At 38.5% G+C, this 66,452-nt stretch overlaps 7 protein-coding genes across 12 annotated transcripts; 2 read left to right on the forward strand and 5 right to left on the reverse strand.

Moving 5' to 3' along the window:
• Nucleotides 1-2,514: 2,514 nt before the first annotated feature.
• Nucleotides 2,515-4,538, reverse strand: LOC131308443 (scopoletin glucosyltransferase-like). Its single transcript, XM_058335376.1, has one exon. It carries the CDS (start codon nucleotides 4,145-4,147, stop codon nucleotides 2,714-2,716), a length of 1,434 nt encoding a protein of 477 aa, XP_058191359.1. The 5' UTR covers nucleotides 4,148-4,538; the 3' UTR covers nucleotides 2,515-2,713.
• A 2,432-nt stretch (nucleotides 4,539-6,970) lies between these two features.
• Nucleotides 6,971-9,832, reverse strand: LOC131308388 (abscisate beta-glucosyltransferase-like). The gene is made up of 2 exons (XM_058335304.1): nucleotides 9,131-9,832; nucleotides 6,971-8,086 (listed from the first exon to the last, which is right to left on the reverse strand). Exons 1-2 carry the CDS (start codon nucleotides 9,714-9,716, stop codon nucleotides 7,236-7,238), a joined length of 1,437 nt encoding a protein of 478 aa, XP_058191287.1. The 5' UTR covers nucleotides 9,717-9,832; the 3' UTR covers nucleotides 6,971-7,235.
• A 1,798-nt stretch (nucleotides 9,833-11,630) lies between these two features.
• On the forward strand, nucleotides 11,631-18,120 carry LOC131308228 (polyadenylate-binding protein 8-like). Its single transcript, XM_058335097.1, has 9 exons — nucleotides 11,631-12,334; nucleotides 14,429-14,547; nucleotides 14,666-15,322; nucleotides 15,437-15,514; nucleotides 15,698-15,787; nucleotides 16,092-16,229; nucleotides 16,998-17,177; nucleotides 17,265-17,471; nucleotides 17,584-18,120. Exons 1-9 carry the CDS (start codon nucleotides 12,106-12,108, stop codon nucleotides 17,824-17,826), a joined length of 1,941 nt encoding a protein of 646 aa, XP_058191080.1. The 5' UTR covers nucleotides 11,631-12,105; the 3' UTR covers nucleotides 17,827-18,120.
• Nucleotides 18,121-18,595: 475 nt separating this feature from the next.
• Nucleotides 18,596-25,873, reverse strand: LOC131308226 (probable E3 ubiquitin ligase SUD1). Its single transcript, XM_058335089.1, has 9 exons — nucleotides 25,397-25,873; nucleotides 22,812-23,504; nucleotides 21,721-22,488; nucleotides 21,416-21,627; nucleotides 20,948-21,307; nucleotides 20,366-20,526; nucleotides 20,106-20,269; nucleotides 19,875-20,021; nucleotides 18,596-19,359 (listed from the first exon to the last, which is right to left on the reverse strand). Exons 1-9 carry the CDS (start codon nucleotides 25,676-25,678, stop codon nucleotides 18,871-18,873), a joined length of 3,276 nt encoding a protein of 1,091 aa, XP_058191072.1. The 5' UTR covers nucleotides 25,679-25,873; the 3' UTR covers nucleotides 18,596-18,870.
• A 5,119-nt stretch (nucleotides 25,874-30,992) lies between these two features.
• Nucleotides 30,993-37,731, forward strand: LOC131308227 (filament-like plant protein 7). Of its 6 annotated transcripts, XM_058335092.1 has the most exons (8): nucleotides 30,993-31,057; nucleotides 31,151-31,232; nucleotides 32,363-32,409; nucleotides 33,059-33,166; nucleotides 33,321-33,462; nucleotides 33,762-35,751; nucleotides 35,841-35,901; nucleotides 37,043-37,731. In XM_058335092.1, exons 4-8 carry the CDS (start codon nucleotides 33,068-33,070, stop codon nucleotides 37,439-37,441), a joined length of 2,691 nt encoding a protein of 896 aa, XP_058191075.1. In that variant the 5' UTR covers nucleotides 30,993-31,057; nucleotides 31,151-31,232; nucleotides 32,363-32,409; nucleotides 33,059-33,067; the 3' UTR covers nucleotides 37,442-37,731. The 6 variants fall into 6 exon arrangements, with proteins under 6 accessions (XP_058191075.1, XP_058191073.1, XP_058191074.1 ...); XM_058335091.1 differs by lacking the exon at nucleotides 30,993-31,057 and having other exon boundaries at nucleotides 31,091-31,232; XM_058335093.1 differs by lacking the exon at nucleotides 30,993-31,057 and having other exon boundaries at nucleotides 31,133-31,232; nucleotides 32,318-32,409.
• Nucleotides 37,732-38,071: 340 nt separating this feature from the next.
• On the reverse strand, nucleotides 38,072-42,110 carry LOC131308232 (wax ester synthase/diacylglycerol acyltransferase 5-like). Its single transcript, XM_058335101.1, has 7 exons — nucleotides 41,579-42,110; nucleotides 39,722-40,105; nucleotides 39,316-39,388; nucleotides 39,140-39,207; nucleotides 38,807-39,019; nucleotides 38,586-38,723; nucleotides 38,072-38,413 (listed from the first exon to the last, which is right to left on the reverse strand). Exons 1-7 carry the CDS (start codon nucleotides 41,936-41,938, stop codon nucleotides 38,267-38,269), a joined length of 1,383 nt encoding a protein of 460 aa, XP_058191084.1. The 5' UTR covers nucleotides 41,939-42,110; the 3' UTR covers nucleotides 38,072-38,266.
• A 9,171-nt stretch (nucleotides 42,111-51,281) lies between these two features.
• Nucleotides 51,282-57,685, reverse strand: LOC131308231 (wax ester synthase/diacylglycerol acyltransferase 11-like). Its single transcript, XM_058335100.1, has 7 exons — nucleotides 56,591-57,685; nucleotides 53,883-54,266; nucleotides 52,988-53,060; nucleotides 52,791-52,858; nucleotides 52,458-52,670; nucleotides 52,209-52,346; nucleotides 51,282-51,698 (listed from the first exon to the last, which is right to left on the reverse strand). Exons 1-7 carry the CDS (start codon nucleotides 56,966-56,968, stop codon nucleotides 51,552-51,554), a joined length of 1,401 nt encoding a protein of 466 aa, XP_058191083.1. The 5' UTR covers nucleotides 56,969-57,685; the 3' UTR covers nucleotides 51,282-51,551.
• Between the last annotated feature and the right edge of the window lie 8,767 nt (nucleotides 57,686-66,452).

Consider the following 66,452-nt stretch of genomic DNA (forward strand, 5'->3'; position numbering starts at 1 on the left):
AATAATTAACTCTGTCCCAAATTAATTTAGATTTCGGGCCATGGGGTATCTTTTACCTTACAATGTACAATAGAGTAAGAGATACGTACGAAGTGAGAAAAACCCACAAAATAGGGTTTTGAACAACCCCAAAAATAGTCATTATAATGTACAACAGAGTGAGAGATATGCATGGAGTATAATCAATTTACACTCCTCACAACAAAAAATTTAGGGTTTTGAAAACCCACAAAACAGTCATTACAATCTGAATATAATCAATTTAACCCAAATTAGTCTAGATTTAGGGTTTTGAAACTACAGGAGATTTGACTTTTACCTTCTTCTTCTTGTTGCTTAAGTTAACTTGCTTTTCTTTCCCAAGATCACAGTGAGAGAGAAAGAGTCAAAGACGCATGAAAACTTGCTTTCCTCATAAGGGTCGGTACGCCATTCTTTAATGTTTTCCAGAGAGAGAGGGAGAGGGGGGAAAGTGGAGCCTGTGAATTGTATGTATGGAATATTCCATGAGGCAAGATTTGTAATTTGGTTGAGGTCTTGGGGCAATATGTTTGGGGAAACATGCTTTCTATGGGGCAAATTGACAAAAATACCCCCAAAACTATACTATTCCCTGCAGAAATGTTGTACTGAGTGGGGTCAATGGACCTCCCTTGCCTACATGTCGTTCCGCCCCTGAGGAAAACCACGATTAATATGGTTCCTTAAACATCACAATTTGTTAAAATTTGTCACACATTACTCATTTAAGCCACCAAAGCTTAGTTAATAAAATTTAGAGGCTACTCCACCTATTTTCAATTAGTTTTAGGTTGAAACCCTCCGATAAATCTAACATAGTATCAAAGCTAGATCTTGGGTGACCTCACATCGTGTGGTCAAGTCTCAATCGCCCGAGTCAATCATCTCACCTTATCAATTAATACCTCCACATGCATCCAGGCTGCATGTGGGGGGTCGCCTGAGTAAAAATCTCCTAGTTTTCTCAATTCGTACCTCCACGTACATCCGGGCTGCACGTGAGGGGGAGTGTTAAAACTTATCCCACATTGCTCATTTAAGCCACCCAAACTTGGTTAATAAAATCTAGAGGCTACTTCACCTATTGCCAATTGGTTTTAGGTTGGAACCCTCCAAGAAATCTAACACTATTGACCCACACCAGTAATCAAAGATTATATTTACAACTGTCAACAACCACCCCTTAATCTTGATTAATTATCTCTCCGGAGACTTCTCCCTAATTAGAACAACCTTAATCTTGATTATCTGTTCATCTTGATTATCTCTTCGGAGAGTTCTCCCTATTCAAAAATGATACTCACACAACAATTTAAACACAACACCAAATACAACCTCTCATATTTATGTGAGAAATTGTGTAAATTTTTGTATTTAAATTATTGTGTGAGTAATATTGTTGCTCCCTAATTAGCACCACTCTTCTCCAATCAAGCTGATTTTATAAGCATGCATGTGGATGTGGCCTGTGGGAACGTGTGCAAGAATGTTCTTGGAATGACGTAATCGCTTCCGCCATGCACTTTGAATCCGGTCTTTAGTTTTGGTGTAGGGTCCAAATTCTTTTCGTTTTGGAGCTGCCCATACCCATACCACGGCTAAAGTCATCTGTTTCCGAAAGGAAAATAAGTATTTATTTGTAATTTCAAGTTCAAAAATTAAGTGCTTGCATAAATAATTATTCTATTAATATGGATCTTGTTTAATAGATCTTATTGAGATATTTATACGGTACAAAAAAATTAAAAAATTATTTTTCATTTACATTATTTTTTAATTTAAAAATATGAAATAAATATTTATTTTTTAAGAAGGTATTTTAGAACGGACCCGAAAAGCAAATACGGATAGCAAGTTAGCAACACTTTTTTTCTGGGAAAAAAGAGAGCCAATGGAAGGGGTACATTCATTATGTGCGATTAATGTTGTTTCATCGTTTTGTACTTTTGTACATAAAAAAATAGTACCCATTTTTCTAGGGGAGCCATAATGCCACGATTACTATTGTTGGAGTCAGACACTTTTCTGTTCTTGACAACTTTAACCTCTCTCTCTCCTTTCTTCTTCCTCATTTGAAACCCATATCACATTTAGCGTGCAAGTTTTTGGAGTTTCACCAATTCGAACCCTGGTCATCCTCTCTCCAGCCAACCACTACAAATCCACCTCTCCTCAGCTCTGCCTCCATTTCAATTTACAATCCAAGTGCTGAGACTTTCTCCCGGTTTTTAGCCGGGACTTTTGCTAGGAACGGTGGTATTGATCTTCTAAAAAGGTGCACGCAATTAATTCGAATACCTAAGTTGTTGAAAAAATAATATCGTGTTTCTTTGACTCTATGTTGGTTTTGTAAAAAGAACACTGTTTTGTGGTATTTCCACAACAAGAAGACCTATTTCCGAGTGTCACACCAAAGAATGATGCAGGTATTTTGTTCAACCGGTGATAGGACCATGAGAGAATGAGAGAAAACAACAAACAAATGGGTCTCACTTTTTCGTAGAAAATCAGGTAGCATTTTTCGTACAACGTATAATTTTCATTCTTGTGCTTGTATTGAACTATAAATTTTCTTCTCGGTATTGAAACAAATTTATATCGAACATAAGAAACAATACAACTTTTACAAAACAAAAGCAACTAGCTAGCTTTTGAGCATTCATCAGTCATAACCACATTCAGCTTCAACATCTCAAGTCCGATAAGAACTCAATTCATGTATAAGATCATTTAAATTAGTGTGCGACGACCCACTTTCTTCAACGGCCTTTTTTGCCATTTCCTTAAATTCCTTCGCTCTATTCCTCATCTCCTCTGCCTCTTTCCCCACCATGACACGCCTCACCGCCTTTCCAATCTGCTCTCTCGTCACCCCACCACTTGTTGTCCCAGTCTTCCACTTAAGAGCCCCAACACTAACTCCGATCCTCAATATCTCAGTCACCAACTTCTCATTATAAAATTGCTCTGCGAACACTGGCCATGTCACCATCGAAACTCCGGCGCTAATCCCTTCCAATGTCGAATTCCACCCGCAGTGGGTCACGAAACCACCCACTGCTTCGTGATCAAGAATCAACACTTGAGGTGCCCACCCTCTGATAATTAAGCCCTTGTCTTTCATCCTTTCTTCAAACCCCTCCGGTAACCACTCTTTATTTACGTTCTCGTTTTCCCCTCTCCTCACAACCCAGATGAACTGTTGCCCTGAAGATTCAAGACCCATTGCGATCTCATACAACTGAGAAGCATCGAATTTCGCCACGCTTCCAAAACAGATATATATCACCGAATTGGGTTTCTTTGAATCAAGCCATTTTAAACACTCATGTTCGTTGATCGATGCTTCTTTACCCCTCTGTGCTTTGTCTTCGATTTCCCGATTGCATAGCGAAACGGGTCCAATATGCCAAGCCCTTCTTTTCAAAACGTCTCGGTAATAATCAGCATACTCTGTTTCAAGCTCGTAAAAGCTGTTGACTATAACTCCGTAGCTCAATAACTCCGACTCTTTCATCCTCACAGCCATTCTGGCAAAGTCTGTTTCGGACTCGCTTCGTTCGTGCTCTGGCAATTGCATTTTCGTGAGCTTAATTTGATGTGGAAGATCAGGCACCAAAAAGGATTCATCATCGGACGAAACTTCTCTCTGAGGCTTGTATAACCTCAGATTCTCCGAAGCACAGAGGGCGAAGAAGCTAGTCCCGTGGAAAACCAGCCTCGGAATGCCGAACTTTGCCGCGGCTTCCGTGGCCCAGGGGAAGAACATGTCAGCGACGATGCAGTCGGGTCGGACCTCGTCGAGGATACGCTCGAGCTGGTCTTGGAGCATGGTGGTGGCCTTGAAGAATTTGGGGACCATGTCGTCGGAAGTTAATTGATCGACGCTCTCACATCCTTCCGGTAAGCCGGCTGCAGCCACGGGGAACTTGATTGTCTTGATTCCCATTTCGAAGCCCAGCTGATTGGTTCTTTCAACTGATTTCTGGAAGTAATGGACGTTGAGGGGAGTAGTGATTATGGTGGATTTGACGCCGCGGGCAGCAAAGAGTTTGGCGATGTCAAGAGTTGGGATCATGTGGCCGTGAGCCATCATGGGGAAGAAGAAGACATGGAGTTGACCCATTTTCCTTGGTTTGGGAAGAGTAATCGAACTTTGGAGACTAGGAAATGATTGCGCGCGAGAGAGAGAGAGAGGGGGGGAAAGACTAGTTTGAATGAGGTGTTGGATAGAGTATGGTGGCAATATATAGAGACGGATCTATCGAGAGAGAGACAAATTGCAGGAACTAGGAAGCTTCATAACAAGGTGCTAGAGAATTGGAGAGAGAGACTCGAAATGGGATTGTAGTTCTTTGGCCACACACGACACTGCCCTCGTCATCTTGTTCTCGAAGTGTGAAGATCGTGCTGAGAGAGGGGGGGGGGGGGAGAAAGAAACTAGATCATTCCGTCAAGAGTTTAAATCCTGCCCGTCCCCGTATAATGTAGAAACCATGTCACCGCCAATTGTGAGTCACATCGTGCTAAAATGTTCATCTTATACGATCTCCAGAGTAGTAAATTAATGCAGAAAATCAGCTTGATTGAATATCAACGAATATATATGAATATATCACAATTTGAATTTTGGTTCATAAAATAGATGATCACGGACAGTTTAGCTTTAAAAAATATCTCGTGTTGCTTGTTTAACTCTGTGTTGCATTTGTAATAAGAACATTAGTTTTTGTATTTCCACCAACAAGAAGACCGAAAATTATTCAATATTTTCGGAGTATATGAACATTATACTTTCTTCTCTCACATAACATGTGAGGCCACACGGGAGACACATGTGAGACAAGAAGACCTAATTCTGAGCTTCACACAAAAGAATGATACAGGTGAGGTGTTTTGGTTCAACCGGTAATACTAGGACGAAGGATGCACGTGGCCTGCGGGTGCAAGAATGTTCTTGGAATGACGTAATCGCTTCCGCCATGCACTTTGGTGTAGGGTCCAAATCCTTTCTGTTTTTGAGAGTTGCCCATACCACGGCTAAAGTCTTCTCCCAATCAGGAGGAATTTTTCAGTGCTGGGTGGGCACGGCCACGTGGTGTCCGTGAGCGCATCTTGGCCGTCCAAAGCATGGGCACCTCAGCCATTCAAACATGTTTTGGACGGGCCAATTTGTTTGGGTTTGAGGGATTGTTTTGGTAATTTTGCACTAAAAAATTACTCACAAATCTGGGCTGTCCGAAATGCGCACACAGGCACCACGTGGCCGTGCCCACCCGGCACTGAAAAATTTCTCATCAATCAGTGGAAAACAAATTACAGAATTTAAACCTGAATCATGAAGTTGGAATTAATTTTGGAAGAGAGAGAGGGGCATACCTTGTCGATGTTGAGGATGATGAAACATCTCCACAACCCTAGCGTTCGCTGCTTGTTGAAAGCGAGGGAAAATGAGAGAGGCAACGAAACTTTGCACGGGAGATGAGAAAATGAGGGAAGGAGAGAGGGAGAAGAGGATGAAATTGACCCACAAGGTACGGTAGCACCACGCCAATTCGTCAACTGTGAAGCGAGTCTACTGGGTTTGCCATTTTTGTGCTTTAAGCTAGCTAGTATAGCTGAAAACTCCAATTGCTTAGGCAGTTGGAGATGCTCTACGTCGAGTACAACAGCAATAGAGCAGCTAAACTGGATCGATGACAATAAGACACTAAAAAGACACACACTTTTCTGGGAAAATAAGAGCGCGAATGAAAAGGGGTAAATAAATTCATTATGTGGGATTAATGTTGTTTCGTGCGCTTCGTACTTTTGTATATAAATTTACCCACTTTTGTAACTGTTTTACGGCACACTCGTGTGAAGCCAATTAATGGAGATTTTTAAGTAAGAAAGATGATGAAAGTTTTATAGAAGTGCTAAAAAGTCCACCTAAGTACACAACGCACCTAAAGAATCTATCAACTCATTTTTTTGATTTTTTTTCTTAGAAAAATTCTACGTGGCGTACACACTCACACTCACATGGGTTTTGTGGTGCCTGCACATAAGCAGCAAAACTCCTTTTCTTTTCTCTTTCTTTGTTTCATGTGTGTGCATAAGTTTTAGCTAGCTACGTACGTACATTTCTTCGAACTGTAACTCATGTATAACAAGTCGTAAGTTCCAGGGATAACATAAAAACTTAGGAAATTGATATTTGTGCTCCCTTTTTTGATGCAGACGCTCCACTTTGTTCATGAAGTTACTAGTAACTTCACGTTGAAAGTGGAGCGTTTGCATCAAAAAAGAGCGCGAATATCAATTCCCAAAACTTATCCAGGAAAACATTAGCAAGGGGAAGCCTAAAATAACCTTCCTTAGCCATAACAGCGAGTCCTACATAAAAAAATTAAGATTCCATTACCTCAGTTATGATTCAAGCTGGAGGGTTGAAGGTCCAGTGATTGGCCGCCCGAGTCTTGGAGCTTGAAGCTTCCAAGACTTGTACGGAAACGGTGAAGTGGTCCTTGGAGCTTCCAGTAGCCTTGAAGAATTTGCCCAGATGCTTCTGTGACATGCTTCACCCACAATGGGGCTTCCTATACGTTTCAGTGGTGGTTCAAAGGGCATTTTGTTTTCCTCAATCTCCGTCCACTCCCTCCACCATTAGGAATCCAATCCGAATTTTCTATACCACCATGTAACTTCGCGTGACTGTTTCCTTTTGAGCTTTTGCAGCTATTAGCACTTGTGCAACCATGTACTGTGAATCTAGTTTATGCTTTCTTGTTTCATTTTGCTACTGTAAAGGGAGTATTTTGGTTGGCAAAAGATGTACTGTGAATCTAGTTTATGCTTTCTTGTTTCATTTTGCTACTGTAAAGGGAGTATTTTGGTTGGCAAAAGATGCAAGAGGCCGACGATTTCTTCTCCTTCTAACCAGAAGAGCAAGAACATCAACTACGAGTTTGGGCAAGGTGAATGAACCTCATACGCATATCAAACACTCAGAGAGACATTTTTTCACCCTAATATGGGTGTAATAACCAGTCCTCAATTTCTCAGCAAGAGAAACTTCAATCCACAAGAAAAAATGATAGGGAGAACACATAAGCATTATACACTGATGAATCTACACTAATCACATAAGCAATGGGCTCCCGTAAGTTTTTACTCTCATAGCGAATCCACAATCCGTATCCACCCCCTACAAATTCTCTCAACTGCGGTACCTATTTCTGTTTCCAGCAAGATTTAAGCTCCCCAATCAAAGCCTCAACATCATTCCAGGACGACCCACCTTCCCCCACCGCACTCTTTGCCTTCTCCGCCAACTCCTTCGCCCTCCTCGTCATCATCTCTGCCTCCTCGCCGCCACCCATCAACTTCTTCACCGCCCCCTCCACCTTGTCCCTCCCCACCACCATCTTCCTCTCCATGTTCCACGACGCCCACTCCACGCTCCCAACCCTAACCCCGATCTTCAGCACATCCGTTACCAACTTCTCATTATAAAACTGCTCTGCAGACAAAGGCCACGTGATCATTTTCACACCTGCACACACGCTCTCCAACGTCGAATTCCATCCACAGTGCGTCATGAATCCTCCAACCGCCACGTGTTCCAATATCAGCAACTGCGGTGCCCATCCCTTAATTATGAGCCCTCTGTTGCTCTCAATCATCCTCTGTTCAAACCCATCAGGCAGCCAATTCTCCCCATTTTCGGATTCAAGAATTTTTCTCACTGCCCATATGAAAAAGCAACTGGAAGCCTCGAGACCGTGTGCAAGTTCGATAAGCTGTGTGGGGTGCATGTGAGCTAAGCTCCCAAAACTCACGAAAATAACAGAATTGGGTTTCTTGGAATTGAGCCAATTCAAGCAGCTGCGTTCGTCAACGGCGGCTTTTTGGCCTCTTTCAGCTTTATCTGCGACATTCCTATTGCAAAGAGAAACTGGGCCAATAAGCCATGCCTTTTTACCCATTTGGTTTCTGTAGTATTCGACATAAGCTGGTTCCAACTCGAAGAAGCTATTCACCACTTGCCCAAAACTGTTCTGCTCTGCTCTCATGCTCTTACCTGTATTGAGAAATTTAACGTAGAAAGAACACCAATTAACGACCTTGAAAAGTTTTTCTATGGTCAAGCAAAACAGACAACAGCTAACCAGAACACCATCAATCCAGAAGCCTTTTTCACAAGATTTATGGGCCCTTGGATTATATGAAAGGAGTTGTGATTTCTCACTAAAAATGACCGGAAAAAATGACCCAAAAATCCCTGATATTTTCCCTCTTTTTTCACCATTTTTTACTATTCAAATTTCATCTCTCTCTCTCTCTCTCTCAAAAGGATTGTTTGTGAAAAACTTAGTTTTGGGAGATGCTATGGCATCCACCCTTTTGTCAAGGGGATACTGTATCTCGCCTATAACATAACCATGTGGAGGCAAGGCATAACATTACAGTCGAATGTTTAACATTTTACCATAGAACGGCACAACATTTTAACACTCGAAGGCATAACATTTTTCAAAATTGGCCTAACATTTCTATACTTTTAAATTCATTTTTTTTAGGGAATTGATATTCGCGCTCCGTTTTTTTATGCAGGCGCTTCACTTTGTTTATGAATGAAGTTACGAGTAACTTTACGTTGAAAGTGGAGCGCCTACATCAAAAAAGGGAGCGCGAATATCAATTTCATTTTTTTACGGTGCCTCCCGTCATAATACCAACCACTCAAAAGCATAACAGTAACCATTCCAAAGCATAACATGTTACGATTCATAAGAGGGGGAAATATTAGGTGTTCTCATTAGTTTTCCCTTGAGAGAATCAAGAAGTACTCCAGTTTCTTTCTTGACTTTACACCATATTTATGAAATCGTTGCAGCTTAATCATAGTCAACCTTGCAGTGAATTGTAAATTCAATAAAAAAAAAAAAGATTTGATAAATGACTACAAACAAATGCCCTACGCTTGATCTCTTTGGACAATCCAAAAATTAAACACAAAATCAGTCTTATCTTATACTCCAGTACTAATATAGAATAAAAAAACTGACAGATGCCATATTTAAATAGAAGCACTAGTGTTATCTTAGAAATGTGCGAGCTTGACCTGGAAATTCAGTTCTCGTCCGAACAAAAACCGGAAGCTGAGACCTCGTCAATTCAATCCGATCGGGCAAACCCTCCAACGCAAATGGCTCCGAATCGGACCCGACCTTCTCATGCGGCCAATCACGTTTAACGCTATCCTCACAACATCTCGCAAAGCAGCAATTCCCGTTAAATATAACCCTCGGTATCCCTACCCCATCAACGGCGTCAGCCGCCCAGCGGTGAAACGTGTCGGTAACGACGCAGTCGGGACGGCAACGGCGGAGGATGTCGACGAGGGGCTGTTGGAGGATGGAGGTGTCGGTGAAGGGCGGGGCGGACATGTCGGCGGCGGTGACGGCGTGTGGGGGTTGGTCGGGGAGGGCTGAGGGGAGTTGGAGGGTGTGGAGGTGGATGTCAAGGCCGAGGGTTCGGTCGCGGTTGATGGAGTTGTGGAAGACGGCGGCGTCGTTGGGGATGGCGAGGATGGTGGATTTGACGCCGTGGGTGGAGAAGAGGCGGGCGAGGTCTATCATGGGGATCAAGTGGCCGCCGCCGACGAAGGGAAAGAAGAAGATTGAGAGCTTGGCAGCGTCGGAGTCCATGGTTGTCGAGATGAGTGTTTATGAACAGATGCTTATTGGAAACTCAAACCATTTTCGACATTCATTTCTCAACTCTCAAAGCCAAAATTACCTTTATTGAACACTAGCATTGGCACTTATCCCTCCCTAGAGAAAGTTTTTTTAACGGCGGTGTGAATGGTTATTTATGAAGTCAATCATAATTGCTTAAAAATATTTTGGATGGTCCGAAACTCTTTTATGAATTTTTTTATTAAAGAGGGGCTGAATCCTTGAACCTCTTCCTCCTTGCTGTTGTGTGGTGAAAGGGTTGAACGGTGAACTAGATACCTAAAAACCGAAAGGGGGTTTACCTTTGGAAAGACGCACCGACAAGCAAGTTAGTAAGAATCCGAGAGGTAGAGAAAAATATGTTTTTAGTGAAGTTTGTAGGAATGAGAGAGGTTAAATTAGATTCTTTACCTTGTGGTGTTACCTCTTATTTATAGGCAAAGCTTTGAGTGTTCACTTTCCGCTATAAAATAGAAAGCTTCTAGATCATGTCACTTTCGGCCATAAGTAGAAAGTTTCTAGATCACCCTTTTAATTTCCACTTGAAGCACTATTCTTGAGATATTTTCCAGAGTGATAACGTACCCTCCGAACGAAAGTTTTACACCGCTGAACGAGCTAAGGTATGCCGAGCGATCGTCCAGTAAAGACGTAAGAAAAAGTACGCTCGTCGGAACTGTTGGGGGTCGAATATCGTTCGACTGAATAATGGAGTGCCTTTCCGCGACGAGTAATAACGTTACAGACGAATTGACAGCCCTGGGGCTGGGGATGACGTGTCCAGAACAGGTGCTAGTTTTGACTCAGATCTCTTTGGCCTTTCTGACCACAGTTATTTCGACCCACTACAAAATCCGGTATTCTGGACGATCTTGATTGATTGTTGTAGTAAAAACCTTTATTTACGGCAGAGCCTTGAATAAGTTTCTCTCGTCCCATATCTCTTGTTGCTCTTTTTTCCTCCCCTCACAATGTGCAAATCCAAATCCACAACTATGCAGCCAACACAAATATCAACTGTTTCCTCTCTTTTTGTATGCCCAATCACACAACCACGCAAACTAGCTTGCTCAACCACTCCTTCCACCACCTCTTGGAGGTTGTAGATATCAATGTGCAGTAGCTACGGGTGTGGAAAGATGAACTGTGACTTACTTCAGAAATAGTAAGACGACATCGTCACCCTACTATTACCTTCAGTGCGCGCCATCATTGCTACAACCACCAATCGTGATGATTTTCTTTATTTTGTGACCAAACAACGATAATGAGGCGAAAGGGGTGTTTAGGAGTAGAACAAGAGCGAGTCGATGATTGTGGTCATAATAGGATTTTGCATATAGAACAATGAGTAAATTACTAATATTCAGGTTACAATGTATACAAAGAAATTGCAAAGGATTTAGAGATTCAGTTTTATATATAGTACGTACTTTTTATTTGATCATCTATATAGTACATACTTGAGAAAGAATATTTAAATAGGATCGATTTGGAACTTATAATAAAGAAAAGACAAGAAAAAATGGTCAAGAATACAAGTGTGAGGAGAAATTGGAGGAAAATATATCGTGATCAAAATTTTGATTTTCTTATTTTCCTTCCACTCTCTTTCTAAAGCAAAAAAGGGTAGGAATTTTTTTTAATTGTTCTTTATTTTCTTTTTCCCTTCCGTGCTTTCCAAACAAAACTTATGTCGACTGGTTTATAGGATCGAAGGCATAGTTAGACCGTTCATTTTATAAATCAAAATTTAACTTTTAATTGATTTATTGATATCCAATGAAGCTGATTTTTTACGAAAATATACTACAGTATGAGCCCTCTAAGATAAATTACTGGAATTATAACAATAAACGCTAGGATCCATCGCAAGCAGGGAAAATTAATCTTCTCATGAACATATCCAAAAACCATCTGAAACCAAGTGGGGTCCCCTCCCGAATCCAACGGCAGAGATTTCGTCCCCGTTTAGATTAATCTCAGGGTTTGTACTATACACAAACGTAACCTCCTGATTTTGCAACCTTCCAACCTCACCTTCACCCTATCTGTTCCCATCCCCGCCGTCGTCGCCGGCGGCGACCTCCCTCCTTCGTCGGACATCCGACCAATCTATCCCCCAATTCGCTCTTCCCTCTCCTCTATCCATCTATCCAAACAAAAGCCAAAAAAAAAAAAATCTCTCAAACACTTCAATTTCTAGGGTTTTCCTTGATTTCGCTTTGCAGTTGCTTTTTTTTTCTTCTCATATCTAGTGTTTGATTTTCCTGAATAATCGAGAGGAGGGGGAAGATATAGAAAAAAGACCAAAAAAATCGAAAATTTTGGAAAAAGGAAAAATCTTTTAGGGTTTGGAATGGCGCAGGTTCAAGTTCCGCCTCAGGCTCAGGCTGTGAATGCTGGTGGAAACCAGTTCGTGACGACGTCGCTTTACGTCGGTGACCTGGAGCTGAACGTGACCGATTCTCAGCTCTATGACGTGTTTAATTCCCTGGGTCAGGTGGTCTCTGTTAGGGTTTGTAGGGACTTGACTACCCGCCGGTCGCTCAGTTACGGTTATGTCAATTATGCAAACCCCCAAGATGGTTAGTTCTTTGCTCGAATAATGAATGCTGTTGCTTTAATTGAAATGTGATACTTGGGTGTTTTGTCGCTAATTTTTTCGTATGTATTCAGGTAATTGTGTAGTTACATAAAGCAGGTTACTTCAGAATTTGATAGTGTTAAATTGATAGTTTTTGTGGGACAAGTATTCATATAATCGCACAAGTAACTGTAATTAAGGAACTAGTTGTAGGAGAAAATACTTTGCCTTTATATGATCTAATCCAAATTTAGTAATGTAGGAGATAGGGGTGCTCATTTTAGTGAAGTAACTGTTGAATGATCACTTGGAAGTGTTTTTCTTGCATTACTGGAGTACTCATGTCAGTTGTTAGCCAGTTGCAACTATCTGAACTTGGTAATTGAAATAGTCTACCTGATTACCTTTTGAGGAACACAGTGAATAATTCTCGTAAATGATATAAACAATTTAAGTAAATTGGGGAATAGTTGTAGGACCCTTTTGGTAACTTTGTAGTATACACTTATAGGGAAAAAGAGGCAATCAGAGCATGTACACCAGGCATATGTATTTTACCTACTCAACAATTTACTTTTTGCACTTTACTTACATAAATTCCTCTTAATCCTACACCAATCCTCTCTATTATCATATCTATTCTTATATAATACCATAAAATATTATCCCCCTCTCCCTGTCAGTCTCTCACACTTCAACGGCAGAAACCCCAAACCCATAAATTAACCCAAAAATTGAAGCCGACGAGCACGCATCGATCTCCGCTGACTCCGGCGACTTCTGCTACTCGTCAAGAATTAAATCTTCATCCTCGTCAGATCATTGTCTGCCATGCACCCTTGAAACACCTGGTTGTTCTTTGTTTTCTTGGGATTTCTTGAAAACCCAGTTGGTGGGTTTGCGTCATCTTCTTCCTCCATGATTTCGGGGGTGAAATCTCTGGTCGATCGAAAAACCCACTCACATATGGCTTAATTGTGGGTTCCTGGTTGACGATTCCAAAAATTCTTCTTGAAAGGCATGAAGTCTCGTGAAGAAGCAGCAAAGAAGCAGATAAATCAAGAGAGAGAAAATTTGTGTCAGTTGAAAATAATATAAAAAGGATTCCTGGTGAACAGTTGCTCAGGATATATACCGAGCAATCAAAACGAAATGTATTTGTGCTAACCTTTTAGCTATCTGCTGTATGCCTGTTTTTGGTTAATTTTTTAGGTAAAATACCTAAAAGAGGCATTTGGAGAGTCTTGTGTACATGCTCTCATTAACTTGTTGCCAATTCGCACACAAGCGGACCAAGAAAGGGCAAAACATTGATGACCAAATCTTACCTTTTGGCGTTGATTTTCTTGTTATTTCCCTAAAAAGGAAGGAAATGATTGTTCTGAGCAGTGCATGTCCCAGATGGTTGCTTTTGGAATGGTATGAGCTCATAGGAGAAGTTCTAAAAATAGAGTCCTGTTAAATAACAATGGTGATTATTGAATTTCGTTTTTCCTTTCCTTCTAGCTCTTCCGATACTTTTTGGTGTGCTCTTTGCATCATCCATTCATCACGTGGGGAAACTTCATCTTAGCAAGTTGGAGGTTATGCCTATTACAAGGATATTGATCCTAGCTCTATTTTATTTCAAGATCGTATGCAGTATGATAAGACTCATAACTTTTTCTACATAGAATTTCATTCAGAAAGCCTCAAAGAGTCATGGTAGAATGAGAGGGTAAACTTTTCACTCTAACTAAGATAACAATCAAACGTAATTACTTTCTTTGCGTCATAGCAATCAAGCTTTAAAACACCATCCTCTAGCATGATGAACAAAACTCAGTTACACCTCAAGTTATTCAAAGAATTGTTTAGACCTTAATAGCTACTAAGTTCTATGAGACTATGTCCAGCGTATTTACAATGTAATTGCATCATAAGATATTTTGTTCCGTTTTCTTCTTGATTGCCCTTGGTTCTGTGAGAGCTTGTACACATGTGGTGGGGACTTCGTTTCTTTGCCTTATTGAGACTGAAAATGGTAATATTTTCTTCTGAATTGTGCACATGAAATTTTTGCCTCTTTTTCTTTTGCCTTGCATCTTGATAACAGCTGCGAGGGCATTGGAGATGCTGAACTTCACTCCTGTTAATGGAAAGCCCATTAGGATTATGTATTCTCATCGTGACCCTAGTGTACGCAAGAGTGGAGCTGGTAACATCTTTATTAAGGTACTAATATATATTCTTTCATGTGTCATCTGATTTGATTAGTTCTTTTGTGTGTGTGTGTGTGTGTGTGTGTGTGTTTTTTGTGTTAACCAAGTTTTAATGTGATTTTTCATGGCAGAATTTGGACAAGGCTATTGACCACAAAGCATTACATGACACATTCTCTTCATTTGGAAATATTCTCTCATGCAAGGTAGCTACAGACTCGTCTGGTCAGTCAAAAGGCTACGGGTTTGTGCAATATGATAGCGATGAAGCTGCCCAAAAAGCTATTGAGAAGCTTAATGGTATGCTGTTGAATGATAAGCAAGTATATGTGGGACCTTTCCTCAGGAAGCAGGAAAGAGATATGGCTTCGGACAAGGCAAAATTCACCAATGTCTTTGTGAAAAATCTATCAGAATCGACAACTGAAGAAGATCTCAAGAATATATTTGGTCAATTTGGACCAATCACTAGTGCTGTGGTGATGAGGGATGCTGATGGAACCTCTAGGTGCTTTGGTTTTGTCAATTTTGAGAGTGCAGATGATGCGGCTCAATCTGTTGAGTCTCTTAATGGACAAACTTTTGATAATAAGGAGTGGTATGTCGGGAAAGCCCAAAAAAAAACAGAGAGGGAGCTTGAATTGAAAGTTCGATTTGAGCAGAGTGTAAAGGAGGCAGCAGACAAATCTCAAGGGCTAAACCTATATATTAAAAATCTAGATGATAGCATTGGTGATGATAATCTCAAGGAAATGTTTTCTCCATTTGGCACCATAGCTTCCTATAAGGTTTGTGTCCTCTATATACTTTGTTTTCGAATCTGCTGATATATTCGGCTCTGTTAGTATGTTGGTTGAGAGTTGATTGTTTAGTGAAGTTTCGTTGTTTTGATACACGAACAGGTTATGCGAGACCCTCATGGAATAAGTAAGGGATCGGGATTTGTTGCATTTTCTACTCCTGAAGAGGCTACTAGAGCTGTGAGTTTATATGTTTTCTATGACGACAAAAAATTCACCATGAAATATGTACAACAATTTTTGTATTTTATTATGCTAAAGGTTTTTTCCGTTTTTACAAACTTCATCTACTACAGCATTGAATAACTGGTTAGTGTTTCCTGTTTTTTTCAAAGTTTAATTGATTTTTTAATTATGGAATAGCTGTTGGAGATGAATGGAAAGATGGTCGTCAGCAAACCTCTTTATGTTGCCCATGCACAGCGTAAAGAAGATCGAAGAGTAAGATTGCAGGTACATTTACAAGGGCTGTTTTCAGCTTCCAACCAACTTTAGGGGATGAACTTCAAAGACCATAAAAGTTCAAATTTAGTGGTTATGGATGTTAATACATCATTTTATCCTGCCTTTATTTCACTTTCACTTGTTGAAAAAAAATACCACCAAAATTGGTATTCAGCTTACTTTTTAATGGAAAAAGAAGATGCAGCTCGGACGAATGGCAGACAAACTGATGGTGCTTTTGTGTGCTATTTTTTGTTTTTGTTTTGCATTGGTTCACTGAGAGAAGAGATTGGTAATCCTATTGCTTGTGCAGGCACAGTTTTCTCAAATGCGTCCAGTTGCAATGGCACCTTCTGTTGCTCCTCGTATGCCAATGTATCCCCCTGGTGGTCCTGGTCTTGGACAACAGATATTCTATGGACAAGCCCCACCTGCTATCATGCCTCCACAAGTAAGCCCCTTCATCATGATTGCTTTTCTACCACACGTTTCTCGCAGTCAATCATATAGGAACTTTGTGATTATACTTTTATTGTTATATCAGTAAATCTTGTGTCTTGAACAAGTTATCCATAAACTTTTGATGCACCTGCAATGTGTTTCTTCCTTTTGGCTAAGCAATGGAAAACCTGTGTTATCTTAAACATCATGCCCTAGTCTATCTCTGATTTGGCCTAAAAATCTTGTATTGTTTTTAAGAGGTCCGTTGCCATACTGATGTAGAAGGAATTGATCTTTGAAAGGTTGCTTTTTGGTGCATTGTTTGTTTGGAAAGTGCATTGGTTTTTGTAAAGAATCTTTGTGGTGATGTTAGATGAGAATAGAAGAGAGTGGAATCCTATCAGGGTAATAGAGATCTATGTGATGGGGAACTCTGGTAGGGTGTCCGGTACGGGTGCCGGACGCGTGTCTGGGGAGGCATGAACGGGCTATATCTCTATGCATAGGCATGGGGAACTGATGGGATAAAATGATGTTCTACATACAATATGACAAAATAGTAAATTGACATAACTTAAGTGCTAGTTATGCAGAAAAATATATGAATCGCAATGTTATGGGGAACTTTCATATACATTTATGCCTTTTTATGAAGTTTCAGGATCAATCTTCATTGCTTAGTTCTTCGAACGAATGCAGTGTAGGATTTAACAAGCAGCGTTTTACAATCGATGATTTCTTTCTGACGTTTTTCATGTGTGTTTTATATTTTTACCAGCCTGGTTTTGGGTACCAGCAGCAACTTTTACCTGGCATGAGGCCAGGTGGGGCCCCCATGCCGAACTTCTTTGTGCCAATGGTTCAGCAGGGTCAGCAGGGTCAGCGTCCAGGTGGCCGACGTGGAGGCGCTGTACCCGTGCAACAGGGCCAACAGCCACTTCCGCTCATGCAGCAACAGGTGTTGGTTATTTTGCAATCTCCAATTATTTTGTTTTTCCCTGTCACGTTTGTTGGACTTTGTCTAATGTGGTTGTTTGAATAATAGATGCTTCCAAGGGGGCGGGTCTTCCGTTACCCCACTGGGCGTGGCCTCCCTGATGTTTCCATGCAAGGTGTTGGTGGAGGCATGCTTTCTGTTCCTTATGATATTGGTGGTGGCATGCCTTTCCGTGATGGGGGAATGTCTCAACCAATTCCGATTGGGGCTTTGGCTTCTGCCCTTGCAAACGCTTCTCTTTCTGACCAGAGGACGGTAGGAAATTTTCTTTTTCCTCTTCATTCACTAGTTCTTTTTTTTTTGGTTGGGATGACAATGTTGATAATAAACTTTCTGAATTCTCTTTTTGCTGGATGAACAACTGTAGATGCTGGGTGAAAATCTGTATCCACTTGTGGAGCAGCTCGAGCCCGAGTATGCAGCTAAGGTAACTGGTATGCTTTTGGAGATGGATCAGACCGAGGTTTTGCATTTGCTGGAGTCACCAGAGGCTCTCAAAGCTAAGGTTGCGGAGGCTATGGAGGTTCTGAGGAATGTTCAACAGCAGCAAGCCGGCAACCCTGCAGATCAACTGGCTGCATTGTCTTTAAATGACGGCCTTGTGTCTTGAGCCTCGTTTCCTCATTTCAAGTTTGGAGTTCCGTTTGATTTTGAAAACCAGTTGTGTTTCGTTTGGTATGCTTCCGAGAATGTTTCTCTTGAAGGAATGCTCTTGTTTTTGTATGCTGTTGGCACAATTCTTTTTGAGTGTTGTTTTGAAGAGTTGAAGTTCGCGACATTTATGTGGAGTTGTGTTTTCTCTATTCGTTCTTTCTGGGACCAGCTGTTGTGCTTGGGAGGAGCATAGTGGCTTTTGCTTTATGCTGGATATTGTGTTTTGAATAAAAAGACAGTAAATTATTAACAGGGAGACTCAGAATTTTATGGAGTAGTACCCTTGTTTTTGAGGTGCCATTGTCTGTTTTCTGAGAGTAACCGGGATTCACTTCATTGGCCCTCCCTCCACCATAAAGCTTTTAAGCTGAGTGGTAATACTGCCATGTCTAAGACACCTTTGGTTGCAAGAGAGGTTACAGTCAGCAGGTTGAATCTCTCTCTCTCTCCCCTGCCATATGTCTAAGAGAGATGACACTGTCAGCAGGTTCTCTCTCTCTCTCTCTCTCTCTCTCTCTCTCTCTCTCTCTCTCTACATTGGCTTGTCTGATATCTATTCTCTTTGCTTCTCAGGACCAACCCCGGCAAAATCTCTCTCCCACTTTGGTTAACCTGAGTCTCACAATGGATACCACTGACATACAAAATTCGAATTTTCTCTTCCCATCAACTGAACAAGAAAATAATTACTTAAAAGCACCAGTAAAAAGCAGGTACGACAAAGGTAATTGAATAGTCCAAATTTTATTTCCAAAATGTTTCTCATACGATGAATTACACACGCCTTTTCTACTTGTAAGACAAACTCGAACAACAAGACATTGTAAAAGAAACCTTTCTATGAACAAAAATAAGTCTTCGTTGCTATTCAATTTCTGGTGACTATAAGCCCTCACAAATACGTATTCACAACCTAACACCACTAGATTAGTACATCACCCTCAACGCATAAAATTAAAGCGGAGACTGCGACGAGCACGTCTCATTCTCAGGCTTCCTGTCAATTAGGACGCCTCTGCCTCATTCCATGGTCGCGCCGGAGTAACCCAGCCCGAATTGTATCTGGATTTTCTATTTCCACGGAATTCTCATCCCCTTCCTCGTTTTGCCTCTCCCCTGTGTCCTCCCCAAAGTTATGAAGCCTCCGACCAATTAAATATCGATCATCGCGTATAGCATTATGGAGGTTAGTGAACCAGACATGGAATCTTTTTGCACAAAAGCACAAGAGGCTGAAGCCAAGGCATCCCAACCAGGCAAACCTATAGACAGCTGAGTTAACGACTAAAGGGTATCCAAACACTGGGAATACACCTCTGGCCAAGACATAAGGAACACACAAAGCAGTAAGAAGCTTCATAATAATTGGCAACACAATCTCCCGTAGTATCCAGAAGCCCTGAAGCCTGGAGAAACCATCTTCTCTCACCCTTTCAAACTTTATTCGCCAACTCTCATCCACCAGGGGAACCATATGATCGAGCATAACCTGTGTACAGAACAAATTCCAGATACAGATTTGTTCCTTAGAAATTATGGAAGAATTAAAGGCATGTAAATGTCACAATAGATGCCAAATCCTAGGTCCGGATAAATACTACAAATATAGAATAGAAAGTTTTCAGGGCACTGGAGATTTTGCTCAGAACCCAAAGACTTCAAGAGGAAAAATATGGCTTGAGTTGAAATTAAGGATATTTTGCCTAACATACCAATAAATGGAACTTAGAACAGAAATTATAAGACTTAGGCACAATAAGGTAGGAAAAAGTAGAATAGGGTGCCAAAGTTCTAGCAGTTGCTTTTGTGCACGTTTTCATCCGGCACAAGTTAGGTCCTCTAGCTGGTTGTGTGGGTTTTAGACTCATCTTTGGTAAAAATGTGGTTGAATGTGTGTGTGTGTGGTCGCACACGCTGCCAGCCTTGATACCAAAAGAAAGAGAAATCATCATACCACACATCAACATATAACTGCTTCATGGAAGTCAGAAGTCGAAAACTCACCAGTCTAGTCCAGATCTTAAGAAAGATGAGCCCCAAAGCCCAGTCCTGATATAGAAGGAAAACTGGGCTCTCATCGACAGGCACCCGCATTGGCACAATAACAAGAAGTTCAAAAAGCAGTCCAATTAACACCGGAATGACAAAAATCTGGAAAATGAAGGTGATGTAAGAGACAAATGAATGAAAAGCTGAAATGCACACAAAAAGATAAACAGGATGGCATTTCCATACCCATATTGACAACAGTGCAGAACTCTTCAAAACAATGCAACACCATTTCCAAATTTGGCTTAGCAGAACTCTAGCCCTCCTTGTCTTAATGTACTCCATGGAGTACCTTGCTCCAGCTACAATAGTCCAAATGACATAGCTTCCTATGACAAATGCATAAAAATCTACAAGACGGGAAAAAATGGAAGCAGATGGTTAATGCTCTCAATCTAAAACCAAGAAATAGTGTGAGGGAGAACCAGCTCAATCAATCACATTACCGTTGCACTTGATGCCATGAGTTATTGGGAGAAGAGGGATGGCATTGAAGAGTGCTCGTCCAAGTGAAATTGGTACAATTATCAAGGCGGAGTTAACAATGAGTAGGGTCATCCAAGCCACCACCAACAACAGCACAATGCGAAGCACAAACCCATACCTCCTAAAAGACAGAATCAAAAACTATAAAATTGTAACACAAAAAAAATTCTGAATCATCCACAAGAATACAATTCAGAAAAGAAAGGAAGGAAAAATAATGTGAGCTTCAAAAACAAACCGTAGGTGGGTGATGGAGTAGGGGCTACTAGGAAATTTTTTACTCAAGTTTCTAGTGCCCAATACTCCACTAATTAAACTGCACGTCACTGGAAAGTATGGCTGAAAATTTGATACTGTAACTTACAGGAATAAATAAAGTCCACCATCAATTGACACAAATTCAGGGACAAAAAGTAAGTCCATAGACTTCACTCATAAAAAAAAAAACCTCAAAGCAAGAAAATTATATTTGATTTACTGCAATAATGTAAACTCACATACGCTTTATAAACTAGTTCAATTACAGTTATCATACAACTTACTCTGAGTCAGATTGCTCATCAATATCATAGTCTTCTGCAGTCATATTTGCAGGTGCGTGTCTGCCTCTGTTCAAATCATCAGGGGCCACAAGTCCTCCTAAGGCTTGATCTTGCCCACCCAGTTGTAAACGTAGTCTATCCTGCCTTGCAGGTTCCCCATTTCCATTTTCTTGACCACCACCGTCCTCGGGTCTGGGCAGTAAGAAATCTATTAAACCAAGAGCCCACCCAACTCCAGTAAACCAATAGCGGAGAACAGACTTGATGGTTGCACGCAGCTTAAAATGCTCAACAGCAAATGGAATGCAGATTTGGAAAAGAAGCATGTCAGCAGGGATTTCAGTAAATGGGTCAGATACACTGCAATTCACGGGTGAATCTTCAAGTTAAAACATGGTTAACGGCTTAACGCACGAACATGCAATTGCAACAATTGATGCCCCTAGTACATGGAGAGAGAGATCTTACGTAATATCGAGTGGAAAAATGGAGGGCGCAATTCGCATGGCAAGTTTAACTGGTAAAAATACCAGCATCACGATTAAACTCCCATATACAGCAACAGATAAAAGAACCCTGCGAGCATGTTTGTGCACAGGATCATCGATTAAATCACGGAAAGGGTTATAGTTTGGATCAGCCGGATCTCGAAGAAAGTACAGAACCCCATTTCGCAAAACCTATCCAAAGCATGCAAGGATTAATTGAAAACCAAAGGGATTGATTATTTAGAAAATGAAATATCAAGAACAAATGCGGGAAAAGATACATACCCCTCGAAGAAGGCTAACAAAGATGCTAATTTGTAGCATATAAACAATTCCTACCACCCAGTGAATCAATGAGCTTGCTAACGGAGAGGCTGAGAAGAAGTCAACTCTTTGAGCAATTGACTTCCCGAACATTCTTATGGTACAAATATCCAACCACCATCCACACATAAGCGGAAAAACGCCAAGCTCGATGACCAAAAGGAAAGCAACCTTAACCATAGTCATTAAATGTCTCATTGCTGCCACGAACTGCCTGAAGAGGGATGGTATTGTCTCTGCAATTGAAGCAATACCATAGAACCTCCCCATAGTCAGAGGCTCACCTTTAGTGTACCGAATCAATGCAACAATTCCAAGGTAGAGAAAAACTAGCGAGAATATAAACATGTAGCCTACAGCAAGAGTTGTAACATCAGAAAGCCGTGATACTCCAGCAGATGCCACTTTCATAATATCAGTTGAAACTGGAGCGCTAAGATTGGTTGACACTTCATGTGGTCCAGTAGCATTTGCTTTCAACATTTCTGCAAGCTGGCCAAGCAAACTGTTTTCTTGGTTATCAGAGGTCAAATTTGCAACAGCAGTTAATGCATTCTTCAAAGTGATATTGGCCAACGAGAGAGCAGATTCCGTAAGTGGCATCACTGTTGATAACACTGGAGTTGTAGCAGAGAACAAAAGCCATGATACATAATGAAGTATGACCCGTCCTAGTGAAAAGGGCACAAAGATAACAACACCAAGGAATATCATATTGCTTGCAAGAACCTGCAGAAGCATCAGTGTATAAATGGACAATTCTCCAGCAAATAGGAAATTAAATTGCAGCCTGTTAACTGTAAAAAACCGAGAATACATTCTTCATACATGCAAGTCCATGCAGAAGTCTATTAAATGAATCAACCTGCAACAACGATGAGTAAATCTACGAAATAAGGAACCTGAACGTAAAATGAGTAAGACAAAAAGGTACTAAAATCCAAAATAACTAGTAGAACACTATTCAAAGAATCAGTCTTTCCCTATTCCCTTCAACACTTAGACTGGAATGGAAAGCTAAGATAAGAAAAAGGAGGAGATGCAAGACTTACAGTGAAGGCATTCTCCACCAGATGAAAAACAGGCCCCTGCATCCCAACTAGCTCATCAAAGGGCACATCCTCTGCACCATCAGCGTCATCCAATCCATCAAACATCTGTTCAACCTGAGCCTCTAGACGGGCTGCCTGCATCTCCCACCGAGCAGCAACATGCTCGGCATTCCTTCTAATAATTTGACCAGCTCCAGCAATTCCTTGCCCTCCAGCAACATCCTCCCCATTTCCATCTCCGGCCAAATTTCTGTTAGCTTGTCCAGGAGGTCTTCTTGCAGCACGAGCACCGTTTCTTTCGGCTTCATCTGCTCTTTCAGCTTCCTGTCCTCCAATTTCTCTTAAATGCCTAAAGTAATCCCTCAAAGAAGTCGCTCCGAGAAAAATGAACACGATGCTTGCCGAAAGGAGAAACCCATGCAGACAGTCGGTCAGAATAACTGTAGTAGATATATGGCTCAAGAAAAGTCTTTGGGCTTCACCGAAACTCCTCACAAATGCCAATCGCCATATCCAAAAGGTAATGAACGGAATGATAAGGAGCCAAACAGAAAGTACAAAACTAAGGCGCAGAAAGAATTGCAGGACATGGCATGCTTTCATAGCCATCCCAACTACAAACTCCTGAAAAGGAAGCCTCGCTGGAGCATTCTCAGCATAGACGGGGGAGAATGAAAATGCATGTTTGCATACCTGGAATTAAACATTGAGTGAGTTAAAAACCACTGGAACAGTCGGCATCTTAAACAAAATTTAACAAGCAAAACGAAGCATCGTCGCTACAATCCCATTTATATTACCCAGCCATCCAAGGCACATGATAAAATAAGTAGATCGCCCAATTTTGGAGTCACATGCAAACAACATAAATCAAATTCAGCATCAAATGGATTGAATACAGTTGTGGCTTTTGGGATACAATGAGAATTAATACTTAGAAGTGTTGAGGAGAAACTCAAAACAGGCTTGACTGCTTATCTTACAAGATATTAGGAAAAATCACAAAGGTAAACCTTCGTCCATGTTACATAGGTTCCAGGCTAGATGTGATATTCTTCAAGACTTTTAACAGAAGATCAACAACTTATTTGGCCTTGATCATTCTACAGATCTTATCAAGGCAAAAATTGAACATTTGTTAAAACATCCCATGTGGCCGCCATGTGTTTTCAGCTTTTAGACCAATATGTTTAACATTGTCTCTACCTACAATATAGGTTCCACACTAGATGTTTTAGCCAGTATTCTTGAAGAACAATATTATTTGGCCTTGATCATTATGCAGATCTTATCAGTGAAATCATCAAACACTTTTGAAAGCATCCCACGTGTTTTCTGCTTTTAGGCCAATAGGTTTAACATTGTCTCTACCCACAATAATTTAAGACTTCCAAATATTTGCTAAAACAGCTTGGGAGGTATAGTTCTCTGATAACATCGTCAACTGACTCGACTCCATTTGAAGAGTTGGTTGGAACATGACAAAATGCATTCCAAGACCTCACAAACATGCCCTTATTATTACGAAAACAATGCATTACACTGCAATGGCAGATAGTGTTTCCCTGAACTACGAGTTTGTCTTGAGCTTGCAAGTTGCAATCAATCAAAACTCGGTAACTTCTAAAAAGTTAGATTCCAAAATCAAGAGCCCTACTTCGGTGGCAAGTTGATATCCATAGACCTCAATTTTCATCGCACAATACATTTATTCTTCAGCTCATAATTAATCCAATTTAGATTCCTCATGAGGGTACATACATGATATACTTGCTAAGCGGCTCGGAAAATATTTTTGTATAAGACTGGACACCTTGTAGAGCTTCCGTCTAAACACCTTTTAAGGTTTCTAGCAAACAAAACATCAACTCATGATTACTGAAATAGGAAACCAATCAAAACAAAAATGCAAATGAGCAACAAATTGACAGTCTGACAGTCAGAACCTTAGTCACCTAATGGTCCTAATCCTTCAGTAGGGCTCTCCACTCCTGCTCTCAATCCTCACTTTGGGCTCGCGCTCTCAATCTTTGCTCCCGCAAATTTTACTAATTTCATCACGCTTACGCTTCCCCTCCCGCTTGCACTTATATGAAAACAGAACACCACCTAATACACCCTTCGCTCGTCCTCTCAATCTTTCTGCACTCACACTCTCAATCTTCTCTCTCGCGAATTTTAATAGTTTGGAACTTTTTTGAATGACACTCTCGCCCTTGTGCATATTTAGATCACAACAACAGTTAATGCACCCTCCGCTCCCGCTCTCAATCCTCGCTTAGTGCTTGTGCAAATTTTAGTACTTGGGGATACTTTTAAAAGACACTGTCACAGCTCGCGCGCTCATTATGCGACTCAGGGCTGGACACTTTATGGAGCTTCCCTGAGACAAACGAAGGGAAAGAAGATCCCAAAAAACCCCTAAACCCCACTCAAGGTTTCTAGCAACAATACATGATACATCGATTCAAGATAACCGAAATAGGAAATCAATCAATAAGAAAAGGAAAAAAGAAGCAAACGACCACAAAATTGACGAATCAAAACAACACGTAACGCACTATAGAGAGAGAGAAACAGAGGACCTCGCATTGTCGAGCGTTGCTGTGATTGAGCCACTGTAGGAGGCAATCTTGGTGGACGAACTTGATGCTACCGCTGCACGCGCACGGGTACCGGAGCGGGTTCTCGCTGTCGCCCGGGTTCCTGCAGATCCGGCAGACGTCCTCCTCTTCGTCGTCGTCGTCGAACCTCCTCGGCGGCGCGTTGCTGTTAACCTCCTTGTCGGAAGGCGACGATGACGAGGAAGAGGAGGAGGAGGGCGTGGGGCCCCCTTGCGACGACGGAATCGCCTGCCCGATCTCCATAAAGCTCCGACGACTTTCTCCCTCCTCTTCTCTCTCTCTATATATATATAAGAGTTCGTGCGTTGGTTCCGATGGAGACGAAGAGGTGGTTCAATTGGATGGATTGGGAACCTATGATCAGAGAGAGGAAGGGGAGAGAGAGAGAGAGAGAGAGAGATTTTGTTATGCCGGTTTTGCCCCTGATTGGTCCAAGGGACTGTTCAGAGTCGGTTTTAGGACTGTATCCAGGATTGTGACTAGTCAAAAACCGATGAACAAATGTGTTGATCGTCCGGCGAAAAGTTATCGTGTATTAGGCTGTACTAAGCTTTCAGTTAATTCAGTTCAGAAATCAATGAACATTGATATAGCGAGTTGATGACGCCGTCGATTGCTCGGTAAATATCCGAGTCGCCGATTATTGAGATAAACTGTTGGGTCATGAGTTGATTTTCACGCTCTCTTTTTTTATATCCAAAAAACACTTCATTTTTTTTAATTTTTGTGTGTTGAAAGTGTATATATTTTCTTGTTAAAAGATAAAAAAGAAAATATGGATAGAAAATTAGAAAGTGTGAAAATCATTTCCCTTTGTTATTTATATTTTGAAGAAAAATCTGTTTGCACAGAAATTGTGCACATATATCTTATAGGAGTACAAATCTTTTTGCAAAACTCACTTTGGGTTCTGCAAAGATGATACAAAATTGCTTATTTTTCATAAAATATCTTTTTATGGGTTTTTGTAAAAAAAATTAGCTTAATCGAATATTTAATTGAGTTGATTTTTTACAAGAACCGATAACAAAATTATTTTAAATAAATGAGCGATTTGAATAATCTTTACAAGACCCGAAATGGGGCCCTGCAAATCAGAGACGGAACCAATTTTTTTGGGGGGCAAATATACACAATCAAAATACATTTTTTAATGATAATTTTTTTTTTCAAATGTAAAAGTAGGAATTTTTTTTTTATAATATTGTAGGGACTATGGAGCGAAAGCCTCTACTAGCCTCCCTCCAGCTCCATCCGAAAAAGGTACGTGCATGATCTGTTTCTTCCCGTCTGTGTGACTGTGTGCATAGAATGTCTGTTCATACTTACAGTGTGGTGGAAAGAATCAAGGGATTGGGATTAGCTTATAATCAACGCAAATATAAAACTCTACAAACTTTGTAATTTCACATATTTGACGTCATCCCGTAACATAACGAAATATTTTTATATAGTAGCGTATGTGGGTCCACGCAAGTATAAAACTCTACAAACTTTGTAATTTCACAAATTTGGCATCATCCCGTAACATAACGAAATATTTTTCACATAATAGTGTATGTGGGTCCCACATATATGTGAGAGATTGTGTTTGATATTGTGTTTGTATATCATTGCTGATCTCAGTGAGTCCATGCCGAGTCCAATTATTGCGATTGACCCACACATCAATACATTACAACCTTTTTATGGACACTGACAATCTGTGCACCGACTGTTGAGTAGAGTCCATTTCCGGTCTCGTACAAATGATTCAAGACATTCAATAATTTTAAAAAAAAACCAATCTTCTGATTTTTCATTCAGATTATAGAATCACGGTTTAATAATTTAAAAGAAAAAATGAGTGAACCCATGAAAAATTAACCAGCTCGATCCGATATATACAAGTGCTCGATTTAATTTTTTATTTTTTATTCAAATTATAGAATCACGGCTTAAATCATCTATAGAGAATCCGAAGCAGACACTGCATAACGGTCAGTTCACTTGGTGGGGTGCCTTGAGGATTTCCGAGCACCCTACAAGGATGTTGCCCTGCGTTTTGATCTACTCATTAGCACATTAATAAACCCTCATAAAAATAATTATGGCTATACCTCCAATCAAAAAATCAACTTCACTATTAATCCATGGGCATTTTACCTCTGGGTCTATAAAATAGAAAGTAATTCTCACCAAAAGTTTTCTCTAATTAACGAAACATTAAAATTCTATGAAAGTGTTTAAAACCTTAAATACTGTAAGTGCCTAACCTCTAAGGTACTCTATGAAAGTGCCTAAACCCCAGAGTATCCTATAAAAATGTTTAAACCCCTAGGGTGCTCTATGAAAGTGCCTAAATCGCTAAAACCCTATAATAGGAAAGTGCACTATAAAACCCCTATGAAAATGTCTAAACCTTAACCTTAGAGTATCCTAAAACCTAAAATCTTAAGGTACCCTAAAATCCTAGGGTACCCAAAAACCCTAAAATCCTTAGGTACCATAAGATTTTACGGTACCTAAAGATACTAGGGTACCATAAAACCCTAGCATACTCTAAAACCCTAGGGTGACACTTCCATTAATGATAAGTGTATTTTTGTAAAAATGAACTTAGTGGTAATTAAGTATTTCATCTATCCTTACCATAAAAATGAACTTTGTTATGGTCATTTTTTTGTACTTGGAGGTAAAAATCTCATCCATCTTCGTTACGAGCACAGTTCGTCATCACTACTAATATTCTTCGATGTATAAAAAATTTGCAAACGAGGCTTGAGTCCCTCTTACAGACTTCTCTACTTCGTTCTGTACGAAGTATTTGGTTGCTCTCGATAATGGAAATGAAATATGCAGAAAGTTAAAGTCGTAAATCTACATTTATGTTTTGTGAAAATGAAATAGTATTTTTGGTGTATTTAGGATCGGAACTCATATTTATTTTTTCAAATTATTCTTGTCGCGACAAAGACAAAATATTAATCTCAAAATATTTTACAATATTAATCGAGAACATCGACTGTTATTTTTTTAAACAAAAAAATAATTTAGTTCAAACTCTCTATTATCTGTCAATAAATAACTTTATTTGTATTATCCTCATGATATATAAAATTTTCTTCTGTTGATAAAAAAAACAACTTTGTTGGAGTAGTATATTAGAGTGGGTCAATAATGATGTATCGCTGTCCAGCACCATAGAAAAAGTTCTTAATCATGACAAGACAGTCACACCGTTTTTCTATTTTATTACCCTCCACTTTTAACGAGAAATTGACCAATTCATGACAAAAAGGAAAATAAAATTGGAATCTAAACCCTCTTTCGGCTCTTTCCGTCGATTCCCTTCCGATGAAAAAGTGGAAGAAAACGTTCTTATTTCCGGCCAGTGTAAGACAAAGATGTTTGCTTGTGAGAAATAGCTTTGGGGGAGGGGCGGCAGGGGTAGTCCGAGGTTGGCGCAAATTAGCTCGAGATATTATGCATTACTAAAAAAAATATTCTTTTATTATGCATAATATCTCTGACAAGATTATTACATGTCTTTTTTTTACGAACCATAAAATCCCATACATATAATATGAAATCAGTACATCCATATTCACTTAGCATACATTACAAGACCAAAAGTAAAATGAAAAGATATTGTTAAAAAAAATGAGAAAAGAAATATTGAATTCGATTATTGAAATCATACAATAAGGCTTCTATTTATACAAGAGGAGAGAGCCTAACTATGGAATAAATCATCCTAATTATAATCAAATTACAATCTCAAGATCACGATATTATTTTTTATAAGTATTTATTCTAACATCTCTTCAAACTCAAGTAGGTCTATCAACTGGAGTTTGACAAAAGCCAAGAGAAATTAAGAACATCCAAGCAAAGAGAAACCAAACCAGGAGCCGTCACGTCACGCCAAGCCAAGCCAAACTCAAATAGGTCTACCAACTTGAGTTTGAAAGAAAAGAAACGAAGAAGCCATGAATCGAACAGCTACGAGCGCTAGTTGTGAAGAGGCGCGCTGGTAATGAAAAGACATTCTGGTGGGTAAAAGCAACTGGAAAGCGTGGAGGAGATTGACAAAGTAACTAAGTGCCCGACAGACGACATCGAGACTTAGACCGCCAGCCAGAAGCGAATATCCACAAGGCCTAGATCTTATAACTCTGATACCATGTAAAATATGCAGAAAAGTTTTATTGAATTCGATTATTAAACCATACAATAAGGCCTCTATTTATTTATACAAGAGGAGAGAGTCTAACTATGGAATAAAATCATCCTAATTATAATCAAATCACAATCTCAAGATCACGATTTAATCGCGATGTTATTTTGTATATGCATTTATTCAAACAGATATCACAAGACCTAACACAACAATTGAGCCACAAGTCAAACTAAAGTTCCCTCGTGACACCACACAAACCACAATTAGTCGCCATAACAAAGTTTACCGTCATTATGACCTGCAATTAGACAAAATGAAAAACACAAGAGGTGAAAAATAATCAACCAGTAGCTCGACACTGTGGAGCACGAAATATGTGAGGGTCGTGACAATTATTCTCTATAACTTAGTCTTGTTTATGCTTAGCTCGAGTGTAAGTGTGAAGGGTCTTACCATTGTCACAATAGACCTTTTGGTGGACCATGTACATTTGTTTTTGCTTACCAGAATGTAAAATAGACAAATGTTCACTATCCTTCACCCTATGTCGCAAAAGATCCACAACTCTCTTAGGCTCCGTTCCGGAACGATAAATAAGTACTTATTTTTTAAGAAGGCAATTTCAAGCTTAAAAATCACGTGCTTACACAAATAATTTTCCTATCACTATGGATCTTGTTTGATAGATCTCATTGAGATCTTTAATACGGTGCAAAAAAATTTGAAAAATTATTTTTCATTTACATTATTTTTGAGTTTAAAAATGTGAAATAAGTACTTATTTTTTAAGAAGGTATTCTGGAACGGAGCCTTAGACCGCAAATTTCAAGATCCTAATACAATATCCACACGATCAGACATAGGAGTAACTGGAGTAGGAGACTCACTACTGGCCAAAATACATGGACATTTTAGTATAAGAAATGATACACACACAATCGCTGTGTGTGTTGTGTAACCAATTTTGACCGTTCAAATATGTTTGGACGCTCTAGATTTTAAAAAAACTATTCAAAGAAAAAGTTTAACTCTTTCAAGGAAAAGTTTGAACGAATCTTAACTATTTATTACAACAATGGACGGATAGAGATTGATTTTGTTTGATGTTTTACACAACCGTTATGTATGTAGCATCTTTGTTTTAGTATTGATTGTTGAGATGAACTATTCAGATTGCACGTTACAGAGGCACTACAGGATTGCTCACCACGGATCCCGATTTGCACTGCATGACGATCACACCTGCTCCCCTTTCATAAAGCAAGCTGTCAACCTCTCTTTCTCTCTCTCGCGTCGCAGATAGGCCCGGAGCCCACATTACGACTTTCACCTTGGCCTATCTCTTTCCCCTGTATCAAATTTTTACTGCTCTCTGTCGGTGGACTTTATCATCAGTAAAGTATACAATTTAGCGTGGGTAGTATTTGTTGAGGCTTTCATTTTCATGAGTCTCATGTGGGGTTTTCAGCTCTGGGTTTGTGTTAAATTCTGCTCTTTTATTCCTTCCCTCGGGAGTGAAGTTTTTTCTGTGAATTTAAGTCTTTAATTTACAGCTTTTCCCTTGACAGCGAAAATGGCGGGTAACCCATGAACACTGTTGAACCAGCATCTCCATTCCTTGCTATACCGAACCAGGTGCGTACTGAAACAGCTTGAACACTGAACCCAGCTTCTATTTCACAAATTGTTCTTGGACTCTTGCTTCAGGTGGCTCAAATTTTGTGTATCAACTTTATTTCGGCCTTTTAGATTGATTGTTTGCATAATGATTTTCAGTTTGCGGACATTTTACTCCTAGTAGCAACCCAGAACAATTTTAGTGTTTTCTTCCGGTTCCATGGTCAAGTGTTCGGCCAGCTTATGCGCACTTGACTATTCCCCTCCCCGTCCCCGTCTGGTTGAAGGCATGTCATCCACGCCAGGACTAGGGGATTCATAATAGATTTCCCTCTTGCGGAAGGCATGTCACCCATGTCGGGACTAGGGGATTCATAAGAGATTTCTCTCTTGCGGCCAGGTCCCAAGAGGTTGTCATGTTTCATACTCTGGTGTTTGGGTTTGCAGATTTAGTGTTCTATGATAGAATATTCAACTGATAAAGAGTCTTTTGTTTTTGCCAGACCATAAGATGTTAGTATGTTAGTATTTGTTGGATTACTACAAGGGCCAACCTCCGGTCCATAGGAGTCAAATCTTAGACCTCACGCTCCCAAGGAGAGCTACACAACCAATGGGCCATACCCCAAGGTCAACTGATAGAGAGTCAGATTATGTAAATTTTCCTCCAATTGAAGATCATTTTGATTTTTGAGCCATTAGTTAGTTATAGTGTTTTTCACCCTAATTAACTTTGGAACCAATCATGTTATTTTGCTTTTTCCTGATTATCTGTCTCTCGGCTGGATATCTGTCTTTTTTCAGAAGACCGTTGTGACAGAATACTGTGGAAGTCTTGTAAAAGTTATGTTGATCTTAGTTCTTTCTATAGAACCGTTATTTTACCTTCTTGAGTTTAATTTTTTTGTACTTGAAGTTCAATTTTCCTCTCCCTCTCAGCGAGGGGCTCACTGTCTTTGGAGTTGTATTTGTATTTGTGCTAGTTTGTTGAACTTAGCCTATGCTTGTGGAAGGTGATATTAGAGTTAGACTTTCTCTTGTAGTTGAATGGCTTTTTGAGCTTAGTAACATTTGGTTGATTCCATCTACGATTTTTTCCTTAGGCACCAAAATATTCATTTTCGGTAATTTATGTGCCTTCACTGTAGACTGCTGCTGAGAGGATATGATCTAGCAATTGGGATTCAAAACCCCGGTGAGATTTGTTCATTAAATTTATAAAGTTAATTCACAATTCTACCTGTTTTCCAACTGTTAGCTAGCAAATCTGGTTGTGTCAATTTGTGTGGTGCTATCGGGGGATGTTATATATGTTGGTAACAAAATTCCTATGTTCATGAGTTTTTATTATTTTGCGTGTGGATAAGCTGTTCCAATGTTCATCTGTGACCAGTCATAGAGGTTATCAACTCATTTTTGTAGCTTAGGGTTTATGTAATTGATACCCAATTTTAACAGATCCCGGTTCAATGTTTTGCTTTTTGGGTTAGGATATCACGTATGTTAAATATTTCATTTTCGCTTTCCTATAATTGGTAGGTCCATAAGGTCTGCTGGCAATATGTCACAAATCGCAGTGACATGGCTGAATAGGTAATAAGGCACCTTAGAAATTGTCTCCATTAGCCAAGAAGTTGAAGTATTTAGAACTCCAATGTCATGAATTGTCTCACCTTAACCGTTTCCTGTAGCAGTATTAACCAAACTGAAGTTCTGGCTCATGTTTGTCCTAGTTTTCTCTAGAACTTGAATCGGTAGGCAAGTCTCCCCGTTGTGAATGTTACGAAAACTACCTCCATTGACCTGTTTCTAAATTGAGATTTCTATTTTTGTATGCCCAATAGAGTGAAATCATGGACAACAGGACATGGCTTTGGAGGAAAAGATCATCAGAGAAGATTATTATTGCAACTACTACATCAAATTCCTCCTCAAAAGGAAATGAAGAAGAGGTAACGGAATTTTTCTTTATGTATGTAATAAAGTTGTAAACTGAAAAATTGCTCTATTTCTCACCACATTACAGAGGCCTAAATCTGATTTAGGACATTTATAGTGTTTCCTTCTACGTCTTACTCATTAAAATGTTATATGGATGAAATGCAGATGCTTCCAACTGAGAAAGAAGTCAATTTGGAAAGAGCACTGGGGAATTTAAATGAGAATTTAGCGTCCGTTCTCTGCGAGCTTAATGCTAAAGATGAGCTTTTGGCACAGCATGCAAAAATGGCGGAAGAAGCCAACACAGGTAATTTGCTGTTTTCCTTCTTGCTCTGAGCAATGCTTCTCATTGTCTTGCTTTATTTTAAAAAAGATATCATATGTTTTTGACAATCTTTTAAGGCTCTGTTTGGATCTTGAATTTATGTGTTGATTTCTGGACGAAAAGAAAAGGAAAGGGATTTGGTAAGCTTTTTTTTGGCTCCTCTATGCCCTTTGCCTTCTCTTTTCCCTCTACAAACCCCTCCACAAATCCAAGATCCCAATACTGCCTCAAATTGAGGGTGATTGATGTTTGATTGGTTTTATCTGTTTGTATTCTCCTAGACCGTGAGAAGACAGAGGCAGAGGCAGTGGCTCTAAAACAAGAACTTGACAAAGCTTTAGAACAGAAAACAGATTCAAATGAAAGGTTGACTCAGCTAAATGCTGCCTTGAAGGAATCCATGCAGCAATTGACTTCTGTACGAGAAGAACAGGACCAAAGGATACGGGACGCTGTTATGAAGACATCAAGAGAATTGGAGAAGGCGCAGAAAAAGTTAGAGGAGAAATTAACCGAAAAAAGTAAAAGGCTTTCAAACTTAACTGTTGAGAACACCCGTATGAGTAAGACTCTCCTAGTGAATCAGAAACTGATTGAAGATCTAAGTGAACACAAGTACCAAGCGGAAGCAGAGTTCAATGCACTAATGGCCAGACTAGACTCAGTGGAAAAAGAAAATGCTTTTCTAAAGTATGAGTTTCGCATGCTTGAGAAGGAGCTTGAGATGCGAAATGAGGAGAGTGACTTTAACCGTCAATCTGCTGATGTATCCCATAAGCAATACATGGACAGTTTAAAGAAGAACGCGAAGTTGGAAACTGAATGTCAGAGATTACGAATCCTTGTGAGGAAGCGATTTCCGGGTCCTGCTGCTTTGACAAAGATGAAGAGTGAGGTTGAAGTTGTGCAAAGGAATCAGCCAGATATGAGAAGGAGAAAGCCGAATCTTACAATGGGAAGCCTTGTTTCGAGGGACTCCAGTTCTAGTCTACAAAACCCTAATGACATACCAAATAAGATTAGTTTCTTGATCGACCACCTGTGTGATTTGGAAGAAGAAAACAAGACACTCAAAGAAGTTATAGCCAAGAAAGATGATGATCTTCATTTTTCAGAAATCGTCTGTAATCAAACGGCTTCCAAATTATCAAAGATTGAAGCACAGCTTGAAAAGCTGTCAAAAGGTCAGAAACCTATGGAGATCACCAATTCCGAGTCATGGGCTACTGCTTTAATTTCAGAACTTGAAAACTTCAGAGATCGGAGTCCCAAAACTCCACAAGAATGCAAAAGTTTTGGAGTTTCAGACATGAGTTTAATGGATGACTTTGCTGAAATGGAGAAACTAGCAATAGTCACTGTTGGAACTCCACTGGGGTCTTCTTGTGCTTCTTCCGATGCAAATAATGCTTTAGCGCTTTCGTTGGAGAATTCGGTTGGATATGATGTAGATTCTAGAGGTAAGGAACTAGTGCCAGTGGAACAAGGTCAATCCAATTACAATGAACGGGAAATCCAAACAAATGGTGTATCAAGTCAAGAAGGCTATGATTGGCTTCAGAATGTTCTGAACTTGATATTAGATCAAACCCGTTTATCAAAAAGAAGTTCCGATGATCTTCTTGAGGATATTAAAACGGCTTTGACTTATATGAAGCATTCTTGTGCTAGTGAAGAAAGTTCGAAGGTCCCCATCAGTGGCTATATCACTTGGAAATCTCCGACTGTATGCCCAATCGTGGGTTTACCCAATGGAGTTACTCAAGATGTTTCAAGTGTGAGAGAGGAAATCAGGCGTTTGAGTTCCAGTAAATCTCCAAGTGCAAGTGAGCTTGAAGGTAGGGTAGATGGCCCATTTTCAGAATCCAATGGCCAAAAAGTTAGATCTGAAATCAATTTGAGGAAAGAGTATGGACTAAAAGATGAGTTCAAGAATATGGAGTCTTTGCAGAAAGAGTACGAAGCAAGGCTAAGTTTAGAAAATGAGAAGAGAGAGGCCTTGATGAATCAACTTCAGGAATCAGAGCGAAATCTTAAAGACTTGAAGACAGAACTAATTTTTTTGAAAGAATCAAAAGGAATAATGGTGGATCAGCTCGAACACCAAAAGCTAATAAATGAGGAACTTGATACCCAACTGACTGTAGCGAAAGCTAAACTAAATGAGGTTGTTCAGAAGTTTTCGTCTCTTGAAGTAGAACTGGACGATAAAAGTCACTGTTGCGAAGAGCTGGAAACAACGTGCCTTGAGCTTCAACTCCAGCTGGAAAGGTACTTGCTGTTTCCTGAGAGATTTAGACAATAGTTTTGCTTGAATCATCAACAGGTGCCTAAATTATCGAAACCTGGGTTATTTACAGTGTTAACAACAACGAAGTTCCAAAAGACAGCGTGGACCAGGAGGAAAGGCTACTTCAAACTGTAAGTTCCTCTTTTATTATATGGAAAAAAAGCAATACTTTGTTGGGGTGTGAAGCCTGATTAATACTAGACTCAAGGCTTGTGATTTTGTGGGTTTTGCGGGTCCAACTCCCCGAGGAGTTGACCCCCCTACTCGAAGGGTCTATGCTTTTTATGCAAAGTTTTGTAGGAGTACCAGGGTCTAGGAGTATTAGGTAATTATGTTGTATATAAGCTATATCTATGGGAGCTAACCTAGCTACCTAAGAACATCTATCAGCCGTTTGTATCCATGTTTAACACATGTCAGATACGGACACGACACGACATGCTCTGGACACGTTCAAATACGTGTCCCATATCTATGTTATATACTTTCAATTCCGTCACGCTAGGGACACCTCTGGAAACACATTAGTAGATGACAATAGAGCTTTTAAAGTTGGGCCAGAGTCAAAACTGTCATTATGAAGCTTAGTTCATGAATACTTATTTAGTGATTGTTGAATTATGTGTCCGTGACCTAGCGTTTGAAACTTGTGCTAGACAAAGTTGGGGTAGGCCTTTGTGTATTGGACCACGTGCAAATATACACACAGATAATGTGCTCTTCATGTTCACTCCAGCCTACATTGCAGGCCCGAATGTGATATTATGAGACTGAATGGGCATTAAATGCTGCCGTGCATGTACTTGCCCAACCGTACAGTATTCTGTTCAATTCCCTTTACGTCTAGACAGAACTCAGACAAAACGAAAAGCTAGAAGAAAGATGACGCTTCCGCAGCTTCCTCTTGCATCTTCTCCAATAGGGTTATAGCCCGATTGGTATTCTATCCGTAGGCGGGGAAATGGAATTCTTTCTTTATTTATTGAGAAAGTTGACATCTTTGGGCTGGAATATGTTTTAAGATCCAACATATGTTTGATCTCAATCCATTGCGAATAAAATGGCGTAATGTAAAGTCACACTTGTATTCTTCTTGATACCCTTGGAAATTCTATGCACCAAATGTATGCACTCCAGAGTGTTGAAGAGCTCCTTTATAATATCTGCATTACGTAATATCTCATCTCTGTTACTACCCTACACGATAGTCAACAAGTGAAAATCTACCAAGGACCACTTATCTAAAAAGAAATTGTTTTGTCTAATTTGCAGGGGTGGGAGATCACAACTGCTTCGGCAAAGTTAGCAGAGTGCCAAGAAACAATTTTAAGTCTGGGGAAACAGTTAAAGGCTCTCTCTTTGCCAAGGGATTCTACCAACACTACTGCTGCAGCTGCCATCAACAAGACGTTGAGCCAGCGTCCATCCCTCCGTGATCAAATGCTAGCCGAGGACGGTGCTAAAGCAAAGGATCCAAATTACCCGGAGACACAAGAAATTCTGAGCCCCATAGAAGCAAAGAAACCATCCCCTTTGCCCTCTGACAATGCCTTATTTCTGGCAATTGTTCCGAGTAAGAAAAAGGGAGGAGGGATGGGTTTCCTGAGGAAACTTCTACTCAGACGGAAGAGAGGGAATAGTAAAAAGACATCTCGATCCTTTACCGTGTAACAAATGCACAGTGGAAACAATAAAACAAAACCAGCAGCATGCAAGACTTGTTTGTCCATGTTTTTAGTTTTTTCACTCACGCTGCCTTTGGATGGAAACAAGTAGCGTAAGTTTCTTCAGGTTATTATGTGTGTGTGTGTGTGTGTGTGAGAGAGAGAGAGAGAGAGAGAGAGAGATGTATGCTGGTGATGCCGTGTATATACCTCCATGCCATGCTACTGATGTATAAATATGTATGTGTCGAGCACTTTGACGCCGATTATATACCTCCATGCCATGCTACTGATCTACATATGCGTCAAGAACTTGATTATCTGCACAGCGTTGTGCTGGTGCCATGTTTCTTATGTATACGTATGTATGCGTCGACCACTTGATTATCTATGTAGGTAGGGTGTTTGCTTGTGATGCTGATGTATATACCTATATCAGGCCTTGCCTTGCCATAGATGTGATTGGATTTAATTTCATTCTCTCATAGCATTAATGTGCATATATACGTGCATTGATTTCAAGTACTCGCAAGCCTAATTACTTGTCAAAATGTGCGTTGCACTAGGAGCTGTTCCTCTTAGAATTGCTTCCTCAGGCACATCAGAATCATAAAACCATATGGAAAAGAAACAGCGATGAAGAACAGTAAATGCACTTCTATACTTGAATTATATAACCTATAATTTGTTTTTACACAGATGCGGTACGACTTGTTGCATTCTATGATGCAGGTTTACATAAGAATCAGGGTGATCTTTTCCCCCCTCGTGTTACATGAATGTGAATCTTGATACAACATCATATTCGTAAAGGTGCTATTCTACATTTTCCTCATTCTTGAGTTGCAGCCTCCTTCATTTGGTGAAGTGCATTTTCAAAACACTTTGCTAGAACTTGTGGGTCTGGTACGATATCTTTTGCCACTAATATTTGCATATCAGCTCTTCCAGCATAGCTCAACATGTGCATTGTGATCGCCTGCACCATACACCACCAACAACAAAAACATCTAAATACCCATGTTTATTCACCATATCCTGCCATTGCATGGTTGCAAAATGTAGAGTTGACAGGTTTCAGCTAACAAATGGAGGGTTACTGGCTTCAGAATGATTGGATGGAAAATCAGAGTGAGTTTAAGAAGTTTTACATGGGGCAGGCTAGTGTTAGTCACCCTCAAATACTTTACTGGATTGCCGACAATTGCAATCTCCTCTTTTGGGCCAATCACATTTGAGATAGTAAAGGTTGTGTTGCAAACAATCCTGTAGTTAAGCCAGCTTGCAACCTATATGAAACCAACAAAAAAGCATCAGTCAATGAATCTCTCTCTCTCTCTCTCTCTCTCTGTATGTGTGTGTGGAAATGCACCTTTGGTCCAAAACAGGACATGGCAAGATAACCAACGTTGTAAGAGAAGTGAGCCTCTAGAGACTGTTTCTTCAGGTCAATCATTTGTTTGGCTCTCTTCACATACTGGAGAGGATCAGCTCCACCATGATGATAATAAACAGGTAAGAGAAGCATACCAAATTTGTTACCCCACCGAATTCCTGAATTGCCCTTCATCATATCCGAAAGTTCCTGATCATAGCCGTTCATTTTCAGTTCAAGTTTGAAATATTGAATCCCCGTTATGTTTTCATGTTTTCTTTCAAGAAAGAAAAAGCTTCAAAAGAAATTAGGAAAGACAAATGGATGGACCTGTAATCCTGGTTGTTTCCTCAAGTTAACCATGGATAGGCCCGTAATTTGAACGCCATCTCTAAGAGCTAGACAAGATAAACAAACTCAAGTTTCTTAAGATGTGATAATTGAACTAATTTAGTATTTCTTGTTTTTTGGGTTGAAAATGGTTGTGGAGATCTACTAAAATTTACCTTTTGGGGATCGCGAATCCAAATATCTTGATAGACCGCATGAAATTACGCCGAAAAGCACATCGTTAATAGTCTGCATTTGTACAAGAATAGAATTACTGAAAAGATAAATGAGAAATACTTTAAAATTTTGTAGTTCAAAAATATTTCACGAGCAATCTCGGGACGCAATATAATTTTTAAAGCACACTAAAAATACATAGTGAAGTCTATTTAGAGCATAATTTTTTTGTTTTGTTTTGGCAAAAGACTATATATCCAAGAATCTTAGACAAAAATTACGTGGTTGTTGGGCCAATGCCATCCACGCATTATAAGTTATACTAACTATCTCCCGAAGAATAGGGAAATCTTCTAATTCAACTGTTAATCTTTCTTTAAAACAACATTTGGTAGTTGAACTTACCGCGTCAGCTACGGCTTCTTTCACCATCTTCATATCGTCCAACCGAAACTTCGCCGTAGCAAGCTTTCTCGGCCACAGCTCCACCCCAGCACCACCGCTCACGGTGGTCTTCCGGTCTTTAACCCACAAAGACCTCAACACGAACTCTACAATAAAAACCAGCCCCATCAACATTCCCACCACCACCTTCCACAACTTTCTCCTCTGATTTATCCGGTTCGAAGACGAATTAGAAGAAGTACCCACAAAACTGATAGTCGGCCTCTGGTCCGGTTCATCTGCCTTTCGACAACACTCCAGAAGCATTGACATCAGCGAAATTCCATCCCCCAACGCGTGGTGGATCCGGAAAACAATGCAATTGTGAGCCCTCAATATGTGTATCTGTTGGAAATTAAGTTTTAAGTTTCAAACGGAGTATAGTGTTATTTGAAGAGAAATAATATATATTTTTTGAAATAGTTATCACGCTATTGTTTCGAAAATAAATTCTTGCCGACGATAACGAAACAAAAAAATTAGGGTGAATTGCCAATACCTATTACCGGTGAAAAAAAATAGATTAATAATTAGAGAAAACATTTATCAGGGATCGTGCGCTGAGAGAGGAATTGGATCCGGAGACCTAAACCAATCACAGATAGTAAATTGCATCTATAGAATATGTGGCCTACCTTTGACCGGATCTGAAAAAGTGAAAATGGATTAGTTGATGTGCGAGTAAGTTAGCCCGAACACCCAAAAATGCTACGCGCACAACTGTTGTGCTCCTAATTCTGACCGTCCAGATGTGTTTAGACGGTCTAGATTTAAAAAAAACTCTTCCAAGGAAAAGTGTAACTTTTTCGGGGAAGAGTTTGAGCGAATCCTGACCATTTATTACAGTATGGACGGATAGAGATTGGTTGTGTGTTGTACTTTTGACAAGAACACCCCAGTTGAACAAAAAAGAAAAAACCAAAGCAAACACAGTTAGTAAATTGTATCTATAGAACATGTGGTCTGCCTTAACCGGACCCAGGAATGGATTATGGATTAGTTGATGTGCGAGCAAGCTAGCCTGAACATCTCAGTTGAACAAAAAAGAAAAAAAAGAAATCAAATAGATAAATAAGAGCTAATATCATTCTAATTGCCACCACTAAAGATTTTACCATTTTTGGCTCATTTTCAAATAGAAAAAATAAACTACTGGAACTGCTACTGACTTTTATGTAAGTGCTTCAAATTTCATATCAACTGTTTGAGAAGTTTATTAGTGCCGGGTGGGCACGGGCCGCATGGTGCAGAGCACCATCTCGGCCGTCCAGAGGTGTTTTGAACGGTCCAAATCTATTTGGGTAATTTTTTAGTGTAAAATTATCAAAACACCCCCTTAAGCCCACGTGGCCCGTGCCCACCCGGCATTGAAAAATTTCTCCGAATGTTTACGGAGAATAAAAAGGCATAATTAAAGGTCAGAAAAAGTTAATATTTGTAAGGAAAAAACTATGTTTAACAAAAAAAGTTGCCATATTTTCACAGTAGATTAAAAATGATAAAATAAATTGACCCTTAACATGACTTCTCTCGGATCGAATCTACTGTTTGTATATTATAAGTAACAACTAGGGACCGGTGCACACGCATCGTAACAACTAGTGGTCAGAGCACACACATATCGAATAATTTTGTATGTTTTGTCAAAATTCAATCAAACAAACAATAAGGGGGGAGTATTTTTGACAAAAATTTTCAAGTGCAAATTAAATTTTGCTTGTTTTGTGAAAAGTAGGAAGCTTTGCACATGCATGGTGTGCCCCGCCTCTTGTAAAGGGATTTAAGACACGAACGAAACAACAAAATTACGAACAAGACCTCCCACAGCGGCTTGTCGGGGCTGAGCGGCGACGAGACGGCAAGATCGGCGACGTAGTCGTTCACCGCCTCTTCGTCGCCGGCGCCGGCGACGGGGTCTTCGAAGACGATGACGTGGCGGTCAACGTCAATTTGGGTCTTGCGCCAGTGTTCTCGACCGCGAGAGTTTCGGACCATGAGGCTGGAGAATCGGGGGTGTTGTATCATGACGGATTTTGTGATCTCGGATCTGACGGCCGCCACGTCGATTGGGTTCTTGCAACCGATGATGCAGTGGATTATTTGGTTCATTTCGGGCCTGAGGAACAGCCTGCCCGCCGGCGTCAGCGGCTCGTCTCTCTCTTCTTCCGAGTTGCCCATACAGTGAGAGAGAGAGAGAGAGAGAGAGAGAGAGAGAGAGAGAGATACTGTAGAAAGAGAAGAGGTTGAATAGTCGAAGAACGATTTCCCTATCCGGGGCCTCTGAGATTGAAAGGCTTGAACAGTCTTAAAAGTCAGCTTTCCCAAAAACTTGAAAGTGATAAAAAAGAATTGAAATTTTTAAATATTCGTCTTCAAATCTTATCTAGGTAAGTATTCATCTTAATTACTCCCTCCGTCCCAAAATATTTGGTATTTTTCAATATTCGCGCCGTTCTTTAAACTCTTATATCTCCCAATTTATGATATTTTTTATAATTTTGAAAATTTTGTATTATAGATCTAATCGAGAACTATCAAACAAGATCCATATTGCATATTGTTGGAGATTCACATTGGAAGATACAAACGATTGAAAACTGACACAGATATCGAAAAAGTCCAAATAATATGGGACGGAGGGAGTATTTTAAATAGTAGTATATTTTCATCTTTTTAGATGGTGAATTACTTATTTTATCCTTATTTAGTAATACATATAAATATATAAAAATATTGTTACCTAATTAGGTGACATATAATTAGGATTTATGTAACAAAAATGATACTCACACAACAATCTAAATATAACACAAAACATAATCTTTCACATACATGTGGGCTTCACATATACTACTATGTGTGGGCCCTACATGTATGTAAGAGATTGTGTCAATTATTGTGTTTGGATCGTTGTGTGAGTAACATTGTCGTTTATGTAATTATAGTTTCCTAATTAAGTGAAATTTGATTGATGATTTGAAAAGGGAGGGGGAAAATTCAAATCTTTGTTATCTTTTTTTCAAAACTAACTGAAATCCTTTCAATTTTTCTGTGATGCTCTCAAGTGGTATGAAAGCATCATACTCCCCATGAATTACAACCCTTTGGATTGAAAATGGATAAATCACAGTCCTTGGATTGAAACCAAAAACTAAAAATATGGTGGTTTTGTTAAAAATAAGGTGGTTTTGATAAAAAAACGGAAGATTACTTACCACAGAATAGACAACTTAGAGCATCCGCAATGAGAATAATCAAAATCGATAATCAAAATGTGACACGTCAGCATTTGATTATCCATTTAGTTCATAATCAAACCTAACAAACTTGATCTTCACATTGGTTATTTTTGTATCCCTATAAAAAACCCCCTACAATACGCAATGCATCTATGTCCAATTGCAAACGAGTTCTAATCACGCACCCGACCACACCAAATTATTCGTCTCGATGAGACGATTCTAATGTGAGGTGTTTTTTAATTTTTTAGTTTTGAATTTGGTTATTGGGTTTGGTTATTAAGTTTTGGTTATTGGTAAAAGTTGTTAAGTTTGGTTATTCAAAAGTCAAAATTTGATGAGTTGCTAAGAGGTTGCTAAGTTTGGTTATTACAATGTGAATACTTTTTTTAGCAAACATTGCTAACTTTAGCAACCTTTTAGTTTTGATTATTACATTGTGGATGCTCTTATACCATTCACTTAGGCAACACTTACCATAGTATAAGGTACTTATCACACAAACAGGCAACACTTACTACAACTGGTTGGTCAGGTAACAAGTTGCTATTAAGAAAAAAAAACAGTATCCGATTTTTTAGTGGGAAAATTTGTAGGTTTTAGGGATTTATATATTAGAAGAATTGTTTAAAAAATTGTGTTCATTTATAAATCTAGTTTAAATTTTTAAATGTATTTAATTAATTAATTTTCAAATAATCATTTATTATAGATATATTTAAGTAATTTAGTTTTAAATATTATAGAAAAAAACAAGATATTTATTAATTATAGTGATCAATATGATATAATTTGCAAATCTAACAACTAATAGTGTTGATACTAATATATTTGGCAGCGATCAATCAACGAGGATTGATTCATTTGTAATTAATTGATTGATTATATGTTCAGCCAATTGATCAGACGATTTGAATCGATTAAGATCATATTTGACAGATGTGGTAGTTAACAATAATGTTAATTGATATTGATTAGTGAAGATCATACAATTGACTAAAGTAGGTTGACTAAATTGTTAATTGCTAACCACGTACTTATCTATTTAAATCCTTCAAATTACACAATTAGTAAATTTCAAAAATGGTAATTTGATGGTTAACATTGATCACTTGACAAATGGCAAATGAAGGGAGTAACAGTCTTTTATGGTTAACATTGATCACTTGGCCAATGTATGAGTAACCACTAATGAACCAGTAAATTGAAATATCTTATTTATTTGATCCATTGTAAAAAGTGATTTTATTAATATAAATGCTTTTATTTAATTTGTCATAAAAGCAATACAAGTAAATTCAAATAAAATTTAATGGGGTATGTACTATGACATTAATGATGATATATGAATGTATACTTACCCGTCATTAATATTATACTTACTAAAGAATAAGGCTTACTTACAAAAACATAAGGCTAAAGATACTACAAAAGTTGAATTTTTACGATAGATTAATATTCGTTGATAACACTTACCGCGGGGTTGACAATACTTACCATAAAATAATGGCAAAATGACTATATGCTTAAACCAGTCTTACCATACCACCAATTATAACATTAACGGTACTACGTTTCTCTGTACCTACCTTAAACCCTACAAACTTATTCACTCTAACTCCTCTAGCTCACATTTATCTCTCATTTGGTCCAAAAAAATGAAAATTTAAGAAGAAACTTCATAAAAAGTTGAACAAGCTTACCAAGTAAGTTTTTTTCAAGAACAAACTGAATTTAGTTGTGATTATTACCTAATACCCACTTACCGAAAGACCATAAGTTGAAGAATCTCGAATAAGTGCTTCACAATAATTTAATGAAGCTTCCCAAGTTTTTACGTTTTTTTATGGTTATACTTACCATAGCTTATGGCTATACATACCACTTTTTATGGTAATTTTATTATGGATGAAAACCGTATTTAGGAAGTATCTGGAGCAAAAGTTCTCTGTATTTGTGGTAAGTATGGTTATGAAAATGGTAGGTCTTCTCCGTAGGTAATATAGTTTTGTTTGCCATATCGTAGGAGCATAAGAACCAAATGACCGAAATTAGAAGTTGATAATTGGAAAAACATCAATGAGTAATTCAAGTTCATGCCATACCCACTCAAATTGTCGGGACAGTATTTTTTTTTTCCAGTTTTTAGTTAGCACATCCTGAATTTGTGATAAGTGTGGTCATGAAAATGGTAGATACTACCAATTCATGCCATGGCCACTAAAATCGTACGTACAATCATTTCCTTTTTTGTGGTAATAGTTAGTTAGCACAGCCTGTAGTTATGATAAGTATGATTTTTGAAATGATATTTACTACCCGTTCATGACACACACCCCAACAAGCTCACAAACATACCCAACAAGGTCACCATTGATCAAACAAGAGCCACCAAGGCACATAACATTCATCAACATTTAATCAAACGAAAAGAGCTAGCCACCAAGGCATGACATTCATCAACAATGGCAAATAAAAGGCCCCATAGCATGTCAAGTTTAATGATTTACATAAGCCATAATAAAAAAAAGACGGCATTTGCAATTTACTCTCCATGAACCGTACAACAAAAATAGCTACAATGTCATCAAATTTTCCTCCGAGTGTTAGAAATATTTCTGTTGAGCCTTTCGGATATCATTCCTGTGCGTGTTCTCATCAGAAAGGATCAAGTCCAAAACCAAGCCAATCCTACCTTATTCAGATTTGAATTTTAACTACATTTAACAAATATCTTTGATTGATCGGTTAATTCTTGTATCCCTTTGTCTCTCTCTATCAGTTTATTTTGACCAATCTCCCTTCCTTGATCTACGCCTCTCCATCTCTCTTGCCAACTCCATCCTCGATAACAACTTTGAGCTATTATGGAAAACATAGCTGCATATAAGATGTTTGTCCATCCAGAATCATTGCCATTAATTGAGAGACTACCATAACAAACTGTAGTTTCCCAGAGTCGTGGTACTTACATTTAAGCCCTCACATACTTCTGTCCATTAGTCGTTTGGAAGCTTTTCTATGCACGAGATCATGCAGGTTGAGCCTATTGATCTTAGCAGCAAGAATGAAATCATTTTTCTGTAAGTCCACCTGCACAACAAGTCAAAACATATACATTTATGCATTCTCGTTCACACAATTTTGACCAACTAAAACAATGAGTCTACCACGAAGGCAACTAGAAGAACAATGATCCCAAAGATAGTTTAGTTCTGGAAAAATATAGTATAAATATGTTAACAAATTTCTAGATGGATTATTTCATGTTATTCATTTTTTTTCAACTTCTCATTTTTAATTACTCTTTTTATATCCAATTTGTGAGACCATCTCTACTGGTGTAACATTTTATTCTATTTTAGCACAACGAAAGAGCACTTCATATCAATTTGTGGTGTCCAACTCCAACTCCACCTTTCTTATTCTATTTTAAAAGCATAATAATAGAACATAACATGCTATTTTCTGTGTCAAATAGAGAATATGAAATAGCACAATACTACCTCAGCACGAGATACAACACTCTACTGGAGTGAGTGTTTTCTGCTGCACTATGCTATTTTACCATTGCTAAACGTAAGGACTACGGCGATGGAGATGACCAAACTAGTCAAGTTGTGACGGTCCACCTCACTAGCATACCAAATCCTTCAAGGTGTTCAGAGCTTGCAACCTCTGATCATTCATTTTAAATTCCACACATGTGCACTTGTTATAATCTAAACCAAATTGATGTCAGGATTGTCCTCTATCTCTTCATAGTTCATACCGACATGCCTAATCGGTCGCTATATCTATGGGTAGAGGTGGGATTTTAGACACAACCCGTAAGTTTGTATACATACGTGCATCAATTTGTCCAAGAAAGTATAGAATGCAAATAACTTTGTTTTCAGTGGTATAACCATATAACCCCACAATGCATTTGGGGCCGTTCGAGTAAATCTCTTAAGATTCCATGAAACACCACTGACTTCTAATAGTTGCCGAGTTGATAATAGTCATTTCAATATTTGATCAACTAACATAATCAATTTTGTACCCAAGTGCAAACACAAAAACACAAGCAGCTAAATCATTTTGACACCAATCCGAGACATTCTGAACCAGAAAACATAATGAAATATATAGTATATATTTTCCCATCCATTTGCCTGGCTCACGAAATTAGCTAGAAACAATGACTAAAAGCAAAAATTTGAAATACTAACAAGCAGTGATTCCATCACTTCAATCTCGGACATATTTTCATAGCACCGCTTACAAATCAAACCCACAAACCTGTTTCTTCAACAACAAAATAGCACTAAAGCAACACAAATCCAGTTCACAGTAACACATACCAAACAAACCTACGTGAAATTTAAGCAGACAAAGAGAACCCACAAACCTAGTTTACAGTGGCTTCGATACGCGTGGCGGTGCAGGGGTGTTTGTGTTTTGTAATGGTGGCTGTGTGTTCGAGAGAGTGAAAGAGAGAAATACCTCGCAAAGTTGGAGAAGAGGGCATTTCGTTGTGACTAACTGTTAGGGACGAGAGAGGACTTTTTGTCGTTGCTTTGGGGCTGTGGAGGTGGGAGAGCTGTGGAGGTTTCGTCAATTGTGCAAGAGGAGAGAGGGATGAGATGCATTATCCGGCTCTAATTTCGTCGTCTGTGTTAGGGAGTTATTGAGGTGGAGAGGTTGTGGAGGTGGAGGGAAGGAGAGAGGCGAGAGAGGGGCGGGAGGGAGGAGGGGCCAAAATAATTTAGGGCTTCCAAAAATTTTCACTTCCAGTAACAACCGGTAATTGCAGGTAACAAAGAGAGAGGGAAAGAAAGAAGGGTTTTCTGGCAATGGTTGGGATTAAACTGATTTGTTCCAATGGTTCAGATAGAACAGACAGAATGGGAGTATGATGCTCCCAAAACCACTTGGGAGCATCATAGCCGGACCCAAATCCTTTATATTATCATGATCGGCCAAACAAACCATGATTGATCAAATAGTGAAATAACAATGATCAGCCAATCATGATTGAGTCATTTATATTATTCATGGAAATTTTGAATTTCATGATTAATGTTATAAATAATTTACTAATAAATCGAAACCATTATAACTGCAGTGGTGAACATCTATTACAAAATAGATAAGGATTTTCGAATGATTTCATCCCACGTAATGCTACAAACCATGATCGACCAAACAGTGAAATCAAAATGATAGGCCAAACATGATTGATTCCTTTATATTATTCATGGCGAATTTTGAATTTCATGATAAATGCTACAAATAATTTACCATGAAATCGAAAACCATTATAACTGCAATAGTGGACATCTACTACAAAATCGATAGGAATTTTCTGATGATTTCATGGTAAATAATCGACCAAACAAACCATGATCGACCAAATAGTGAAATCACAATGATCGACCAAACATGATTGATTCCTTTACATTATTCACGACAAATTTTGAATTTCATGGCAAACAATATATGGAAAATTAAAGTGAGCCATATCCTTCCTGCAATCCTTCACTAATCATGGATGCAAGCCACCTTCTTGCCGAAACTCCGTCAAAGCCTCCGGTGGCCGAGTCACCTTCTTGGCAGAAGCCATAAGAGAATCCAGTGGCAAGGGCGCGCCACCTTCTGGTGAGGTCTTCTAAGCGTCAAGCTTGTGATAAGAACTCCTCAGCTGTGGCGGTGGGAGGCTGTGAAAATTGAGGCGGCAGTGGTAGGCCAGCGACGATGGTGGTGGAAGAGGTTTGGGAGGCCAAGATCCATTGACGACTCTCTGGTCTAGCGGCAATGGTTTTGGAAGTTTGGGGGATGGTTTGAATGGTTTGGATGTGGACGGCATAAAAGGACATGGAATCCCACCGGAAATTTTGGGATTGAGAGGACATTGAAAATGACCGGGGAAGGGTTTCATCCGAACAGTTTTTTTATTGAACTTTATTGAACGGTTCAATAAAAAACTACTCAAATTAAGCCCTTCCCGGTTAGTTTTTTTGCTAGTTTCTCGCGGACACCCTTAAAATCACGTTCTGAATATATTGAGCGGCTCGGATAATCAAAATTTGATCGAAAACTATAAGATTAAGATTTGAAGGGTTTTTTTAAGGGTCCCCGGAACCGTCCCGATATATATATAGGGACAGTGTTGGTATTATAAAAAAAATGAGGATGAAATCATAAGTGAAAAAAAAATTCCGGATGAAAGCTTACGGAGCGTGACAATTGAGGATGATTTTTTAATTATGATTATAGGGACAGTCTTGGTATGTAAAATTAATTTTAGTATGATTATCAATTTGAAAATTACTCAAATCATGTTATCATTTTATCTACAATTTCCTTCCATAAAAACAAGGAGTGAAAGGAATTTCAACCTGTCCATCAATCACTTTTTCAGATAGCAAAGGTGTGTCAAAAAAAGGTGTGGTAATTAGCGGAGTTCTCTGTAGGGAATGGGTGGGGCCAGGACACCCACTTTGGATATTTTTATTTTTATTTTTTTAAAGTTTCACATGCGAAGTTTTTTTTTTTTGTACTAGCAATATGTGGTGGCTTAAATTTCCCATCAACTTTTCCCAGTTTTCTTAACCTTTTTCTAGCTAGCTTCATCTTCTTATCTTCTTATCAAGAAAGCCATATTAAAAAAAAAAAAGAAGTTAAATAAAAAGCTTGACTTTTTATGCATTCCTATGCACTTTTTTATAATCAAGAGAAATGCTTTTTTTTTTTTTGTTTTTCATAAATTTTTTAGAGTTTTTGTAAACTATGAAAACTATAAATTTTTTTTTATTTTACCCAATTTTATTTTGACAAACACAAATATTACCAAACATGTTTCTAGTTTTTGTTTTTATAAAAACATAAACCTTTTTCTACTTTTAGTTTTCTAAAGGGAAAAACTATGGATACATATGAGGATGTACATATTGTGCACATATCGGTTTTGTGGGGCCCATCTCGGGTCCAACAAAGATGATTTAAATCGTCCATTAGTTTTAAAATATTTTTTATGGAGCTCGGTAAAAAGTCAGCTCAATTTGATATCGGTAAGAATTTTTTCGAAATTTGTAGGGGCGAAACTACTTAGCTGCTCAATTTTGCCTCTACAAATTAAAAAAAAAAAATCTTTACTGATATGGGGTTGAGCTGATTTTGTTCAGGACTTCATAAAAAAATGTTTGAAAAATAATTGGCGGTTCAAAACATCCCTGTGGGACCTGAGGTGAGCCCCCAAAAACACATATGTGCATGGTATGCACATGCCATATGTACCCATAGCAGTACTCTTTTCTAAAAACAAAAAACTGAAAAGGTTACCAAACGTACCCTAAGAAAAAGTTTTTCCAAATCAATAATGTTAGGATACATGAAATTCAATCCATAAAATTGTCCGTAAAAGAAAATGAATGATCTAGATTTCTACTACACCTCTTAGGCCATCCACAGTTGTATAATCAAAAATGGATAACCAAAAGTTGACATATCAGCTTTTGATTATCCATTTAAGAGGTTGCTAAGCTTAACAATGTTGAGGTCCACAATGGCCACTTCTAGTCCATAACCAAAATAAGAGGTCCACTACAATCTCTCTCTCTCTTCTTATGTTTTCCACCATTGATCACTTTCCTCCATTACATTTGGTGACTTTCATCTCTCATATTATGAATTTGGAAAAAAAATCATGTACTCAAAAAAAAAAAAAAACAGATGTGCTCTTGAATTTGGAAAAGAATGCAAGATTCTTCATGTACTCAACCATAGGGAGAAAAACGAAAAAAGAATAAAATAGAAATGGAAAAAAAAAGTGAAATATCTTAATCCAGCGACAATGAGTTGAATTGTAGATGATCGAAAGATGCGAGCTTCACTTTTGGAGGGAAAGAAAGAGAAACAGTTTGTGGGTAAAGAGAATGAGATATAGAGTAGGCGAAGAAGAAAATACCATTTGAAACATGTGTGTAAACAATTTTGGAACCAATTAACTTATATGGTGTTTGATCCACAAATTTTGATTATTGAAAAAGGTTGCTAGTTTTGGTTATTCAAAGCCCAAAATTTGATTATTTCTAAGAATGTTGCTAAGTTTGATTATACCATTGTGAGCTATTTTTTACACCAACATTGTTAACTTTAAAAATAATTTACTTTTGATTATACCACTGTGGATGGCCTTAGTCAATTCATGTTTATTTTTCGAACAATAATGGAAGCATACATAGGCTACTGTTCTAGCTTACATTTTTATACTATAATAATAAGATAAGAAAAACGCTTACTTCAAAAGTGTAGAATGATTGAGGTCAATTTACGCATTCACTTCATAATATGTTATTCTATAATTTATTTAACAAACAACTCAAAATTTTATTTTAACTTGTAAAAAAACAACATCAAACGCATCTACAACTTATTTTACACAGATACAGCGAATTTACATGGTCTTGCATTTTATGATGCAGGTTTACACAAGAATATTCAAAACATCTATGAAGGAAAATCTTGTTACAACATCTCATTCTTAAAGATGCTGTTTCACATTTTCCTCATTCTTTAGTTGCAGCCTCCTTCATTTGGTGCAGGCCATCTTCAAAACACTTCGCTAGAACTTGTGGGTCAGGTATGACATCTTTTGCCACTAATATTTGCATATCAGCTCTTCCTGCATAGCTCACCATGTGCATTGTGATTGCCTGCACCATGCACCACCAACAAAAACATATAAACATCCAAATCATTCACACCCTCTCTACATACCAGCGCAAGGTTCCAAAATGTAGTGTTAGCATGCAAGACGACGTTACACTGTTTATTTGGGTATGTAGATTAGGCTTCGTTTTAGTTTGACAAAAAACACTTACTGTGGCATATTGGTTTGCAGTTTGCACCAAAAATGGGTTTTCCTGTATTGGTGCAACCCCGAAAAAAATGGTGCTAACGACTACAGTAGCGATCGATGGCGGTAGGGGTGACGCCCATGACGGCAACAGTGCTAGTGCCTAGTGGTGATTGTGGGCGAGTAGTAGTGAGGGTGCTGGGGTTGTAATGTTGATCCAGAAAAAGTTTTTTCACCAGTCCAAACAGAAAACCATTTTTCACCAAAATCGAATCATTTATCCGTGAATCAGTTTAAATTCTGTTTTCCTGGCTCCAATTGCAAGAACGTTCAGATTGAAAATCAGAGCAAGTTTAAGAAGTTTTACATGGGGTAGGCTGGTGTTATTCACCCTCAAATACTTCACAGGATGGCCGAAAATTGAGATCTCCTCTTTTGGGCCAATCACATTTGAAATTAAAAAGGTCGTGTTGCATACAATCCTGTAGTTAAGCAAGCTTGCAACCTGCACGAAACCAACATCAAAAGCATCAGAAAAAGAAAACTCTCTCTCTCTCTCTCTCTCTCTCTCTCTCTCTCTCTCTCTCTGTATGTGTGTGTGTGTGTGGAAATGCACCTTTGGTCCGAAACAGGACATGGCAAGATAACCTATGTTGTAAGAGAAGTGAGCCTCTAGAGACTGTTTCTTCAGGTCAATCATTTGTTTGGCTCTCTTCACATACCGGAGAGGATCAGCTCCACCTTGATGATAATAAACAGGTAAGAGAAGCGCACCAATTTTGTTACCCCAGCGAATTCCTGAATTGCCCTTCATCATATCCGAAAGTTCCTGATCATAGCCGTTCATTTCCAAATCGAGTTGAAATATTTGAATCCCAATTATGTATTTATTTTTTCTTTTATGAAAGAAAAAGCTTCAAAAGAAATTAGGAAAGAGAAATGAATGGACCTGTAATCCTGGCTGTTTCCTCAAATTAACCATGGATAGGCCCGTAATTTGAACGCCGTCTTGAAGAGCTAGACATGCAAGATAAATGAACTCAAGTTTCTTAAGACATGATTACTCGACTAATTTTGTATTTCTTATTTTTGGGTTTTGTTTGGTTTTGAAAAGATTGTGGACCGGAGATTATTCTAGAAACTTACCTTTTGGGGATTGCAAATCCAAATATCTTGATAGTCCAAATGAAATTACGCCGAAAAGTACATCGTTAATAGTCTGCATTTTAGGAGAATAGAATTAGAAAGATAAGGACAATGAAATCTCCACATGGTCCATGGTCTCTATACCGATGATATAAAAGTGAGAAAGTTCATAACATCATGATACTTGTGCTTGAATCACTTGATATTTCAAGGATGTAGCCAGGGACAAGTAGGGACGGTCACCACTTAACAATTTTAAGCAATGCTATTGTTATATTGAAATCAAAAAATTTACTGCAAATTATACAAGCCTGTCACCACTAAATTTTATTCATTATTATTTTTTTGTTTTGATAAAGGAGACCAAAAAATATAGTCCAAAGCCAAATCTAATGAGCAAAATGAAACAAAAACATGAGGTCCAAATTAAGAAAATCAAACTTCAAACATTGGAGTATTTTTTATGGAAACACTATTTATATTTAGGTGTTAGATTAGCACAAAATGGAAGAAACCTATAAGAAAACCGAAGAAAGGAATTCAACGTGACAAGCGATTTCCATTGACAGTAATACATGCACATATGAACATCATTTATTATAGTTTTTAGTACTAGTTATTTCGATTTTTATCTTAAATCGATAAATATTCATATCATAATCCTTATTTTTATTTTTTCAGTACAGCCACCACTGAGGTGAAATTTTTCCATGACTAGAGAGAACAATTACTGTGTTGGTAATGAAATAAACCAGGTCCCAAATGGAGTACAACATAATTAGGTCTCAATACACTTGAAAATTTGTTAGGAATTTAATTTTGTTCACCCTCTATCTTTTAGTAGTTTAATTTAGTTTCTATCTAGGTCAAAGCAAGATTTGGTAGTTGAACATACCGCATCAACAACGGCTTTTTTTACCGCCTTCATATCATCCAACCGAAACTTCGCTGTGGCAAGCTTCCTCGGCCACAGCTTTACCCCAGCACCACCGCTTATGGCCGTCCTCTTGTCTTTAACCCACAAAGCCCTCAACACGAACTCCACAATAAAAACCAACCCCATCAACATCCCCACCACTACCTTCCATAACTCCCTCCTCTTGTTCACTCGGTTCGAGGACGGATCAGAAGAAGTATCCACCGAACCGATACTTGGCCTCTGATATGGTTCATTGGCCCTCCGACAACACTCCAGAAGCGTTGACATCAGCAAAATGCCATCCCCCAATGCATGGTGGATTCGAAAAACAATGTAATTGTGAGCCCTCAACAGGTGTGCCTGTTAAAAATTAAGTTTAAAGTTTTAAAATTCTCTATTTCAAAGATCAATAAAATTCTCTTTGCCATTGAAAAACACTAAAAAAGTTCTAAGTTTCAAATGCAGATAGTGTTATTTGAAGGGAATATATAATTCTTGCACTCTACTTTATAAGTTTATACTGTCTTAGTAAATCTTTGTCAACGTTAATGAAATAACCAAATCAAGGTGAATTCCAATACCTTATTCAGGCGAAAAAATAGAGATCAAAACAAACAACAGCAAATTGGTCTAAAGTCCAAAAGAAGAGGTTCAAAAGTAGATTTAGTCCAGCTTAAGTTTCAGTGATGTGTAAAGTCCATTAATGAAAATATTTGAGAGTTTAAGGTCCGTGAAAAGACCAAATTGCCTTTAATGAGACAAGGGTCTTATTTGGCTAACACAAAAAATATTTTTTTTAATTTAAATGATCTTAAATGAGACAAGGGCCTTGTTTGGCTAACACAAAATATGTCTTTTTCGTGTTTTTCGATCTTGTTGCATTTTCATAGGGTACCCTAGGATTTTAGACACTTTCATAAGGTACCATAAGGTTTTAGGCACTTTTATAGAGTTTTAGGGTTCATTTTCTTATTTAGGGTTTTAGCGGTTTAGGCACTTTCATAGGGTACCCTAGAATTTTAGGCACTTTCATATATAGGATACCCTAAAATTTTAGGCACTTTCATATGGTACCCTAAGGTTTTAGGTACTTTTATAGGGTTTTAGGGTTCATTTTCCTATTATAGGGTTTTAGCGGTTTAGGCACTTTCGTAGGGTACTTTAGGATTTTAGGCACTTTCATAGGGTACCTTAGGGTTTTAGGCACTTTCATGTATAAGATACTCTAAGATTTTAGGTACTTTCATAGGGTACCCTAGGGTTTTAGGCACTTTCAACGCCGGTAAACCTTGGTCAACGCCGGTCAACTTTATTCAACGCCGGTCAACACCGGTCAACTTTGGTCAACGCCGGTCAACTTTGGGAGGGGTTATCTGTAAATCTTGGACAGAATGTCCTTTAAACTTTAGAGGAAAATATTTATATCCTTATCGTGGCAAAAACTCTTATAGTATGTCCTCCTACTTAATTTACCCAACAAACAATTAATTCTCGGGGTCTATGTTAAAAAAATACTCGTATAAACAAAGAAGAATTGCGGATCAAAAAAAAAAAAAAAACAAAGAAGAATTTGGGGCATTAAATTACTTGTATCATACTAGAACATTTGGCTTAAAATTAGATACTCTCTTCGTTTCAATTTGAGTGTTCATGTTTTCATTTTGAAATGTCCCAAAATAAGTGTCCACTTTCTAAAAATAATTATCCAAACAAGTCAAACTTTCAATATTACCCCTAAAAAGTATCATTTTCTTCCTAATTGATTTGACAGCTTTTCATATTCGTGTTATTTTTGGATTGACAATATTTTTCGTTTAAAAATATTTTTCATGATTTTGAAAATTTTGTATAGTAAAATTAATTGAGATCTATCAAACAAAATCCATATTTCATATTTTTTGAGATCTATATTGAAAGTTATAAACAATTTAAATACATAATATTAACTTCACAAATCTTGAGGTTAATTATGGAAATATAGAACAAAAAATTTGGAATTCTTTAAAAGTTCAATTTTCCGTAAAAGACACTTAAATTGAGACAAATGGAGTAATAAATAAATGAGAATAAGTTGTGTCCGGTTGATCCGGACAAGGGGGCTGTCCGGACAATCCCGTGTGGGCCTCCTTCGCGCGTTTTTTTTAAAATCCAAATCGTGCATCTTGTAGGGCCCGTAAAATAATGTATCTAAGCAAAAAATCAGTTTGTCCGGACATCGATAGGTATGTCAAAATTTGAGTTTATACATAGAAAAATGAACAACCGTGATCTGTCAACTTTTTTTACAGTTTAACTGTTCATGGTTGTCCATTTTTCCGTGTAAAAACGTAACTTTTGACATACCTATCGATGTCCGGACAACCTAATTTTTAGCGTAGATACATTATTTTGCGGATCCTACAAGATGCACGGTTCGGATTTTTTAAAAAAATGCGCGAAGGGAGCCCACACGGGGCTGTCCGGACAGCCTCTTGTCCAGATCAACCGGAATGAACTTTTTCTCTAAATAAATAAGAGTTAATATAAGTTCAATGTAAAAGTTACTTATTTGTATTTTAATATTTTATGAAACACTAAAATTACGAACATTTTCTCTAAATAAATAAGAGTTAATATAAGTTCAATGTAAAAGTTACTTATTTGTATTTTAATATTTTATGAAACACTAAAATTACGAACAGGACCTCCCACAGCGGCTTGTCAGGGCTGAGAGGCGAAGAGACTGAGAGATCAGCGACGTAGTCGTTCACAGCTTCTTCGTCATTCACTTCATCGCCTTCGCGGGCGTCGAAGACGGGGGCTTCGACAACAATGACGTGGCGGTCGACGTCTACTTGGGTTTTGCGCCAGTGTTCGCGACCGTGAGAGTTTCGGACCATGAGGCTGGAGAATCGGGGGAGTTGGATCATGACGGAATTGGTGATTCCAGCTTTGAAGGCCGCGACATCGATCAGGTTTTCGCAACCCATGATGCAGTGGATTATTTGGTGCATTTCGGGTGTGAGGAACATCCGGCCTGCCGGGGTTAGTGGCTCGTCTCTCTCTACTTCTGAGTTGCTCATTGTGTGTGTGTTTGCGCGTGTCAGAGAGAGAGAGAGAGAGAGAGAGAGAGAGAAAAGGGGTTGAATAATTGAACCATGGTTTTCCCTATAAATAGAGACTCTGACTATAGCTGGAGCTTGTTCATTTGTGGTACTTAAAATTCTTGTGTATGATTTTAATAAATTTTTTCTATTTTTTTTTTACTCATTACATTTTAAAATTTTTATTAAAATTCAAATCGATCAATGTGTGAGTCTTAAAGTCAGCTTTCCAAATTAATAAAGAAGTGATCAAAAGATAGAAAAAAGTTTTCGAAATATATCTCCTCCTCCGTTACATTTGCAGCTTTTTTTTGAAGTACTAGTAACATGATAATTTTCTCGTAGTAACAGTACATAGGGGGTTCTTGGAGGTTTTTGGCATTTTACACCTTGTGTTTGTGCATTAGGCAATTCATATTTATTTTTCGATCAATAATCGAAAAGAGCATAAAGCATACATCTGACTTTGTTCCAATTTTATCGGATGTTCCAGAATAATATGCACCTTGGTTATTGTGCTCCCTGCAGATAATAGCAAAAGAGTGAAGAACGAATGATCCTTCAAACAAAAAGGATGATTGACGTCATTTCCTCTTTGAATGTGATAGTTGATTAGATCCCATTTCCTCTTTGAATGTGATAGTTGATTAGATCCCATCAGCTCGACTGCTCAACCGCTACATCCTTGTGGGACTGGCTTATCATAAAGGCCATTGAAAGCTGTCTAAGGCTCCGTTCCAGAACACCTTCTTAAAAAATAAGTACTTATTTCACATTTTCAAACTCAAAAATAATATAAATGAAAAATTATTTTTCAATTTTTTTTTCACCATATAAAAGATCTCAATGAGATTTATCAAACAAGATCCATATTGATAGGAAAATTATTTACGTAAACACATAATTTTTGAGCTTGAAATTGCCTTCTTAAAAAATAAGTACTTATTTCTGTTTCCGTTTGCTCAACCGCTACATCCTTGTGGGACTGGCTTATCATAAAGGCCATTGAAAGCTGTCTAATGGCTAGTCTCTCTTTATGCGGTAACATCGACTTTGTTTGCGTGTACTTATAATCTATATACGTTATCGTTAAAGAAATTGATGAGTGATTTTTGTATCAAGTATGAATAATAATCTAAGAGAAATTGCTCGTTAAGAAGGAAGTTGAAACTAAATTGGGTGCTCATGTGATTGTCAACTCCAAAATATTTGGACGCTGTCATTCTCATCCAAGACTGAGATCAACGATGTCCTTGTGCCAGACTTGGCGCACATGATTGTCGGCTGCCAAATATTTGGACGCTTACATTGTTGGCTTACATTGTTGGCTGCCAAAGCACAATGTTCCAAGGCAATTCTTCCCCACTAAACACGATGTTTCAAGGCAACGTTCCACGGATGGCTTTTATGGGTGTATCCCTAAAGCTCTTTTGACTTGTCACATCGTCTAAGTCTTCAGAGCTCTTGTTTTTTTTTTTTTTTAATCCGCAAAAACGCCCAAAGGCTCCTCAGAGCTCTTGTTAAAACAGGGTATTGATCCAAGTCAGTTATCCCTCCGTGGGCTCTAAGTAAATTAGTAGGCAGTTTGTTTAGCAGAATCAACCACAGAAATGTCTTGAACTTTGCCGGAATTTTTATTTTCCAGAATCGACCCCAGCCTTCCAAATCTGTTTCCTTTCTGTTGATCAAGTCATACGCAGAAGCTGTGGAGAACATACCACAAGAAGATCCCATCCAGCAGGGATGATCATCAGGAGATTGAGAAAACACGGGAAGATTAATAAGTAACTCCATCATCAATAATGTGAGCTATAGTATCCAAATTCCATCTCCCATTCTCAATAATTCGAGAAACTCTTCAGTTAGAATTCACATGGTTTCCAGGGAAACTCTGAGCCAAAGGGTTTGCTATCGCACCACCAATCTTTCATATATCTGCCGATTTCCAATCCCCTATAGTCCATTTAATACCAGCATCAAGAATAGGTTTTGTGCTAACATTACTTCTCCAAATATGAGAAGCAGGTCTGTTACTGGGCCAGGAGATTTTCCATCGATCCAAGCTTGGATAGGAGAGCAAGGTTTTGAACATTAGCTTTCTTAAGACTCAACAACCATTATCCTTCGTTTTGCAAACCTGATTCCAATTGACAAGGTGTATTTTTTTTCGGGGTATCACCCCACAAAAACTTTCTATTCAAACGATTGAGTTGATTACAAATGCTCATGGGGAGATGCATAGTTTGCATAGAGTAGCTGGGGACGGTGGGTGAAACAGATTGAACAAGGGTGGCTCTCCCCGCAAGCATAAGTGTACGTATCAGACTTCCAACTCGTCGATTTGTTTTGCACTTTCTCTCAACAATATCTTTAAAATGTCATTTACTCATGACTCTATTAGGCAATAGCTGGTGCACCACATAATATATGTACAGGACCACAAATCTAGACGTGGATGATTTTGCCACCTCACAATATGTTAGATGGAAGTGAAAACAAACAGTATTGATTAGAGAAAACACGCATTTTCTCAGCTCTCAAAAAAAGTGTATCCAGAAATTAGCCTATTGTGCGCATTCAGTGGCGTATGTGTTCTGTCTAACACGAGCTTTAAGTGGTCCCTCGTCCACCGGGCAACGCGAATAAATGTTACAGTTAGAGGAAATGTACGTGAACTTAACCAGTGTTCATCATGAGAGGCTAGCAGATGACATAGATTTATTGTTGCTACAAAGACATGTAACCGATCGAACAAGGAGTGGCATAGGTAGAGTGAGGATAGCAAGCTTAATTTTGTTCGGCTTAGTAAGCCATTTGGCTTTTTCTTTTTTGTCCTTATTCAAAAATTTTCTGCATTTTTCAGTTTTTCGTCAATTTTTTTGAGAATTATTGCTTCGTCATGACGAGAGGAATCTAAAAAGTAAAAAATTACGATCGAAACCTATTTTTTTTAATAAAGACAAAAAAAAATTGGCTTATTTTTGTCTTTATTTAAAAAATTTGGGTTTCGATTGTAATTATTTACTCCCTCCGTCCCTAAATAAGTGTCCAGCGCGCAAAACTAGGCCTTCAAAAAGATGCATTTGTTTCGCTAAAAAATTTAATTTTTTTTCACAATCTAATAGAACTCATTGCTATCTATTGATTTGTGAAAAAAAATTAATTTTTTTAGCGAAACAAATGCATCTTTTTGAAGGCCTAGTTTTGCGCGCCGGACACTTATTTAGGGACGGAGGGAGTACTATTTAGATTCCTCTCGTCATGACAAAGCAATAATTCTCAAAAAATTGATGAAAAACTAACAAATGTAATTTTTTATGAATAAGAGCAAAAAAAAGAAGCCAAACGGCTTATTAATCAGAACAAGCCCATGGTGTTCACTTTTGGGGCTACGGCGGCTCCCATCCTCTTGAATGAGTATTTGGCCTATATGAAATAAGCAGCCCAAATCTGTTTCGAATCTCACCTCAGCTGAATTCTATCTTCTCAGTCTCCTTCAAAGTCATCTCAGCAGGCATGGAGTTAATTAGCTGTGAGTAGATGTGGCAATTCCAACCCATATTTTTTAACCCGTCCAAATCCGTCTGCTTATAATCCAACTCTTCCATATTATATAATGGGTTAATATAGGTTGGAAATGGGTACAACTTGGGCTGAAATCGGCAGTAGATTTTGTCATAATCTTAGTGCAAGCAGCAGGTGAAATCATCCATCAAAGCTCTTGTCTTCTCTTCTTAACTCGTGGCAGCTCCTACGCTCCCCTCCTGTATGGTGGACTTTTTCCATGAAATAGAGCCCTCTGTTTTTTCTACCTCTTTCAATTGTATTAACTTGAATTGCATAAATTTTCCATGGATCTTGTGCGACCCATCTCTTTGAACTGTATAAATTTGGAGTGACCCTTCAATGATCTTAACATTAGTTCGTCTTGGTCTATTTGAGATTTTTCAATTTTAGTAGTACTCAAAGATGTTTTCATCATCTTTCATTTCTTTTCTGAACAAATCGAAGAATCTGACGTGTCAAACTCATCCTTGGCTGCATGTATGTTCAAACATTGATATAAGTAGTAATCATATTGGAATTCGAGGTATGAATGGAAAACAGCTTTCAAGACGAGGGATGGGACTTTTTGAGGCCTATCAAATGCTCCTAGTGATTTTAAAAGGACAATGAATCTGGTGGTTCAGCTTGATTAAGAAGAAGATGCAAATTGTGTTAGAGTATATTCATCAGAACATAGTTTTCATGAATGGATTAACAGATTAGTGAAATTGAAGATTCTCCCTATGCAAATATCGCTAATTAGAGGGTTTTTTTTTACTATTTTAATTCTTCGTATCATGCCTTTTATTTTCTAGTCTAAGTATCTATCCTCACCGTTTTCAGTGTCTTTTGGTCGTACAAAGAATCATTGAGTCATCCAAAAAGCCTAACCAGTTTTTCGTGGTCATTGTTTTCGTTTAACGCTAGCTTTGAAAATCTAAGTTTATATTTCCTATGTTTGGAGGGATGTTCCAATAAATCCTATATAATCCTTTAATATGAATAGATTCGGTAGTTTCTAGTGTTGAGTTTAATGGCTTTTGGCTTGCGAGAAGATTATTCTTGTTTACTCTTATATCCTTCGGTGGATTCCGATAGGTCCCGAGTTTCTTTAAGCCCTGTACGGCTGTATCCCTTGTGTATCTTTCCAAAAGCTTTCGTGTACGTGTCTATGGACATGACTTTCTAGAAGAAGGCAATCGCTGGTGCACCACATAATATACGTACAGGACCACATATCCAAGACGTGGATGATTTTGCCACTTCACAATATGTAGATGGAAGTGAAAACAAACAGTACTGATTAGAGATAAAAACACATTTTCTCAGCTCTCAAACAAAAAATGTATCCAGAAAATTAGCCTATCATTATCGCAGAAATTAGCCTATCATACGCATTTAGTGGCGTACGTGTTCTCTCTAACATGAGCTTTAAGTGGTCCCTTGTCTATCAAGCGACGCGAATAAATGTTACGGTGAGAGGAATATACGAGAACTTAAACAGTGTTCTGTTGGAGGCAAGAGCGCACACACACAACACTCACAATATAAAGAAGAAGATAATATGAGAGAAAGACTTATAATCTTCTTATTCACTCATACTTGAAAACAAGGATTACATGCAAACTTATACTAAATACATAATGTAACTCACTTCACGTTTCACAAATCTAACTTCATTAATTTAATAACTCTCATTAATGTAACTCACCATGACCTAGAAAAAACTCCCCAAAACATAACTCCCTTATTATTAAAAAACAAGTTTATTTTCCAACACCCCCCCTTAAACTTGCTTCTTCATTACTCCAAGCAAACTTCTCATTCTGCGAAAAACATCTTCTTTGAGGGGCTTGGTGAAAATATCGGCAACTTTTGATCTTGTGATTTCACAAACTTGAGCTCCACCTCCTTTTTGGTCACACATTCTCTAATAAAATGATACCTTGTATCGATGTGCTTGCTTCGATCATGAAACACTGGATTTTTTGCCAATGCTAGTGCCGATTTGTTGTCGATGTAAATCTCTGTTGACTCTTCTTGAGACATAAAAATACCTTCATCTGTTTGCTTCACCTCAATACTAAGATAATATGCCATGAGTCTAATATCCGTCATCTTGAACTCCTTAGCCATTGCTTTCTTCAATTCCTTAAACATCTTGGGATTATTTCTTGTGAAAATCAAATCATCCATATACAAGCAAGCAAAGAGCACATCTCCATTTTCATTCACCTTTGCATAAAGAGCATGTTCATGGGGACACTTGGTGAAACCATGAGCTTGAAAATAGCAATCAAGTCTACTATTCCAAGCTCTTGGTGCTTGCTTCAAACCATAGAACGCCTTCTTCAACTTCAACACTTTATCTTCATGATTTTTCACAAAATATCCCATGGGTTGATTAATATATACCTCCTCTTCAAGAAAACCATTCAAAAAAGTAGATTTCACATCCATTTGATGAATTTTCCAACCATTAACAGCGGCCAAAGAAATAATCAAACGAATTGTTTTCAAATGGGCAACCGGAGCAAATACCTCGTCATAGTCAATACCTTGTCTTTGTTTGTAACCTTTGGTGACCAACCTTGCTTTGTACCTTTCAATTTCTCCTTTTGCATTTCTCTTTATCTAGTACACCCATTTGACTCCAATTGTTTTTTGGCCTTTCGGAAGTGTCGTTAGCTTCCATGTACCATTCTTTTCAATTGATTGTGTCTCCTCATCCATTGCATCTCTCCACCTTGTGTTTTGTGTCACTTCCTCAAAATCTATAGGCTCACTATCGGAAAGGAGGCAAAAAAGTGTCAAATCACTAATTATTTGAGTTACCTCTTTCGTAGTGTCATAGATTTCTTGAAGGCCTCTCATGCGAGGCGGTCTTGCACTTGAACTCAATTCGGAAGATGATGGACTGGCTTGTACATGAGTTGGACCTGGTGGTGAAGGTGGGGGAGAAATGGCTGGCTTCATGACATCATTACCTTGCTCTTCTTCCTCCAAGAATGGGAAAAAATCATAGTCTTCTTCGGGATTACTCCAATCCCATTCACTTTCTTCATCAAACTCCACATCTCTGCTAATGACAATTTTTTCATTGCTTGGATTGTAAAGCTTGTAACCTTTGCTTCTTGAATCATACCCGATAAAAATAAATTTCTCACTCTTGTCATCTAGCTTGGTTCGTTTCTCATCTGGTACATGCGCATATGCAATACTCCCAAAAATGCGCAAATGAGAAACACTTGGCTTGAATCCTCCCCATTCTTCTTGCGGCGTTCTGGTTTTAACACTTCTTATAGGACACCGATTCAACAAATAGATTGCACAATCAACGGCTTCCGCCCAAAACTCCTTGGGCATTTTCTTGCTCTTTAACATACTCCGAGCCATGTTTAGAATGGTTTGGTTTTTTCTTTCCGCAACCCCATTTTGTTGCTGTGATCTCGGAACCGTTAGAGGATGGCGAATTCCATTTTCTTTGCAAAAAATTTTGAATTCATTTGATGTAAATTCACCACCTCTATCGAATCGTATTGCCTTAATTTCATACCCACTTTGCTTTTCAACAAAGGCCTTAAATTTTTTAAAAACTCTAAAAACTTCAGATTTTTCCTTCAAAAAATACACCCACGTTTTCCTGCTAAAATCATCAATAAATAGCAGAAAATACCGGCTCTTACTGAATGAGGGTGGATTGATAGGCCTGCAAACATCAGAGTGAATAAGTTGGAGGGGCTTGCTAGCTCTTGAAATTGCTTCTTTTGGAAAACTTCTTCTTGATTGTTTGCCAAAAAGACATCCTTCACAAAGTTGATGTGGATGATTAATGAAAGGTAGTCCATGCACCATCTTTTTCTGAGACAATGCTGTTAGTCCTCCGAAATTCAAGTGCCCAAAATGAAGATGCCACAACCAAGAGGGATCCTTGACACAACTTTGCAAACACTTAGCCTCATCATTTTGAAGGTTGAGCAAAAACATCCGATTTCTTGTCATGGGTACTTTTGCAACCAAAGTTCCAACTTCATCTCTTATTGAAAGACTATGATCTCGCATAGAAATATCATAGCCTTTCTCCAAGAGTTGCCCCAAGCTCAAAATATTACTTTTCATGTTCGGCACATAAAAAACATTGGAAATTATTTGGTGCATTCCATCCTTCAAATGAACCAAAATATTACCTTTCCCTTCAACTAGAATTTGAGAAGAATCTCCAAAAGTAACTTTTCCGATGATGGATTCATCAAGCTCCATGAACATCTTTTTGCTCCCACACATATGGTTGCTTGCACCGGTATCTAGATACCACAAGTTCATGTCTCCCTTTTCTTCTTTCTTGTATGCCAACAATAAAGTTGGCTCCACCTCTTCATGTTTGTCCTCAACAAGGTTCACTTGCTCTTCAAAAACTTCATTTCGACACTCGGCTGCATAGTGACCATATTGATTGCAATTGTAACATTGAACGTGGGATTTATCATACCTTCTTCCAGAAAATCTATAATTATTTCCTCTTCCGCGCCCTCTTGGATGAAATGTATTTTGACCTCTTTCATCCCTGTTGGATGAATTTCTGAAATTGCTTTCTCCTTTACCACGGCCGTCCACCGCATCCTCCGCGGCCACGTCCACCGCGTCCTCCACCTCGACCTCTTTGACTTTGCTCTTGCCTTCCTTCTTTTTCCTTCAAGGAAAGTTTTGTTTGTAGCACTTGCTCCAACGACTCTTGCTTCTTCTTGTTAAGTCGTTCTTCATGGGCTTGCAACGATCCCATGAGTGTGTCAACTGCCAACGTGTCTAAATCTTTAGACTCTTCAATGGCGACAACAACGTAGTCAAACTTCTTGTCTAAGGAACGGAGGATTTTTTCTACCACGCGATTATCCTTCAAATCATCGCCGTACCTTCGCAAATTATTCACAATAGTCAAAACTCTTGTGAAATAATCCGAAACCAATTCAGACTCCTTCATCTTCAAAGCTTAAAATTCACCTCTTAATGTTTGAAGGCGAACTTTCTTCGCCTTCTCAACTCCACCATGGGAAGTTTGGAGGATCATCCATGCTTCTCGGGAAGTTGTTGCTTCGGCAATCTTTTGCAACAAAGCATCATCCAAACATTGATGGATGAGTGAAAGAGCTCTCTGATCCTTCTTCTTCGTCACCGCCAAAGCATCCCTTTGGACTTGAGTCAAAGCAGCTACATCTTCTGGTTGTGTAAAGCCTGTATCAACAAGCTCCCACAAGTCTTGCGATCCAAGAATCGCTTTCATGCGGATACACCAATTCTCGTAATTGTCTTTGGTGAACCGGGGCATTTGAAATGGAATCATTGCATCAGCAGCCATCTCACTTTCTCTCTTTGACTCTAAGAGCCTCGCTCTGATACCACTTTGTTGGAGGCAAGAGCGCACACACACAACACTCACAATATAAAGAAGAAGATAATATGGGAGAAAAACTTAGAATCTTTTTATTCACTCATACTTGAAAACAAGGATTACATGCAAACTTATACTAAATACATAATGTAACTCACTTCACGTTTCACAATCCTAACTTCATTAATTTAATAACTCTCATTAATGTAACTCACCATGACCTAGAAAAAACTCCCCAAAACATAACTCCCTTATTATTAAAAAACAAGTTTATTTTCCAACATGTTCATCATGAGAAGCTAGCAGTTGAAATAGACATGTAACTGAACAAGGAGTGACATAGGTAGAGTGAGGATAGCAAGCTTAATTTAGTGACCATAGTGTTGACTTTTGGGGCTAAGGTGGCTCCCATCCTCTTGAATGAGGATTTGGCTTATAGGAAATAAGCAGCCCAAATCTGTTTCGAATCTCACCTCAACCGAATTCAATCTTCTCAGTCCCCTTCAAAGTCATCTCAAAGCAGCCATGGAG

Source organism: Rhododendron vialii, chromosome 11a, assembly GCF_030253575.1.
Source record: "Rhododendron vialii isolate Sample 1 chromosome 11a, ASM3025357v1".
Classification (NCBI taxonomy): Eukaryota; Viridiplantae; Streptophyta; class Magnoliopsida; order Ericales; family Ericaceae; genus Rhododendron; species Rhododendron vialii.

Coding starts and splice junctions, on each gene's coding strand:
- LOC131308443 (XM_058335376.1), bottom strand. CDS start 4,147: ATGGGTCAACTCCATGTCTTCTTCTTCCCCATGATGGCTCACGGCCAC.
- LOC131308388 (XM_058335304.1), bottom strand. CDS start 9,716: ATGGACTCCGACGCTGCCAAGCTCTCAATCTTCTTCTTTCCCTTCGTC. Junction 8,087..9,130: donor GACGAGAACTGAATTTCCAG/GTCAAGCTCGCA, acceptor TTCTCAATACAG/GTAAGAGCATGAGAGCAGAG.
- LOC131308228 (XM_058335097.1), top strand. CDS start 12,106: ATGGCGCAGGTTCAAGTTCCGCCTCAGGCTCAGGCTGTGAATGCTGGT. Junction 12,335..14,428: donor TTATGCAAACCCCCAAGATG/GTTAGTTCTTTG, acceptor TCTTGATAACAG/CTGCGAGGGCATTGGAGATG. Junction 15,515..15,697: donor CTGAAGAGGCTACTAGAGCT/GTGAGTTTATAT, acceptor ATTATGGAATAG/CTGTTGGAGATGAATGGAAA.
- LOC131308226 (XM_058335089.1), bottom strand. CDS start 25,678: ATGGAGATCGGGCAGGCGATTCCGTCGTCGCAAGGGGGCCCCACGCCC. Junction 23,505..25,396: donor GCAACGCTCGACAATGCGAG/GTCCTCTGTTTC, acceptor GTTTAATTCCAG/GTATGCAAACATGCATTTTC. Junction 19,360..19,874: donor TTAAGATCTGGACTAGACTG/GTGAGTTTTCGA, acceptor TTCTGTACACAG/GTTATGCTCGATCATATGGT.
- LOC131308227 (XM_058335090.1), top strand. CDS start 31,185: ATGAACACTGTTGAACCAGCATCTCCATTCCTTGCTATACCGAACCAG. Junction 31,233..33,058: donor TCCTTGCTATACCGAACCAG/GTGCGTACTGAA, acceptor TATGCCCAATAG/AGTGAAATCATGGACAACAG. Junction 33,167..33,320: donor CAAAAGGAAATGAAGAAGAG/GTAACGGAATTT, acceptor GATGAAATGCAG/ATGCTTCCAACTGAGAAAGA.
- LOC131308232 (XM_058335101.1), bottom strand. CDS start 41,938: ATGGGCAACTCGGAAGAAGAGAGAGACGAGCCGCTGACGCCGGCGGGC. Junction 39,020..39,139: donor GGAAACAACCAGGATTACAG/GTCCATCCATTT, acceptor GGCTATGATCAG/GAACTTTCGGATATGATGAA. Junction 38,414..38,585: donor CTAACACTAGCCTGCCCCAT/GTAAAACTTCTT, acceptor TGTATGGTGCAG/GCGATCACAATGCACATGTT.
- LOC131308231 (XM_058335100.1), bottom strand. CDS start 56,968: ATGAGCAACTCAGAAGTAGAGAGAGACGAGCCACTAACCCCGGCAGGC. Junction 54,267..56,590: donor CTGACAAGCCGCTGTGGGAG/GTCCTGTTCGTA, acceptor AATTTTTAACAG/GCACACCTGTTGAGGGCTCA. Junction 52,671..52,790: donor GGAAACAGCCAGGATTACAG/GTCCATTCATTT, acceptor GGCTATGATCAG/GAACTTTCGGATATGATGAA.